At 41.0% G+C, this 70,460-nt stretch overlaps 4 protein-coding genes, 1 long non-coding RNA gene and 3 pseudogenes across 7 annotated transcripts in view; all 8 read right to left on the bottom strand.

Annotated features, from left to right (window-relative positions):
• Positions 1-2,642, bottom strand: part of LOC149104786 (uncharacterized) — a 20,359-nt gene extending 17,717 nt beyond the window's left edge. Inside the window, exons 1-2 of one of the 2 annotated variants that reach the window (XR_016201293.1) lie at positions 2,314-2,642; positions 186-283 (exon numbers count right to left, since the gene is read on the bottom strand). This is a non-coding gene — a long non-coding RNA (uncharacterized LOC149104786). Of the gene's footprint in view, positions 284-2,313 lie in introns of both variants that reach the window. The other variant, XR_016201292.1, reaches the window with a different exon arrangement.
• Positions 2,643-8,304: 5,662 nt separating this feature from the next.
• On the bottom strand, positions 8,305-13,011 carry LOC149104785 (RAD52 motif-containing protein 1-like). The gene is made up of 6 exons (XM_089271920.1): positions 12,828-13,011; positions 12,650-12,728; positions 11,514-11,656; positions 10,788-10,910; positions 10,162-10,312; positions 8,305-9,311 (listed from the first exon to the last, which is right to left on the bottom strand). Exons 1-6 carry the CDS (start codon positions 12,933-12,935, stop codon positions 9,007-9,009), a joined length of 909 nt encoding a protein of 302 aa, XP_089128046.1. The 5' UTR covers positions 12,936-13,011; the 3' UTR covers positions 8,305-9,006.
• Positions 13,012-14,959: 1,948 nt separating this feature from the next.
• Positions 14,960-17,054, bottom strand: LOC149104784 (fibroblast growth factor 2-like). Its single transcript, XM_089271015.1, has 3 exons — positions 16,843-17,054; positions 15,447-15,550; positions 14,960-15,227 (listed from the first exon to the last, which is right to left on the bottom strand). Exons 1-3 carry the CDS (start codon positions 16,958-16,960, stop codon positions 15,045-15,047), a joined length of 405 nt encoding a protein of 134 aa, XP_089127141.1. The 5' UTR covers positions 16,961-17,054; the 3' UTR covers positions 14,960-15,044.
• A 1,655-nt stretch (positions 17,055-18,709) lies between these two features.
• On the bottom strand, positions 18,710-21,099 carry LOC149104783 (fibroblast growth factor 1-like). The gene is made up of 3 exons (XM_089271010.1): positions 20,734-21,099; positions 19,149-19,252; positions 18,710-18,945 (listed from the first exon to the last, which is right to left on the bottom strand). The coding sequence occupies exons 1-3, from the start codon at positions 20,858-20,860 to the stop codon at positions 18,766-18,768; spliced, it is 411 nt and encodes a 136-aa protein (XP_089127136.1). The 5' UTR covers positions 20,861-21,099; the 3' UTR covers positions 18,710-18,765.
• A 6,197-nt stretch (positions 21,100-27,296) lies between these two features.
• On the bottom strand, positions 27,297-45,455 carry LOC149104782 (uncharacterized). Its single transcript, XM_089271045.1, has 10 exons — positions 45,371-45,455; positions 42,524-42,810; positions 40,781-40,877; positions 36,060-36,560; positions 35,170-35,600; positions 33,974-34,739; positions 33,334-33,445; positions 31,813-32,062; positions 30,324-31,115; positions 27,297-28,562 (listed from the first exon to the last, which is right to left on the bottom strand). Exons 3-10 carry the CDS (start codon positions 40,833-40,835, stop codon positions 27,297-27,299), a joined length of 4,173 nt encoding a protein of 1,390 aa, XP_089127171.1. The 5' UTR covers positions 40,836-40,877; positions 42,524-42,810; positions 45,371-45,455.
• A 10,292-nt stretch (positions 45,456-55,747) lies between these two features.
• LOC149104781 (uncharacterized) lies at positions 55,748-57,140 on the bottom strand (annotated as a pseudogene).
• A 1,601-nt stretch (positions 57,141-58,741) lies between these two features.
• LOC149104780 (uncharacterized) lies at positions 58,742-60,122 on the bottom strand (annotated as a pseudogene).
• A 9,038-nt stretch (positions 60,123-69,160) lies between these two features.
• The window catches only part of LOC149104779 (RAD52 motif-containing protein 1-like), a 4,444-nt pseudogene continuing 3,144 nt past the window's right edge, over positions 69,161-70,460 (bottom strand). Inside the window, exon 6 of the transcript XR_016201416.1 lies at positions 69,161-69,998. The product of XR_016201416.1 is annotated as an RAD52 motif-containing protein 1-like (transcript). The remainder of the gene's footprint in view (positions 69,999-70,460) is intronic.

Here is a 70,460-nt window from a genome sequence, read left to right as displayed (position 1 = left end):
GTCTAATTATCACAGTCCCAGATTATCAAATTACAGTCATTTCAATCATTACTTTTTGGTTATAAATTTTATCAGCTGGCTATTTACAACTGCCATGAAAGAGTTCAACTGCGATGAAGGAGCTGAACTCAGGTCTAAAGAGAAACAACTTCAGCTAGTGGTCAGAGCAAAACTTGAACCCTCACCTCCGGATTTCAAGTCTGGTGTCCCAAGCAATCAAATGCACACAGCCTCCTATCTGACTCAATAACCTCAGCTTGGCTTCCCTGTGGTTCTTTCTGCCCTAATTGAACAACATTTAAAATTTAACCTACAGCAGCTGACAGACCTTGGCTCTGACACATGCACTGCACTGTTTGTTTTAATAACAATTAAGATGTCAACTAATTATAAATTACTCTCACTGGTTGTTGGAATTCAAATGAAATAAAAAGAGGTAATTCATCCTCAGTACAACGCAGTACAGTGACACCCGGAAGTAATGCGGACAAAAAGGGATGTCTAGAAACTAAGACCTAAGACTCCCTCTGAATCTCAAAAACTAAGGCCTAAGACTCCCTCCGAATCTCAAAAAATAAGACTTAAGAACCCCCTCCAAATCTCAAAAACTAAGACCTAAGACCCCCTCCACATCTCAAAAACTAAGACCTAAGATCCCCTCCGAATTTCTTATAGCTCCACTATGAAGTCACATTCAATTTCAGCAAGCCGTTTGCGCACCTAACTTTAGCCATTAAAATTCACGGCAGTTGATGTACATAAAATAGCGTGACTGTTCGCACCAAAACTTGCACATGTAGAAATGAAATTTTATTCCAATTTAGTTGAGCTTTCCTTATTTATTTTTGTAGTTTAATATTCTTTATTTCATCTGGCACTCATATCTCTAGATGGCTTTGTAAGAATCCAAGAATTATTAAATAATACTGTTTTGTTACTTGTGATCCAGACTGACATTTAAGTTCAAATTAAAGCAAACCCAGGTCTTGAGATTCTATGGACCGTCATCTTAGGTCTTAGTTTTTAACTTGTACAATATTTATTTTTGAACTTGAGAAATATTATTTTCCAAGATGTAGTGGTGAAGCGATTTCACTCCATCACTATTTCACTCCTTTACTCCTTCACTGGGTCACTTCCTGTTAGACAATTGAAACCCCAGGGGGTGGGCGGGACTCCCATATGAAAAGGTCATGGATGCTCATTGGAAAATTTGAATTTAACTCCTAAATTAAAGAAGACTAATATGGGAGTTGCTCGTGCTTCATGAGACCCCTAAAAGGTACCACTTAAAACAGAATAGGTCCGATTTCAAGCCACTGTTCAAGAAAGGATCCCTTGCGCACTTGTAGGACCCAACTCGCATACTCGAGAGATCAGTGGAAATCAAGCCTAAAAACAGAAATTAAATGAGAGCGTTTCTTTTAATTGTTATTTCTTTGAGTGCACCCTAAAGGTTACTTTGACAGCTAAAAGTGGTGATGTTTCGTTGTCAACACCCTAAGTGAGACCAGAATTCTTGATTTGTACCCAGACGACAAGCATCCCCGACCTATTCATATAGGAGTTCCCCTCTACGTTTTACAGTCGTTTACACCGTGTCAAGTTAGGTATTCTTTGAATTTCTGACGCAAGTACTCAATATCTCACCGCAGAAATGCTCTACACTGAATAAATTTTTGTACGAACGTTTTTATAAATAAATGCTACCTGTAATTATATAACTAGCTCATTTCCCACTCGATTGCCGATAAAGAAGACATTGAAAGTCACAAAATTGATGAGCTGTACGTATTTTCCTCCACCCGCAACATCCCCCCCGCCCCCTCCCCCCATGCCAGACAAATTACTTCGTCCTTGCTACCCAAACCATCTACAAGTTATGTGTTGACAGGTTTGTTTGTTAATCTTAAACAAAAGTTTTGTTCTCGGTGTGGATCAACCCTAAGTAAGTTTTTAAGTTATAGCTTCATGTGTTTTTAAAGTAAACAACACACAATACAAGTAAGCTCTAACACTTGAGTAAGTTAAGCTTATATGTAAATACCCAGCACCCAGGGGTGATCCTGACTGCACAAGGAAAATAACAAAATTCATCTGCAGCGAGCAGATCTCAGCCACACGAGCTTATTACTTTAATAGCTTTTGTTTGATGAAGCTCGTGATCTCTAAGGCCTTCAAATAACAGCTTCGACATCTAACTTTATTAAGATTCTGGAATGCAATTTGCTATGCTAATTAACAAGCGTGCGTTGTAAATACGAGCTGAGTTAAACAAGTATAAATACTTTAAAGACTTCAAGCACTTCTTACCTCGGGAAAGAACGTTGCAGGCTATTGACCATCACCATTTATGGCCGATTTTTGGAAAAAATGGTCCTAGACTACCAAACATTGACCAAACAGACATGTCACATCGCATTCTTAGCATTTGCCGTGCGCGAATGAACAGCATTTCCGGTATCTCCCACTCGCCCCACCAGCACCCACTCCCTCGTTTTTTTTTCTCTCGCCCCAATTTTCGCGCGACCACAAGGCATAAAACGCAAAACGCCTTCAAATGACTGGCGCGAGTCGAAAGCAAAACCGTATTTTTATCACACCTCGCTATTAGTTGGTTTGTTATTACATGGCCCTGGCTAAATGTTTAACTTCTTCGATTTTTGCATAATTTCTTCAATCTACGTTTCATCTCGTCTGTGTATCAAAGCGTACGAACTTTCAAATAAAAAGGACGGGGTTGCTTATCGTATCTTTTAGGGGTTAAAAAAGCGGTTTTGGTACCTCAATCTTAAGGTGTTCAGCCTCAAAAGGTCCACAGCGGGATCTTTTGCCGTATCTTTTGGTGTATTAATTCGAAAATTATATAACAAGAGATAATATGTTGTTTTAGAATTAGTACCTCTTAGGGGTGAAAAACATTTCAAGCCACGCCCACAAAACAGGATCTTGGTACCTCTTAAGGGTTCTTATCAAAATTTCAGAAGATCACCCCCATCCTCTTTATATGGAAGTACCCCCCCCCCCCCTGGGAGGTTTGGATTTCCCTAAGCATGGCCAGGTCTAGAGACAGATTTACAATGATAATTGTTTTGACCAAAAACGCAGCAAAATTATCCTGAGTGTCCATTAAATTGTTGATTTAAATAAATACAGAGGAACCTCCGGTTGTGACCACCTCTCATAAGCGACCACCTCTCCTCGGCAACCAGCTTTCCAAAATACCAAAAGTTTCCCTGTCAAATCACTCTATTTGGAACCTCTTGTAAGTGACCACCTCTCGTAAGCGACCGCGACCACTTTTGGAGCAAAAAGTCTGCAATTTTCTTTCGTTTTTAACCTCCCGTAAGCGACTACTTGACAAATAATAGAGCGAAAATTGGATAATAAGGTGTTGTAACATTATTACATTCCTGGGAAGTGCCAGATTTTTCCTCGAAATTGATTTTTCACATGAATAAAACATTGAATAACATTATGGCTACTGTTGCCTAGCAACAGTAGTCACGAAAATTTAAAGAAAAAATGCATGTTCACTGTATTCTATCAGTCTGTATTCTATCAGTCTTAAAAGAGACAACCTAAATGTAAATTTCGACCCAATATGGTCTAAAAAAAACAATTTTCAAAAGAAGATGGAAGAAGATGATAGTAATAGTGATGCATGAAAAGTGCATTGTCGAGGACAACAAGATCAGTTAATTTAACAATCTCTAATTCCTTAAAAAGAGGCTCAGAGTGTTCATCTGGTTTCAAGAAAGTTATAATACGTATAGCCCTCTTTTGAAGAATTACTAAAGATTTAAGAGTAGAATTATAAGTATTGCCCCAAATTGATAAATCATAGGTGAGGAAGGGGTAAATAAGTGAATAATATAATTGATGTAATAATTTATTCCTGTTTACATAATATCTAATTTTAGATAATACTCCAATACCTCTTGAAACTTTCTTACTCAATTCGTGTAAGTATGGTTTCCAGTTCAAACTGGAATCAAAAATAGGAGATCTGAATCACTGACAGGCATTTCTTCAATATGGTTTACATGAAATGTTCCTTCCTCTCCAGGTTCATTAAGTGCAATTTCAGCTTTCAACACCATTACAAGCAAGTGAAGAGTTCCTTGTATTCTGAAGTTCTAATTGTGTATTGTGTTTCTCATCTGAATCACTGACAGGCATTTCTTCAATATGGATTACATGAACTATTCCATACTCTGCAGGTTCATTAAGTACAATTTCAGCTTTCAACACCATTACAAGCAAGTGAAGAGTTACTTGTATTCTGAAGTTCTAATCATTTATGGTGTATTGTATTCCTCATCTGAATCACTGACAGGCATTTCTTCACTACCGTTTACAAGACCTGTTCCTTCCTCTCCAGGTTCATTAAGTGCAATTTCAGCTTTCAGCACCATTACAAGCAAGTGAAGAGTTGCTTGTATTCTGAAGTTCTAATGGTGTATTGTATTCCTCATCTGAATCACTGACAGGCATTTCTTCAATGTGGCTTACATGAACTATTCCATCCTCTGCAGGTTCATCAAAACTGCAATCAGGCATGTCTTGTTGGTTTATCTCTACTCCAACTTTGCCATTGTCCAAAGATATAATAATCACTCTTCTAAATGCATTTTCATATGCATGTCTGTGGGCCAGTTTCTTGGCATATCCAAGCAATTCAAGTCTTTTTTTTTCTTTTTCTTTTTTTTGTTTATTTTTGTTTATTTCTAAGATCTCTCAAAAGGTAACAAAGAAAGAAAAAACTCAGTGATATTGCCTAGGAAAATAAAGAATGAAGAAAAGAAAAAGAATGAAAAATAGAATCAAGTTATACTTGCTTTGCTGATCGGACAAGAAGCCTTACTTTCTTTATAATTGTCTCGCACGAGGATCATGAATAACTTCATGAATGTTTCAAAGGTGTTACACTGTACATCTCCTCGTGTATTCTCTTACCATAGCATTTTGCCAGTGGGCTAACTGTAACTTAACCTACTGATTAAAACCTCAAGTCAGAGGCATCAAAACTGTCACTGTTTTACAGGCGATCCATTTTCGAAGTAGAGTGGCTCATATAGTCACCTTGATTGAGATTCAGAGGGGCTCTTAGGTCTTAGTTTTTGAGATTTGGAGGGGGTCTTAGGTCTTAGTTTTTGAGACACCAGGACAAAAAGTTTGTAACTAGCCCCCACCCCCAGCCCCCCCCCCCCCCGCCCCCGCCAGACAAATAATTTTGTCCTTGCTAGACAAACCATCTACAAGTTATGTGTTGACAGGTTTTTTTTTGTTAAACTTTAACACAAAAAGTTTTGTTCTCAGAGTGGATCAACTCCAAGTAAGTTTTCAAGTTTTAGCTTCATGTGTTTTTAAAGTAAACAACACATAATACAAGTTAGTTCTAACACTTGAGTAAGTTAAGCTTATGTAAATACCTAGCAAATAACAAAATTCATCTAAAGCGAGCAGATGTCGGCTACACGAGCTAATTACTTTAATTAGCGTTTGTTTGATGTTGCTCGGAATCTCTCTAGCCTGCGAACAGGCTCCCGGTGACCCCGATCGCTTCGCTCTCCGAATCCTTCTGTTTGGCGCTCGCCGAATTTTTTTCCGTCCTCGCCGGGAGCCTGTTCGCAGGCTAATGATCTCTCTCGCCTTCAAATAACAGTCTCGCCATCTCACTTTATTAAGATTCTGGAATGCAATTTGCTGCTTATGCTATTTAACAAGCGTGCGTATAAATACGAGCTGAGTTAAACAAGTATAAATACTTTAAGGACTTCAAACACTTCTTACCTCGGGAAAAAACGTCGCTGGCTACAGACCATCACCATTCATGACCGATTTTTGTAAAGAATGGCCCTAGACTCCCAAACATTGCTCACACAAACATGTCGGATCTCCATCATTTGCTACGCATGAATGAAAAGCATTTCCGCGATCTGTCACTCGCTCCACCAGCACCCACTCCCTCGATTTTTTGGGAAAAATTAACACCCGGGCGAAGTGTGGGGGTATTCAGCGGGCATGCTTTTAAAAAACAAATATGTTGTGTAAGCGTCACGGAATATTTAAGTACCATTCACACAGATCTTTAAAGTTAATTACTTTATTTAGGTGTCATCAATTGTCATCGAATAACGCTTAAAACTTTCAAAAGTGTGCATTCGCTCAATGTTGCACACCTGGTATCATTTTTACCTCTGTTTGCAAATTTATAATACTCAATTCTTTTTCCCCTCTTCTGTACATAAGTTACAATGACGCCATTGCGCGCGGATCGTCCGGCAAAAATTCATTACAATCGAATGGTGGCATTCCGAGTTAAAGCGGACAAACGTGGCCTTTTTCCAAGGCATACTGAAATACGTTGTTCCATCACTGTGGCAGCTTGCTAAGGTTTAATTAAGTTAACGGCAAAGAAAAAAAGAAGAGTATTTTCTTAGTTTCACTTTTAGGTTTACTGACATGGAATCGACACAATGTTATGCCGTGTTCACAACAACTGGTGAGAGGCTCAAAAATTTACAAATGGAATTAAGACTCGTTTCAAAACAAAAATCTTGTTTAAGACAAATAATCTGGAGCTAGTTTATAATGCAATCGACTATAAAAATGGTTCTCAATGAGGGCAAAATAAGAATGGCTGTGAGAGGATTTAGAATAACTGATACCGAGGCAGTTCGCATGGAAATATTGGATGCACCCGTCGCAGCCCACTCAGTCTTCTCCGTCATCATCTCAGCAAATCTTGCGGAAATTAAATTCGCATTCTTCCTGCAAGTAAGATTCCTTACTATGGTGATCTGACAGAACAAAGCAGCTTGAATTCGATGACATATATTCTTCGAGAAATTCTTTAAGATCACCCTCGAAAAAAAAACAAAGACATAGCCATTTTCCTTTCTATAATCATGCAAATGCAAACGGAGATATTCCTCGTCCACTTTGTCCGCCATATTTACATTTTACGCGGGAAAAGTATGTCATATTACGTATGTGCATGTGAAATGTCCTTTAATTTTTACGGGATCACTTACACAACATATTTTTATATAAAAGTGTGTCCGCTGAATACCCCCACACTCCGCCCGGGCGTTAATTTTTCCCCGATTTTTTACCCTCGCCCCAATTTTCGCGCGACCAGAAGGTGTAAAACGCAAAACCCCTTCAAATGACTGACGCGAGTCGAAAGCAAAACCGTATTTTTATCACACCTCGCTATTCGTTGATTTCTTATTACATGGCCCTGGCTAAATGTTTAACTTCTTCGATTTTGTATAATTTCTTCAATCTGTGTTTCATCTCGTCTGTGTATCAAAGCGTTCGAACTTTCAAATAAAAAGGACGGGGTTGCTCATCGTATCTTTTAGGGGTTAAAAAAGCGGTTTTGGTACCTCAATCTTAAGGTGTTCAGCCTCAAAAGGTCCACAGCGGGAGCTTTTGCCGTACCTTTTGGTGTATTGATCCGAAAATTATATAACAAGAGATAATGTGTTGTTTTAGAATTAGTACCTCTTAGGGGTGAAAAACATTTCAAGCCACGCCCACAAAACAGGATCTTGGTACCTCTTAGGGGTTCTTATCAAAATTTCAGAAGATCACCCCCATCCTCTTTATATGGAAGTCCCCCCCCCGGGAGGTTTGGATTTCCCTAAGCATAGCCAGGTCTAGAGACAGATTTACAATGATAATTGTTTTGACCAAAAACGCAGCAAAATTATCCTGAGTGTCCATTTAATTGTTGATTTAAATAAATACAGAGGAACCTCCGGTTGCAACTGCCTCTCGTAAGCGACCACCTCTCCTCAGCGACCAGCTTTCCAAAATACCAAAAGTTTCCCAGTCAAATCACTATTTTTGGAACCTCTTGTAAGCGACCACCTCTCGTAAGCGACCGCGACCACTTTTGGAGCAAAAAGTCTGACATTTTCTTTCGTTTTTAACCTCCCGTAAGGGATTTCTTGACAGATAATAGAGCAAAAATTGGATAATAAGGTGTTGTAACATTATTGCATTCCTGGGAAGTGCCAGATTTTTCCTCGAAATTTATTTTTAACATGAATAAAACATTGAATAATATTATGGCTACTGTTGCCTGGCAACAGTAGCCACGAAAATTTAAAGAAAAAATGCATGTTCACTGTATTCTATCAGTCTGTATTCTATCAGTCTTAAAAGAGACAACCTAAATGTAAAATTTTGACCCAATATAGTCTAAAAAAAAAACAATTTTCAAAAGAAGATGGAAGAAGATTATAGTAATAGTGATGCATGAAAAGTGCATTGTGGAGGACAACAAGATCAGTTAATTTAACAATCTCTAATTCCTTAAAAAGAGGCTCAGAGTGTTCATCTGGTTTCAAGAAAGTTATAATATGTATAGCCCTCTTTTGAACAATTACTGAAGGTTTAAGAGTAGAATTATAAGTATTGCCCCAAATTGATAAATCATAGGTGAGGAAGGGGTAAATAAGTGAATAATATAATTAATGTAATATTTTATTCCTGTTTACATAATATCTAATTTTAGATAATACTCCAATGCCTCTTGAAACTTTCTTGCTCAATTTGTTTAAGTATGGTTTCCAGTTCAAATTGGAATAAAAAAAATAGGAGATCTGAATCACTGACAGGCATTTCTTCAATATGGTTTACATGAACTGTTCCTTCCTCACCAGGTTCATTAAGTGCAATTTTACCTTTCAACACCATTACAAGCAAGTGAAGAGTTACTTGTATTCTGAAGTCTTAATGGTGTATTGTGTTTCTCATCTGAATCACTGACAGGCATTTCTTCAATATGGTTTACATGAACTATTCCATCCTCTACAGGTTCATTAAGTACAATTTCAGCTTTCAACACCATTACAAGTGAGTGAAGAGTTCCTTGTATTCTGAAGTTCTAATGGTGCATTGTGTTCCTCATCTGAATCACTGACAGGTATTTCTTCAATATTGTTTACAAGAACTGTTCCTTCCTCTCCAGGTTCATTAAGTTCAATTTCAGCTTTCAACACCATTACAAGCAAGTGAAGAGTTACTTGTATTCTGAAGTTCTAATGGTGTATTGTGTTCTTCATCTGAATCACTGACAGGCATTTCTTTAATATGGTTTACATGAACTGTTCCATCCTCCACGGGTTCATCAAAACTGCAATCAGGCATGTCTTGTTGGTTTATCTCTACTCCAACTTTGCCATTGTCCAAAGATATAATAATCACTCTTCTAAATGCATTTTCATATGCATGCCTGTGAGCCAGTTTCTTGGCATATCCAAGCAATTCAAGTCTTTTGGCAGGGTCTTTTTCTGTGAACCATAAAATTTACAAAGAATTTGAAAGTTGAAAAGTCACATAATATTTATTTCCTCAAAAAGTTTCCAAAAGAAATCTACTAGCCTTGGGCTATTGGACACAAATTTCTTTCCACATGGAAGACTCTCACAATTGCTCTATTGACAGATTATGATACCATTGCTTAAGGACGTTCGCACGAACATTTCCAGTAAATAGATTTTTTAAAAATTTTTACTGCAGTCAGATAATGAATTACCTGCAGTGTCAAAAATGCAAAAAAAATGGGAGTCAGCAACTTCATTTCAGAGTCAAAGCATGTGACAAATTGGCGTACATAATTCAGCATGGTTTACAGATGGTCTACATGGTCTTAAATATCAAAGGTGAGTCAACGGAGGTAAATGGTATTAGTCATATTTCGTAAAAGTGGGTCTGTTGCATAAATAATTCCAAATGTTGCCAACATAACTTAACCCTTCAAGAGGCATTTGAAACCAATGCACAGATAAACAAAGAACTAAAAAGAACAGAATTCAATGGTGCATTTTTGCAAAAAATTCAAACTTTTAATTGATAGATTTCCTTTCTTTTTTTGCTAAACAGAGAAAATCAGTAGAGGAAGTGATCTATCAAAAGAAAAATAGGGGTCACTGAACATGCAAGATCGCTAAATCCATAGCAATGGCCATCTCCCCTGTTATTGTTCATTTTATTACTTAGCACACACTTGATGATGTAGAGTGTGAATTTTCCTACGCAGTAAGGATGCACAGAAACAATTCATGTGAACGTCCTCAAGCCACTGTTTGAATTTAAAAATATCAGTGTTGACACTTTGACAGCCCATCAATCTGTACTAACCTTGCTCTATCGTGTTTTGATCTCCACCATGCCCAGTGCCATCACAAAAGAATTCACAATCTTTAATCTCCAGTCTAACCACACATCTATACAAAGAATTGTTCTTTTCCTGACAATCACTGTTATCAATTTTATTCTCTAGCCTCTCTAGCTGCAAAAAGTGCAACAGTAAAAACTTGTGAGAGGAACAATTTCTTTTCCATGTTTCTGTTACACTGTAACATGGCATGAAGGGGAGTGGCTCCTCACCTAGGCAAGTGGCTACACTCCTCTTAAGTCACTAAATGTGAAGAGTTACAGTGAGTTCCTGCACTGATGACACATTGTGGTGACCCATATTACCCAAATGGAAGTGTTTGGACTTGACTGAGGTTCTCTCAGAAAACCCTAATTCACAAAAATTTAGAAATCACACGTCAGAATTTTAACATCAACAACGACTTTATTTTACAAATTCAGATAATTGACTTTGGTAGCCAGTAATTAGTAAAGCTATTATGTACTAGGTAATCTACCCTAAACAAGAGATCTAATGATGGTATTTAAAGCTCAAAGACAAATAAACAAATAAATAATCACCATTTCTGAGTGACCATAACAAAATGAAGAAAGGAAGATTCCATTACCTGAACAATTTTTGTTGACCATCCATTAAATCCAAAGTAATGATTAGGAAGCACTGTGCACTTTGCCATGTACAGAGTGTGTCGCACAACTTCTGTGAACTTTTTCCATTGAGCAAACTGGGCCTGCATATACAATGCTAACCAATAAATTCTTAATTAAAGCTAACTCAGATAACACTGTACACAGGTAAAAAAAGTCTGCATTGGACCTAGAGGTCCAATTACCAGCAGAGCACATCCTGGTTTCTGTAGTATTAAGTGTCCAGGAGTATTTTGACACCTCCCTAATGGGACAGCATGTCTATGAGAGGGTTTACCCACCCCCACCCCTTGTGGCGTTAAAATCACCTGTACCCATTTGTACATGTAGATCTAATCTAGGTGGAGGGAATCACTCTGAGAGTTAAGTGTCTTGCTCACAGATACAACACAATGACCCTTGCTAGGGCTCAAACCCAAATAACTTGATCTGACGTCCAGGACACTTAAGCCCTCTGGCCTGGATTCTTCGAAAGGTGGATAACACTATCCACCAGATGAATCACTATCCAGTGGATAGCGTGGTTTGTTTTGTTAACACTTATCTACTGGATAGCGATTTTAATACCTAGTGGATAGTGATATCCACCTTTCAAACAACTCCGGCCTGGCCTAAAAGTTATGCAACAGTTGATAAAGAACATTATTACCATGAGAACTCTGCCACAAGGGAAAACTAAAACTGACCTTTAAAAATTGGCCTCCTAAAAGTCTCTTTCCACTTATTCTCTCTTTTGCCTCTTTTGCTGCCCTTGCTGAATAAAACTTGACAAAGGCATATAGAGAACTGTAGTTCAGGTCAGAACTATTCACAGTGGACTCCTCAGGAGCTGATGGCAAAAATGATAATTTTCATGTTACTAGATAATCACTCAGTTAATTAATAATCACTTTTTGACTTTACTTTAGTTTATTACATGCAGCCTTGATTAGGTTCCTTCTCATGCATGGTGGGGAAGTAATCAGATTAAAAATGGATCATCCCAAGTTGGCTTGTTAAGACAGTTTAAACCAATTTTACATGTTGAATGCTTATAGTGGTCAGTGCACTTAGCTACACCTACAACCCTGCAAAAAATTGTCGAGATAGTATTGTCAATAATTGCATGTGATACTATGATGTAATCAAACCACACTGTAGCCCCCCCCCCCCCCCCCCCCCCCACTACATCCATTCAATGTTGTTTTGGTCTGAAAACCAAAGGATAAAGTTCTTGTGTTATCCCTGTCCCTGCCAAAAACACATGATTACAAACATTACAAGTCAGGGGAGGGGTATAAGCTCCATTTATTTTACAACATTTTGGAATCTACTCAGTACAAATGGAAAAATGATAATATTTTTTTTCAATATAGTTTTTGTCACAACTAGTTTAGACCCGGGTTGTAGCTCATTCAGCTAAGGCAAAACACTTAAACTGACAGACTGGTAATGAATTCTAGCAGACGCACATCACCTACACCAGGTGATAGGCTTCTGGTTCTAGCAACAATGTTATACTTATTATTCTTTAATGGGTTTATCATTTCCATTACTTAGCAGTTGCTGATAGAGTGAAAACCTCAAAATTGTCTGACATTGAAAGTGGCTCTGAAATGCCTCCTTTAAGTTTCAAGTACTTATGCTGAGCAAGTTGCAGTCAAAATCATGTAATCACCTAAGAAAATTAATAGGCTTACTGTATAGGGCCACTCCATCTACACATTTTACACATAAAAAACTGACGTCAATTTGTTAAAGTATCCAAGTCTTCAGTGTTCACAGTTCTGACGTTAAAAAGAGTTTCTATAATCAGAAAATTAGAACAAGAAAAATAAGTTACCTTCTGAACTATCCGATGAATCGATCACTTGTACTTCATACACCAATCCAAACTGGGAAAATATTTCAAGCAGTTTCACCTGAATCATTGAAAACGACAATTCTTATTGTTCAGTTGTACACCATTTTTGTCCATATTATATGGCAAAACATCTTATTATACACAAAGAAATCCTTACTTGTACCACTTCTTTCTCTAGCCGTCTTGAAATGTTGGTGACATACAGATTAACTTCATTCTTATGAGGACGAAAAAACTCGATCAGTTCAACTGATGAGTCCGCCATGTTTGTTTTGAACTTCCCGCGCGCTCCCGCGTATCGTCCGATAACTCAGCGGTATTTTAGTAGAAAAATTGACCTGTGGTGTATTAATCATATAGTGGTTTTCTGTGTACCTGAGACTTGCATTGCATTGGGCATCCCTACTGTGTACGATTTTCGCGTCATTAGCGCCTCAAACTCCCTCAAACTAAGCTCGATAGCGAAATAAGTGCCCTTTTTCTCTTAAACGAGCACGGTGACCCCCACTTTTTATTTAATACTTTCAATATCCTCAATAACTGAGAAAAAAAATTAGCAGAAATCTGTGGCTACTTTTTTGGCAAATGAAATAAATACTATTAAAGATTGCCAGGATGAGACATAATTTAAAATTAAAATGAAAACGTTCGCTGGCTAAAAAGTTTCAAAAAGAACATGAGCTTTCGGCTGTCGATCTACAGCCCGCCACGGATAAAAATGGAATGCAAAAGGATAAAATGTATGCAAAAACAGGCGAGATAAAAATAATAAGAAGAACAATAGCAAAGTAAAAATGTGTAAATTAGGTGACTATTGTTTAAAAAGAATACTATACTTTTTACTTTGCTTTTGTTCTTCTTATTATTTTTATCGCGCCCTTTTTGCATACACTTTATCCTCTTGCATTCCATTTTTATCCATCGAAGGCTGTAGATCGACAGCCGAAAGCTAATGTTCTTTTTGAAATTTTTTAGCCAGCGAACGTTTTCATTGTAATTTTTAATTATGAAATAAATATTACAGAGGGAGACAAAACGGGCCCAACAGTGCATGTCCAAATTATGGAGGGCTATGTGTACCTTCACTACTGTATACAGAGTTGCTCACAGTCAATTGTTCCATGAGTGCATACGTATTAAACACAATATAAGGCCCTATGTCAGGTAAAACCCTAAGGAGACCAAATACATCATGGCGGAGAACTCTCGAAATTGAGATGAGACGGGCCTTACATGACCAAAATTTGGAAAGCGGCAAAAGATCGAAAAATGCAACTTCGTTTTCAGGGCCCTCTCTCTTCCTCGAGAAAACCCAAGGGAGGAAGAGAGAGGACCGTGGGAACAAGGTTAGGAAAGTTGCAAGCTCATGCCTCACAAAGGGTTAAGAGGACGAGTGAGTGATTACCCTGTGTAGCATTTATAACTGAGGGCTATAACTGAGCCAGACATGAGTTACACAGCTACCCATAGACTGCGAGGCTCTTCGTGGGAAAGAAAGTAGGCAAGGAAGAAAGGAAGAAGAGCCTGCCCGCATCACTTAGAGCCCAAGAAACCCCGCAGATGCGACGCGGAGCGAGTTGTCAGAAATCAGTCAATCAGCGTTGGAACACCAAATATATATGGATTGACACCTTGTCCACGCGATCTGTGTCGCGCTAGAGGATACTGGGGTACCGGATGGCGACGACTAATGCAAAATAAAATTTGACAAGGGAGAAAACATATGCCAGAAAAACTCAAACGACTATTGCAAATGTTTCAAAGTCTCACTGAAAATCTTGTCCACAGAAAATGTGTTTTGTCCAGCAAGAAGGGATTTCGGTATATTATTATTATTATCTAAGTTTAAAACAAGGGAATCAATGTAGGACAAAAATCTTATCTGTCACAAAGAGTCCGGCGTAAACCGTGAGCAGGTAGAGAAATTAAAAGACAGAATACCGTAAATCACAACTGCTGCCAAATTTCGGCTGAGCAAAATAGAACTGCCTTTCAGGATATTCAGCGATCGTTGCTCGAACACTCTCCCATCCCCACCCCCATCCCCAAACCCCAACCCCACCCCCTCTCCTTCACCATTGAACGCCTGTCACGTAGGCTATATTACGTTCAGACAGGCGCGCAGTCATAATTTACTGGTCTAATCAGCCTATTCTATAACCCTGTCTTGAATGTCACTTCGCCATGAGGGATTTTATTGGAATAGGGGCGCTTGTTAAGAAAGAAACAGCACTCATCTAGGGAACGCGTATTGGAAGAAGGGTGCTAAATTGAATCATTACGGTGGCCTTATTAGATCGAGCACGCTTACGTTTATATCTTTTTATTCTTTACAAGTTAGTCAACTTTGTGAATCAGTCGCTATCCAATCATCTTACAGCAAAGATTCTTTCATGACACTAACAGCCCTCTGACCGCGTTTAGTTTTGCGCCCAGGCTTCGCCTCGCCTTGTTTCGTCAGCGCTAGATACCAGTCAGGATTGAGCATGGACTGATACGAAGTGCACTCGGTCCCACAAGTTTCTTTGAAGACACATTCTGGCCGAGATGAGGAGGTCTGTGGAATTTAAAAAATAAATGACCAAAAACAAAAGAAAGTAATGTAATAGGATTTAGTGGAGCAAGATCAAGACTCAACGAGTATAAGGGAAAAAAAAAACTAGTATCTTCGAACCCCACACTTATCAGTGATATTGTTTTTGAGTCTCTACCCGGTTATTCCAAACACTATTGTCCTCTAGACAATTCAATTCAAAACCAGACAGTTCTTACTTACTGTGGTATATAACTCTCCGTTTGCACTCATTGCAATGTACTTTCCTGCCGCTTTTCCTTTTATCATGACCACACCGACCTCCACAAACTCCATTACGAGAAAAACTATTGACAAAGAAACACAAGAAATAGCAGCTGCGGCTGGGTCACAAATGTCAGTGTTTCACTGATTCCTGTTTGTATATTATGGAGCAACTGGGACCTGTTGCCTAAGTACAGTGTTAGTTTGGTTCTGAATGGGATGCTAGCGCTGCAGGTTTCTTTTAACAAAGTTACGACAACGACTACTACGCAAAATGGCGGCCATACTCTTGCTAATAGGTCGACCGAAACATGCAGCCTTGGTTTACAGCGTACATCTTTGATATTGGACATCCAGGTTATGGTCAGTTGACGCCTATAAAAACAAGTACTGGTTTTTGATTGGATCGCAGGCTCAAGCTAGGTTAACGTCTTAAAACAGTTGGGCATTGGTCGTTGGCGGGAAAGTGAAAAACGTAAATTAATCATCTTAGTCAGTAACATGATGTTTGTCTGGCTAGTTTTCTGATTTTCTGATGACTTCGTGTAGAGCATCGATACACCTTAATATTGTAACTGTATAACAAAGCTACCAAAGGACACGATTGCAGTGTAGACAATTACACACAGGGAATCCAATATTATAACAGGACTACCCAATTTACTTAAGATCGCCTTCCAAGTATTCCATTTTAAAAGAACAGCGCAATGTACGGCGAATGACAAAGAGTGAAAATCATCAACAACGAATTACGATTTTGATGTTTCACCAAATTATTTAAATTAACATTGAAAGCGGAAAACTGGCCGACAATCAATTGGTCAAAAAATTAAGTTCATCACCGTAATTGTGTTTTTCTTTTTCGTGTCTGGCTTCACGTAGACAATGCTATATTTTCAATAACCGTCAGAACTCCTTTTCTTCTAGTTTCAAGACGTAGTACCTGACCTCAGTGAAGTTCACATCAAAAATACATTTTTTTCATTGATACTCGGCCTTTTCGAATGCAAATCTCGATTTCTTGAAACTGAAAACTGCTTAAAGCCATGTAGATTTAAAGAAGTTATACTCCTAACTGACTATTACGCATTTCCTTTAATGTAATTTTAGAGAATATCGCTCTATATGAAGCCGACATCCCTTCCTCGCTTGATGATTTTCTTTAATCTCCTCACCTGTCTACTTGACAATGTATCAACATCGTAAAGAGAAATTAGAAAATGATCGCTCTCGGAAATAAACGGCTAAAAAATGCTAAGAAAAGGTTTCACTTGAGTTATGGCTGGGTTACAATTCCTAGGCACGAATGTAACACGCAGGCATTCTGTAAGTTATACGTTACATTACAATTAGCGAAATATATTTCTCTACTCACTGTGAATATCATTTTCGTCCCGGCTTCCCTGTACGTCGTTCTCGTTTACTCTGAGGTAGAAGCCATGACTGCATTTTAAATGCTTCGATGACGACGTGTAGGGAGTGAAATGAACCATGTCGTTTGTTGTTGTTGTCAGTGGATTTGCGATACACTGAAGATATTTTGAGTGTAGTAGTCTAACTTAATTGCACACCTCGATTAATCGTGATTGACGCCTACCAAGTTAAAAGAATTTCGTTTCACTCACCCTTTGCATTTTCTTTTTGTTTGGAACGGCACGTGATTTTATCTTCTACATCGTCTCTTTTGGCCAGCGGTAGCTTATTGAAGAACTATCTTGCATCCTTGTTGGTACCAAACTTACACTGACGTGCTTAGCATTTGAGACGCCGTCTTAGACCTCGACAGTGAGAATTCCCTGGTGCCGAGACGGGATATGCCTTTTGCCTCTGTTTCAAAATGAGCTGCTCTTTGCCTCTGTTTCAAAATGAGGCTCGGCGCAAAAACTATGGCTATAGTCTATGAGCCCTCGACAACAACTCTTTATATGACAACAGGGCACGATCGCACACACGACATTTTGAAAGGGAAATTTTTCCTCAAACGATACCTAAGAAAAAAAATTTCTGACCGCTCATGAAGTATAATCATGAGCGAAAGTCAACTGGCTGGGCCTCGTCGACAAGGAGCTCATAGAAAACCTAGGGACATTGTCCAATTATTAACGCTTACTGATGGCCTTTGTGTATCATCAAATATTTTCTTATATGTAAGTTATCGGTGGAGGTGGCTACCTTGAGACGTGGGTATTTCCTTTTAGTGTCTCGCTTTACAAACGTAGCCCTATTTTTGAATAAAAGTCGAAGTTTCCTTCCTTTAAGTTTTAAGGCGACAATTACATGTAAAGGACTTGTCATTGTAATTTCATATTGGGCTTCTTCTACATGCTATGAAAGCCTCGTTTTTGAAACTGAAAAATGCGTGAGTAATGGGGAAAGGAAGTATATGTTAAATGAGATGATAGGAAAGTAAAAAATCTACTGTAAATATGAATTTTACAAAAAAAAAATACAAGAACCTTTTCAGCAAATAAGTAAAATCAGGCAGGGTTTGCAAAGTTTCAAATACCTTTGCAAATAACTAAATATATTCTTTACCCCGTTCTTAATAATTGGAAGGTGGAAGTCATTGTTGGAGGGGAAAAACTTTCAGTCTCGTTTCAAAAACGAGGCCAAATTTGTCTCAAAATAAACATGGCACACCTTAATATAATATTTGTATATTTTATTTTAGAAACGAATATTCAACCCGCGTTCACGTTACGCAAGAGCGGAAATTCACTTTAACACAAGGAATGAATTCGATTTCCATTCAGCTTTCAAAATATAGTTTTTGCCAAGGCATTATATTCTCTTGCTTTCACTCAGAACAATGCGGAGAAATGCGAAATTTATTGCGCAATAAGATTCGTACTTCCATGACTGTCTTTACTTTAATCCACTTCTATCGTTCTCACGATTTATCATCTTCCCTTGCTAAAGGATTTTTGCATTTTGTCACGTGCTGTTCTACAGATTAAATCAAACCCTCTTATAATATAATAATACCTTAGAACTTCTTCAAATATCAAGGGTGGATCTAGGGGGAGGGTGCAAGGGGTGAACAATTCCCCTTTTCCCCCCCCCCCCACCCGTCTGAGATGAAGACCCCTTCCTATTCGCTTTTAAAATTTGTTGACCTCATTAGTCAGTTACGCCATTCCCAATTAGTGACGCACCCCTCCTAAGAAAAATTCTGGATCCGCCCATGAATATCATCTCTTTTACTTATACTCTAGACCAACTAAAATAAAGTTATTGCGCTATTAGCATTATCAAATGCACCAAGAATTCAGTATCCAGCGGAAAATCCATTAACAGATTAAACTCTTCTTGATAAAAATTCCACGGCTCTCTGGCCGGACGCAGTTTTGGACCCAGGCTTTGCTCTGCCATCGTTTGTCAGTGCAAGAAACCAGCCTGCGTGAGGCTTAGACTCAAATGAACTGTAGCCATTCGTGTTATGACGTTCTTTAAAAAAACAATCTTCCACCAAGGAGCTCTGTTGAAAGTTAAGGACATAGGTTAAGGTAAATGATCTAGATTCGATCGAGCGAGAGAGCGAGCACGCAAGTGAGTGAGTGAGGGAAGAAACGAAGGAAAGGAAGCTGGGTGACTGCGAGCGCATGCATCAGTTCGCGCGCGTTGCGTGCGTGTATGACTAAATCCTCATTGGCATTAATCATTGACATCATTGATACTTACGTAGGTCAAGAGGTTTCCTTTACTGTCCATCCCGATATATCTATTAGATACTTCTCCTCGTAACACAATTTCCCCTGGCGCAACAGATATCATTTCAAGGGTGGCTGCAAATCAATTTTAGAATAAAGATTTCTCTGTCAACGGTTCTGGCAAAACGAAGTCACAGATAAATGTAAGTTGGCAAATTTGGGTGTACTTCAGCGTGACCCCGTTTGGCAGCTTATGTGTGTACATCTTTGCTAGCTTTCCAATGCAACCAGATCTTAAAGTTTATCTTGATCCTTACTTCAAAGCGCTGTCAGACAAGGAAACTCTTCTCAAAATTCTTTTGCGATACAATTAAGTTGCCAAAGAAATTGCTTAGCGTGTTGAAAACACCCTTAAAAAAAGAGAACATTCATGAAACATGCAGCAAGCGCTACAAGCCCAAATCTTAGCACGGAAATCTTTGGAACTGCTTATGCGCGGTGTTTTCTTATAAAATTTGTATTTATTATATAAAAATATAAAACAAGTAGAATCCATGATATGTTGCTGTGCGTCTGTTCAGTAATAGATCACAGATGACGTCAAATGTGGTAAGGAGATCAGTGCACAAGCGGCCAAATCCGTCGATCCGAAAAACTATTCACGCCCCTCAATTCACCTCTCGCAAGATATCAAGATATAGATCAAGGTCTGATAGCCGGTGTTAGGCAAACCGAAGCACTTGCGTTAGCCTTTTTTTTTTTTTCCTTTTGGTTGTTTTTCTTTTAAAGGGGGAAAGTAAAAAAATTGCTAAATACCTAGGAAAAGAATTTGACGACAGACATTACCTCACTTTCTGGCTAAGGCCCTGTAGGGCAGGCCGTTTGTAGCAGTAAGCCAGACATAACAGCGTTTTGAAGTCACTTAACATTACAGTCAATCACTGATTTTTTTTTTTTTTTTTTTTATATATGAACTAATTCAAAACTTCTCGTCAAACCACTCGTCTGCAAAATTGTTTTGCCGCGCTTAGCAATCGAAGTTTACCAAAATAACGTAATTGCTATCAGACTATATTGCAAATGACAAACACATATGTTTAAGTTTGAAAAAAAAATTATTTGATGCTTAATATTTTCACCGTTGCAACAACGCGACTTTAACTTGTCTTGCAAGATTGTCACGTGACTCTCTCAGAACCGGTGTGATCTTTTCCAGTCCAAAAGACGGCCGAGATGTAAACTAATTAAGGATCAATGTGGCCTTACACAAACTGGTATACCTGTTGAAAGCGTTTTAACCTAATTAAGATAAACCTTCCAAGTCATCATAATTCTCCACAAATTCTTAAGGACTTTATGAAGAGAGAACTCCTTTCCCCTGGTTATTTACGTCGAATCTTCGACACAAGTTGTGAACAATACAAACCGGCAAGTATAAAATGATCCAAAATTAAAACTTTAAAACCATGAAGCCGGGCTAATTTGTTTATCCTGGTTTAAGCTCTGATCTTTCATTAGCGAACTTAGTAGGAAAAATTGCACTCGTTGTTTAAGACCTGTTGGTTTACAGTTTGTACGATACATGTGTGTGTAGTGAACAGAAGAATTAAACTTACTATAAACATCACCGATTCGTTGTTGACTCCCCTCAACTGTGTCATCTGTTACTCGCAAAAAGAACCCGTGACGGGAGATCAATTGCGTCTTTCGGGAGACGTTTGTTGTAGGCTGAAGAGAAGTCATGGCCGGCGCTGCGATCTGTACACAGTTTCAGGCAGGGCCTTTCACTTTCAAGGGTGAATATGCAAAGTTTATTGGTGCAAACCTAACAGATTCCTCTTAGCCGTCAAAGCTGCCCAATTCATTTTCTGTGCATTACTTCAATCACCAAAATAAAAACCCAGGCGCCTTCCCACGAAATTGTTTTAACCAGTATGTCTACAACCGTTTGCTGTAACCTTTAGTGGAAATTACAGTACCTTGGAAAACAAGTAAGAGCTTTTCCTGCGTTGTCTGAGATAAAAGCTTTTCTTTTGATGCTTTATTTAAGGGTGGTTAATTTGCATGTTGCATCAGTTGATCAGTCATGCGTGCGAGTATTGGGACGGTGGAATTTCAATTAGATGTAAAAATAGTTCACAGATGACTGTGACTTTAAGAGGACACTTACTGTATCGTACATGAGTTGATATCGATGACATTACACTGATTTGCATGAGACTTCAGACTTGACAAGCGGTTTGAGCGATAAGTTAGGAATGTGCGAATCTGACGCTCTCCAGAGGCCGTGTGACGTCATAAAAGCATTATGTCAAGCGTTAGCAGGATGGGAGTGCCTGGGTAATAGTACTTCGTCACAGCTTTGCCTTTGGGTCTCTTTCTTTCTGAAATCTCTGTTAAAAATGGCTAGCTCCGTGAGTGGGCAAGATGAACCAAATACTCTGATGTGATTGGCTATCCTAGCGGGCAAGATGGCACTATTTGACCCGCTCGGAATTTTCGCTCTCTCCCGCAAGAAAAATTTCCCCGAAATCCATATAATAAATCCCTTATTGACCAGGCATGTTAAAAAAATGTAAAGTGTAATGTAAATCTTTTTATAGTGGCCATGCACTTAGCTATACAAGCACTAAGCTTAGCTAGTTTACAGGCATGCCACTAAAACAAAGGAAACAAATATTTCAAATAAAGGTAACATAGTTAAAAATCCCAACTGGCAGGAGGCAGACCAGTTGGCTATTTAGGTCAAGATGGCAAAGTGCTTTCGTTTGTTGCAAGTTTACCTCGACTCCGTGTCGGTCTATAAACATGAATGTCCAGCCATCTTGACGTCACGCTTGGTCAATAACCCATATTTATCAGTTAAATTTTCGGCGATTTCTCGGCTATCGGTTAAAACTTCTCAGTTATCACGAATTTCTGCAGATCTCAGATCTTTGCCATCAGTAATTAAAAAGTTTGACTAATTCTCAGTTATCAGCTGAGCCCCGTTATCCCCTCATACGCGCATGCGCACATTCCCCGATAGCGATCATGGCAAGTAACGGGAAAGTTGCGCGAATGGAGGTTTGGAAAGTGCTGAGCACAGCGTCGAAATTGAAAACCGTCAAGAAGAGACAAATACAGGGAGCGGAAAAAGAACAAAGCATCAAATAAAAATGCGCAGAAAACATTCGGTCCATTAAGCGTCTTAGTCTCTCTATGTTATTTTAGCAGAGTGGATCACTTAATTTAATTTGATCCTCTGTACTCTGCTGAATTGATGGTTCTGAAACCAGTTGTCTCTGTTTGTTTGTTTCCTGTTTAGACTGGAACTTGTCACGTTTTGATCATCGGAAGGACTTAGTTTAATCACACTAGATTGTCTGGATTATTCTATTTCGAATTAATTACCATGACCGGGTTAGGATTAGCGAGAATTTTGATTTCAGTTTTGTAGTTTTTCGCTGAGGTTTCCTGTTCATGGATTGTCTAGATTAAAGGAGCTACGTCACGGTTTGTGCATCTTGAAAAGTTTAACCTAAAATTTTTCAAGTTCGTCGTTTGTAATCCGTGTCAATCTTGTCTTTCCTTAACTATCCTTGTCCACTTATGGTTTACTATTATTTCTGATGTCTTTTTTCACCTTAGTAAACTAGTATTTTCAGGTTTCATTCAATTTAAAGGTAATTTTGTACGTGCCCAAAATAACACAAAATACCATGACTGAAATCCTTTAAGGGAAGCTTTTTCGAGTTAATTATCAGGGCAGGGTCATTCAAAGCCCGATTAAGCTAACCCAGGATTAGCGAAAATTTTAATTTCAGTTTTGCAACTGTTTTGCAACTTGTCGCTGACGTTGTCTGTTCATATTGTTTGCCCTTCAGTTTTGAATTGGAATAATCTCAATCTATACAAAGCATAAGCAGTGAAAAACATTTTTATACAAAAAAAGATTAATACATACTTCGGTTAACTTTTAATCCTGGGTTAACGTTTAATAGCTGGCTTTCGAAGCCGTTTCTTCTATAAAGTAGTTAGGACTGGGAAGACGGTGTGAGTGAAATTTGATAAAAGTAAATGAAGAAAGCAGTAATTTATAATCAAACGGCGATCTACAGTTTTGCCATCTTATTTTAAAACTAAAAAGCAATGTGAACAAAACTGTTTGACACCATTTTTTTGCTTCCCTCTTCAGTCAGGAAGCAATGTCTTAGCACTTCATTGACGGCCGAAGCTTAAACTAAGAACCCAGTGATATGGTCTCGGGCAGGGGAGATCAACTTCAGCCTCTCTCTGAGGCAACTGCAGTATCGAGAGTTTATATGTGAAAGCGTAGTCCCTGTAGGCCGAGTCAAAGTTGACCCCGCATGATTATTCATAACGCTTATTGAACAATTAAATGTGCAAATATCCCTCTTTCTTTGAGTTTCCCTCGGTCATTCGATCACAGTGGGTTTTGTCGAGTTAATTTTCACTTCTTTGATACGAATTTCTGCTTTAAATCCTAAATCTAGGCATTACCTGACACTCGCCACGCCAGGAGTTGTCCCGGTTAGGCGAGTCAAAGCGTTTATATGAAGAAAAGTTGTCCCGCTTGTCAGGGCTACCCTACCTGCCGAGACGAGACAACTCGTCCATCCTCTTGTAAACGGTTGGTTGAATTTTGCAAAGAAATGAGCTAAAAGTTACCTCTGCCAGGGTAACTCGGGAAGAGGGTTGTCTCGGGTATCCGAGACCATATAAATGGGGCCTGAGGAAGTAACGTAATTTTTCGTTTCAGAAAAGAAAGCCACGCTAGTTTTAGTTCTGGGTGTTGAAGCGAAACAATAAATATTAAATATTGCTTTTATATCATAAAGGAAAATTGAGTATTGCTTCAAGATCGTGCGTTAAGGATTGAATATATAAATGTACTTCGTTTTTCAACTCAGAAACAAAGAATGTCTGTCAATGCAAAACAAACCAAGACGACATAAGCTAACACGAAATACAGATCATTCATGAACTTCTAATTCGGAAAATCACTTGTTGCGTTCGACAGAACGTAGTTCTAATCGCGTAATGCATGAAAATTCGAGATCTGTGTATGCACCTATCTGGGGACACTAATTTGGCCCCCACCCCCCACCCAAAAAAAAAAGTTTTTCAGGGCAAATGACGTCATCTCTTTGTTCATCCATGTACTTTCTTTCGAATGTTGCGCAATATTGTGTACTTTCGAGTGTCGAGGCAGCTTATTGTAGACTGTAGTGGATACTGAAGTTGGTTATTTTTAAGTTCGAAGTCAGTGTTAATGGCATTTGAAAACCTTGCAGACATGTCTTCACGAAAAGTGTAAGACTTTTCGAGGCAGCTTATTGAAGACTGCAGCGGATAAGTTATTTATTTAAAGTTCGAAGTCAGTGTTAATGGCATTTACAAACCTTGCAGACAAAGTCTTCACGAAATGTGTACGACTTTACGTACGAACAGAAAGATGCAGTTTGGCTGCGTGTTGTGTACCCTCTTCTCTTCGACAAAAACCAACGCTGCTTTCTGCTGAATAAATCAAAGGAGGAAATGTGTAGTTTCAGTCTCTCGCCTAGATTTCTGTGCACAAAATGTGTAACAAACCCAACGCGCGACAAAAGTGTTTAAACAGAAGAAAACTTTCAACTTCCACAGGATTGCTTTGATACACAAACATGTCCTCCGTTTCATTGTTTCGGAAGTGAAAATGCCCTGAAGCTGTTACCCCAAAGCCAAGGCGATTCAAAGTCGTGTTCGTAAACAAAATAATTGCCCTAGTTTTGGTAATAAAAGCGCGTCGTCTCGCATACCGACGGAACAAACATGATTGGCGTCGATTTACACGGTCAGTATAAAACACGCTCTGGGGACTGCTGACTGCTGACTGCTGACTGCGGACTGCGGACTGCGGACTGCGGACTGCAGACTGCGGACTGCAGACTGCGGACTGCAGACTACGAACTACGGACTGGGTATAAAACATGAACTTAGGTATAAAACGCGGACTAAACATTACGGACTAGGCATAAAACGCCGACTCAGGTATAACAGGATTCAGGTCTTAACAATTTACCGGTAACCATTTATACACCTGAGCGAAGAGAGGCCTCGTGAGAGTGAAGAGTCTTGCCCTGGAAAAACACAATGACCCCAAGCAGGGCTCGAACCAGGACCGCTCGATCCGAGTCCAGCGCACTAGTGCTTCTCGTCACCTTTCTATACTCAGCCCGTTATCACTAAAACATAACTGAACGTTTCTCTTTAATATTTATTGTTTCTCTAGGCAATCTTGGAGTGCCCATGATCTACTTTCTACTTTGTCACGTGAATCTATACTATAAACCAATTCAATTCACTAAACTCCTGGAGCTGAAAGCTCGAAGCACAAAAATCACATTTTACATAAATCAGCCTTAGTAGCTTTAAGTATCACAGTAACACACGGTGTGCCCGGAAGATAACAGTCATCCGTGAATATTCCTGTTAATTCTTAGCAAATTCAAATTCTAAAACTGTTTCAGACAATTTTACAAAAAATGTTTAAAAGGCGACACCTTTTCCAGAGTTTCGGTTTATAAAAATCATATAAATTTATTCATGGGTAAAGGTCCTGGGCGACCTTGACGATCGTTAAATGAATTGATCAGTCTTTCGATCAATTTACTTGGACACGTTCCTGCTCAAGTTTTACTTGTACTACAGAGTTAATTGGAGACCCCTACAAAAATTAAATAGGCTAAGTTTTAGGACATATTCACAGGTTAACTTTTTGAAGATATAAAATACCATACTGTTTCAAAATTTCTTTTCAAAAACTAATTATATTCTGTTTTTCATTTGGAGTAACATAATTGCCTTTTACATTGTCACATGTAGGTCTTTTATGAAAATGTTCGACCTTTCCGAAGCACTGAGTGTAAACTTAAATTCTTAGCGACAGCTACACTATACAATAAATTCTCAAACTGAAAAGTATTAATACTTTGCGTGAAAAATATATTATCAAAGCGCCCGTCTTTTGGAATGTTTTGCAAGGACTTTGTGTAGCACTGGAAGCTAAAACGGACTATTTGTCAAATTAAAAAATTGGGAAACGTAAAACTTTAAGCTACTTCTGAAAGATAACATCTCAGCATTCCAAGAGGTTATACAGTGGAATCCCGTTACTATCACTACAACTACATCATAATATTGTGGTCGAATTCAAGAGATTCTTTGAAGAAAATTACAGGAAAATGACTGACTAAGCATTTTCTTCTGATCAAAAAAGGTGCCCGTAATAATGAGTTGATCGCACTGACGGAGTGGTCTTGAGGCGGGCTTCAACTGACGTTGATGTTAGAAGTTACGCTTTTAAACTTATTTCCTAGTTGTATAATACCTGTGCTACACAATGTACATGTTAAAATAACATGAAGTTCTTCAAATGCAGTCTTTCCTTCAGTTTTAAGAAGTTGCAACATTTCATTGTTTCCTCAGGAGTTTCTTGAGTCATGTATCGCCACAGTGAAGCGGTCTAGCCTTGTTAACCTGTGAGAGAGGACAGTGTATGTAACAAATAAACGAGTGGTAGAAAATGTCACTGACAAGGTAGCTTTGCCACTGACGAGTGTACATAAAGAAAGATTTCATTGAGACGAATAACTTGTTGACAGTCCAAACCAAACCAAAACTTCTTAGCAATAATAAGGAAAAAGATACTAGCCATCAGAAGCGCTACTATTCACATAGGATTGGCACCAAATCGTTGATTCAGGGATTTGCTTGTAAAACAAGTGTTATCCCTAGATCGTTGAACTTTGCTTCCAGTTCAAGAAAAACTATGAAAAATGTTGATAACAGGGGTCAGTTGATCAATGAGCAGATAACGCTATCCACCGTTAAAATCACAATCCAGTGGATAACTGCTGTTTATGTTTGTATTTTCAAATGAAAATTAAAATAATCGTCTTCGTATATACAGAAAGTACATTGGACTTCTTTTCGTTCCTCTGATAAACGTTTAAGCACATTGGCGCCGGAAAACTAAGCGCCTCACATCTTCCACACAAATGTCTTTTCCACGACAAGACTTCTCCCACGTATGAAATTTATAACTTCTTTCCGGGAGTGGTGTAAATTATTTCCGGTTAACCTCTACATGCGACTACCCTTAAATGTCTTGTGTAAAATGAATTGATATTGGACCTTAAGAGCAAACAACGCCACCATTGAAAGTCTTACCATGAACTATTCGCCACATTTTTTGAACAAGAGCTTCGCACTGCTCCTCCCAGCTGAAAGTATCTTCGTAACTTGTTCGCAATCTTTGAATCTCTTGCAGTCGCTCTGCTCGGTCTTTATGGCGGACGGCTGTGATTGCCTTGGCCCACTCTTTAGGCTCGGCTGACTCCACCACAAATGGCTTGCCTAATGGTAACGAACGCAGTGCATCTCCAAAACCCGAGTTTCCACTCACAAGAATGGGAAGACCAGCAGACAAGGCTTCCAGCGCAGTCAGTCCAAAACCCTCCGTCCTGGACGGCATGATAGCAAGGTCGACCTCGCAAAACAACTCCTTCAATCTCTCCTTGCTTTGCACAAATTTCCTGACGACCAGTTGATCTTTAGAGATTCCACAGTGCAGCAAGTTGTCCGCGACGTCCTCCTCTTTTCCATCTGGTGCGCCCACAAATATCAAACGGTATGAGTTATCCTTCAGTTCAACTATTGCTTTAGCAGCAATGTCATATCCTTTGAGACTGAAGTCTTCTTGATCACCGCGGCCAAAGGTCAGCACCCTAAAGTTCTTGCTCTCCTCAGTGGTTTTCCTTGCGACTAAAAATTCTCTGAAAATACCAGGAGTCAGCTGAATGACATCTTGGTGTTCTTTGCAAGATCCCAGGTAAGCAGTGTAGGCGTCCTTCAACTTGGGTCCAACAGCTACAACAAGATTTGCTAACTTGCACAAGTCTACCTCTGTTCTGTGCTTCTCTTCACCTTTGGAAATCGCCTTTGAATAGTTCTTATACATTCCCAGTTCTTCAGGTGCAGTATGCACTACCTGGACCCACTTACAACTGTGAGATTTTTTAATGACCTGGACTTGTTTACCAAGCTTTCCTCCATGACCCAGAACGATGTCAATGGCAAGGTCTTCTGGTGGGACAATCAAACATTCAAGGGAGTCGTAGCCCACGAGTCTCTCTGCTTCTCTAATGGCAATGTTGTGGCTCTTAGCGTCTATCCTTTCTTCCTCAGAGCAGGCTGACGGCGGGACCAATAGAGTGACTTCTACTTCCATGTGTTCTGCCAGCTGGAAGGCAAGCTTTCTGTTTACGGTTGACAAGCCTCCTTTTTTCGACCTCCACTCACTGCCTAAGAGAGTTACTTTTAAAACTCTCACGGACGTCCCTGGACTATCTTGTGCTGGCTCGCCCTGAGATGTTCCGGTCACAGAGGAAAGACATAAATCCTGCAAGAAAATGAAAACGTCTTAATAAAAATGCATCGTAGCCAATTGTCTCGGTATATATTGTAAGCGGACATGAAATGCACTTATCTTGCAATGTAAGTATGCATCACTTTTTTTTTCAACTTGGTTTATTGGGCTGCGCGTCACGAAAACCAAAGCGAACACAAGGTAAAACTTAACTGCGGAATTTTCACCGATGGTTTTATCCGTAGCTTGTCGGATGTGAAGAAGACTGGGAAATCCTATGACCGTTGATGGCGGTCTTAACAGATCTATAGCTGTTTGAATAACTGTCACATTCTTCCTTTCGAATGCTGCGCTAATGGCAAGTAATGTTGACGACTATTAAGGACGGTGCGTACTCATAGCAAAGGTTTTTGCGCAAAGAAAAACCACAAAGAAAAATTGGGGTAGCCACGCATTTTTTTTTTCGAGATAATTAGCCTTGAATCTCAACAAAAATGCTGACATCAGCATTTTCCTGAAAAAAGAACGAAAGGATACTTCTTCACAGATTTCCATAGAATTCGCCTTTACATACAGAAAAGCAAACACATTTAAAAAGATCTTTAAACTACATGGCAAATGGTAACAAAAAAACATTTTTGATATGTTTTTAATAACAAAATCGTTGCAAAAGCGCTTTTAGCGTGTCTGACAGCCTCCCTCTGGTTCAGCTAAAATACAGTCTAAATACCTTTTGCTCACAACCAGAAACTAATCACGTGTTGAACAGACTTGCCACTTCCATTTCACAACATAAAATGTAAGGGTAACCACGCGTTTTTTAAAGTTTTTTGAAAACTTTTACGGTGCCCGTTACATTTTTTTCCTGTCATCTCCTCAGTAAGTAAGACATTTGCGTATCTCGCACTCGTTTTGCGCGCGTACTACGCCATCTGCAGGTACATGTTTACAGTTGAATTTCAGTCTAATTTTCGACAGATAACAGCTAGGTTTTCCGCTGGAAGACGTAAACACTTAGTGGTTAGCGATATGCTGCTATTCTGGTGTTCCTGGTTTAAGTACAGGTTCATTAAACTAGACTTGGTCACAGCAGGAAAATGTTGCTTTCATTTTAGGCGTGTACGTGATAGCGTAGTTGATTGCGTCAATGTCAGCCCCAGCGGGCGCGTGGAGCTAAACCATGGCTTGGGTGATGCGCAGAACGTGTACGCACTAAGAAAAGTAGGCACCGTCCTTAAACAATTATTCCACGAACGCGCGTTGGATATGAGATATTACGCTGATTTAGGAACACGACGGGAACGTCAGATGACGACTGCAGGGCGCGCGAAATAACCTGGATTCTGTTCTAATTTGACCGTGTTTGGGTATTTGTACTGCGCACGACGTGGTAAAGTTACGTTCCCGTTCTCTTGCTAAATCAGCGTATTAGCCACGAGGCACGTAGCGCCAAGTTGGCTATAATCGTCCCATATCCAGCAAGCGCGCGTGGAATAATTGATTTATTAGAAACGCCACCAAAATATAGAAAGCTTAAGTAAAATAAAAAACGCCCAAAAAATCACGCGTACGCTTACCGTATTTGTAGAGCATGGTATAATAGCTTATAACTCATGATGGCGAAACCAATAAAAACTCTCGAATTGAATTATCCAACGATCCAGTTTTTTATAATACCTGATATAGGTAGATAATACCTTTTGCGTTTAATTTGTAACACCCATGCTGAACTACGATGTCAACCACTGGTTTTATTACTTGTGAAATACATTACTGTTTATTCATAAATCATACCTGGCTTGTTCTTTGTGGGTACCACTTTTCCAAACCACGAACTGTGAGTACTTTGCCACTGACGCTTTTCATGCAGATCAAACGTCCTCCTTGTTTTATTTCAAGGAGGTGCAAACAATCTTCGTGTGTGCACAAGGTTTGGCTGTGGTTTGCACAAACTTGACGTCCCTGCAGACAGTAGGGGCATGCAACACAGAACTCGTACCGCAGATTACCAAGGTACTGAAACTGCTTCAACAAATCTTGTAAAGTGTCTTCCACAAACGATCGCACACTTCTTGCTGTTTCTGGTGATGTCGAAACTGGAACTGCTTCCTCTTCAGCTCTTTGCTTGAGGGAAATCTTGATGAACTTCTTTTTGCATATCAGAATCATATCATGTATTATTTGTCGACCAACAACAAACCAAGCTCCATCTCGGTACAGGTTTGGGGGTTGTACGGATCCAATCTTGGAACACCAAGATATCGATCTTGAAACAAACTGAGAGAAGAATCCATGCGGAACAAAACCATCCACAAAATGAAGATACAACGGGCAAGGATCGGTGGGCGATGGCTCCAGTTTACCAAGGTCTTCAGGTGGCGACTTAAGCTGAGCGGGTACAAAGTACTTCACATCAGTTGGCGAAGCTGAGAACTTGGCAATCAAACCAAATCGCTCCATCATGTCCAAGATGTCTTCCTTGACAAGGCCTTGCTGAACAAATTTGGAAAATACACGATCGACAAGTTCCATGCTCAGGACACCGCTTGTCTCTACCTCCAGCCAGTACTTGGATTCTACGGGATCCTACCAACAAACAAAACACACGTACGTTGCATAATTATTTTTTGCCGAAGCAAGGGAGATTTGTGAAAACAACGTTCAACATGTCCCGAACATGTGACAAGAGAAAATCTGAGTCCCCGACGGGATTTGAACCCATTACCTCCCATATATCAGCTGAGTGCTGTAACCACTGACCTATGGAGAAACTCATGGTTAGCGAGGCCAGAATTATATTACAATGCTAAGGGATTATTTTTCAGTCTAACCCTGCTGGACCTTGCGTTCTTTGATTTGTCTCATGTACGTTCACTTGCATCGGTAAAAGAGAAAAGAAACGGAAAACGCCTCTCCTAAAGAGTTTTGTCACTGAGGTATGATGTATCTTAAGACTTCAGCCCGCATTTTACAGGTCCGTCTTTCACAGTCTTCCTTAATCTTGCTAAATTTAACTATCCCGGCAGCTTTTTGGTTTTACCAAATTTTAAGCTATTACTTTGAGACTTTATTTGAACGTAGTTTTAATCTATGGTAAATAGCTACTTTAGTAACTCACACCGCTAATGCGCTTGCCTTCGCCCAGAGGAATAGATCTCATTTAAAAGCTGCTCTCAATAAAAATCTACGTAGGTCCATATGACCAAGAGTTTGCTTGGGGAATACGCTAGGCGTTTCGTATAAAAGATAGGCTTTTTAAGTGCTAAGCATAACGTCTTCGTACCGCTTTGTTGAAGGGTGGTATGGTTATCAGCATCTTGAATAACTCAATTAACCATTGCGCCTTCAGTATGACTGTGCTGCGGTGCTTTACAATCATTCCGAGGTCATGATAAAAATGTAGCATGGCGTAGAACTGGTCTTCATCCTCGATAAAGCACACTTCTTTGGCATACGTTTGAAGTTGTTCCACATTCATGTGATACACATTCTCAGCTACCAAAGCTTCAACGACCTTTTCGAAGTTGAACCACCTAAAGAACAATAAAACAAAATAACTAATTAGCCTCGAAAAGTATTCATATATTAAACATCTCCCCCTTAAAATTTTTAAAAACAAAGTTAAACATAACATCTTACAACCATATTGCCAACATTCACCTGAAACTTACTAGTCAATTATTTGTTGCTAATTTACTTTAGTCCTAGGTATTTAGTGATTTAGTGATTTGCTCCCGCCGTTTACATATTTATTCACATTTTTCATTTTTCCCTTATTTTGTCTCCTTTTTTTTTTTGTAACCAAGAGTTTTTATAGTTTGGTGATAAAGTGTATGCTGTAATGAAATCTCCTAACCGATGACATTTCAAAACATGGGCTTCGAAAATTTCATGAGAGGGATAATTGATAGTTCCAATAGGAAAATTTGACAGAAAAAATCTTGGGAAATGCTATATGTTATCAAGATGACATATGAACGGAAAATTCCCATCGAGAGATTTTTACGGATATTTTCCCTGTAAAATTCGAAAGAAAGTACATGAAAAATCCCCATGTAATACTTCATAAAAATTTTAAGTTTAATCAAATGTAAGACATGGCTCGTCAGAAATCCTAGTTTCTCGATAAGAAGACGCATTTCTTTTTTACTAAATTCATTGGAGGGTATTTTCTTGCTTCTCTCCACTTATATAGCCTAAATACTCTCCTCGATCTTTCAATGAATGCAGTTACAAATAAAGTATATACGTTCCAAACTCTTTTTCCAAGGATAGTATCATATTTTTCATATTAAATGTTGGTTCTCTAAGACAGAGTTGTAAATAAGCCCTTCCAGCATTTATTTGAGGTGTAGTATTAGGTTAAGCTCTAATGGTTAAAGATATGGCTGTCCAAAATGATAAACAAAAACCTTTGCTAATAAACTCAAGACCAAAAACATGCAGTGAAAATTAAATGCCGGGTCTACGTACAAGGCCAAGTTTGAAATGAACGCCATAGAGTTTAATCGAGAAAATACGGTCAGTACAAAGTAATGAAAAGGTTGAGGGAAAATGGAAGCACTAGTTGTGTTGATGTGATAAAATGACTGCAGACAGACAGACCCTAAATTTACTACACTACCGATGTGTACAACTATGAAGTGTACGAAAGGGTATAAATGAGAGACCAATTTAGTTGCAAAGAAACCCAAAAAGGTCTCAATGGGAGACCATAGCAACTGAATCCTTTTTACAGGCCTCTTGTGCAACTATTGTTATCGCAAAGATGTGAAGATCTCTTTCTCTTGCGATATGACTTTACTTCACTGGTATCGTCTCCTCCATGTAAGGCTCCTTCCTCAAAACATCCATGATTTTGGTCCGAAGAGCATGAATCTCATCGTCACTAGCAACATCAGTGTCACTTCCTCGCCCTGTAAATTACAAATGGCAACAAGCTGTAAAGGATCCAAACGAAGTTAATCGTCAAGTCCTAGGTGAATGGCAGTTGTTACAGATGAGCTCTTATTACCTGTGTCTTCTCTACACACGTTTGCTGATTTGTGCTACTTTCTGCTACAATTCGAGAACATGGCTCAGGAAAGATATTATTAAACAAACATACTCTAAAATTAATGGTCCCTTAAACCAAAACAAAAATAAACCTTCTGAGGTATCTTTGGCAGAGGATGTAAACAATGTAAATCTTTCAAGGGCTATCTTTACCGCAATACATATTCAAACCGCTCCCTCCACACAAAACAACGTCAATTCTAAGAAAGGCATGGCCAGTATTTGAAGAGATCCTCGGTTTTACCAATTTGCTTTACTGATGGATTTCATGAATAAACCAAATGCAGACTTAAACCTGAGTTAGCTAATAGTCATATATAAAGTGTCGGTTCATTGTAAGCTGAAATGTTTTATTTTAATCAGTGATCCAGCACAACAAAATCGTTTACCTGCTTCTCGTTTACGCCTTTGCGCAGGCTTGACAAACAAATTCTTCATTTTGCGTAACAATGACTTCTTGCCCAGCGTGTTGTCAATACTGAAAAATGGCCGGATAACATGCTTCTCGTATTCCTTACCAGATATTCCCTGCTGTATTTTTGATGTCGTAACCTCGATATCCTCAAATGGTTTATCAGCATGAGTGCCAACAATGAACACTGGAGGTCGGAGATAGGGCAGCTTGCCGCCTGAGTCGCCAATCATTTCCTCTCCTGTTGGTCTGATACTGTGGATTGTTACAAGCCATGACAGCAGATTCTCCAGATTTGTCTCGTTGTTTGGGTTTTCCAAAAATTGATCACGTGTTCCTTGTCGAACACAGGGCTGGGATGGGGCATCTAGTGCTTTGCTGAGGTTGTGCACCAGGATATACACTGCACGTGGTGACAGGAACACAGGGTGAGAAGCGTAGTACAGGTGCTGCCCGGCAAAATCCCACAAATCTACAGTGACTATGGTTTCTCTCTCGTCATCAGCCTTTTCAGCATCACCATGCACGCCTTTAAGCATGTTGTTCAACCGCCGATACGCATGTTTTAGGACGTCTTCTGTAGGTGAGACTACATCCATCATCAATGTCGAATCTTTACCAGAACTTACACCGCTGTCATTGGTGACGTCATCGACGGTATTTTTTGCTTCAGTTTGTACTCGCATTTCACTCTCTCGCGAGGAAATGGTTGAGTTCTTGAGAGTGCCAACACGTTGAGCAACCTAAAATGGAGTTTTTTGAAGAGGTAGCATTGTCGTCTTATTAGGACCTGCTTATTGCAGTATCTATATCTGCGAAATAGCGTAGAACTGAAAAAGTTCCCACAGGGACTCACTTTGCATAATAAATAAGTTAGCCTTATCTATCTCAGTTATCTTAGCGGATACTGAATTCAGTAGCTAAGTAGATAAGTAGCTATCAAGAAATTAAAACGACACTTAATAATTAATGTCTTGTCTCTTGGCCGGCCAGTGTCAGTACTGTTATACACTGCTCACTCCTCAACCTCTTCTACATGTACAGTGTAAGGAACTAATGATCGTTAGCCACCAAAATCAGAATTTTTTGGTAGCTTTGAGTATCTTTATCAATTAATCTTAAGCATACCACTTACTTTAAAACTAGAGTGGCCCCAGACTTAAACGTACAAACCTGATTTATTTCCGAGCTGTTTGTCCCCACCTCCATTGTTGATTCTTCTCCTGTCAGTTCTGGATCTGATTCCATTTCCGAGTCTTCCTTTGCTTCGTTGAGGATCCAGTGATATTGTTTTTCAGCTAACATTCTTGATATGTCTTCAGAAAATTCCGCCAAACTTGGTTTATTCTCGCTAGTGGAATTCCAGTTTTTTACCTGATCGACTTTAATCTCGCAGACAGAAGGATCAACTTCGATTCCCTCAGTGCTCTGTTCTTTAGGGTTAAATGGTAAACCTAAGAGTGACTTCTTCAAACTTGTTTTGCCAGCACGATCCTGACCAACCAATAATACTCTACCACGGTAAACATTTACAAATCCATCCTTCAGCGCTTTTTCATAGAGCAGCTTTGTAACATCTCCTTGCGCTTGTATTTCTACAGGAGCTGTAGGTGTAATTGTAAGAACATGCTATGATTTTTCTTATTGCGCAGGCTGTATATCAGAAAGGAATTAACAAGGTGAAATTGGTTATTGTTGCATATTTTGATCACAGAGGTTTGAAAAAGTAAGTAACAAAGAAGAACAATATGCGATCATAATTGCGTATCTTATTCGCTTCCACATCAGAATACGTTAAATAATAAATGGTCTATAAGCAAAAATTGTAAATTTCTAACATGGCTCCAAGGCTTAGGGGACTAAAACAAAAGAAATAACAATGAGATTGAAATACGAATAAGCTGTTTCTTTTGTTTTAGTCCCTTAAGGTTCGGCGGGATAGTTTATTAGGATTGGCCCATTACCAATAAATTTAAGAAGTATGTAGTCAAGTTAGCTTAATGTTACTAGGTCATGATGCACCAGGGCATGGCATAAGGTAACTAGCTATGCTTTAAGCTAACCTGTAATGTCTATTGACATCCTTTGTGGCTTCAAATCCATTAGCCTCATGAGATTTCCAATTTCTTCATATGTCAGGGGATTACCTGTCACGGACAGCTTCTTAAGATGGTTTAAATCAACGATATATTGACAGAGTCTTTTAATTTTGTTATTACTCAATCCCAGCTCTTCTAGTTTTTCCAGATTTGTCATATTTGCCGATAGTGTTGAAAGTTCATTGTTATTCAGAAACAAGTGGGTCAGGTTGATCAGGGTGACAACAACTTCCGGAAACTGTGTTAGCTTGTTGTGGTTCAAATTCAGCTTTTTAAGGTTTGACAGGTTGCTTGTACTAAGTGGTAACTTTGCGAGCTCATTGTGTGAAAGATTCAGTATTTCCACCTCCGTCAGTTTTGTGACAGCATCTGAAATCCTTAACAATCTCTTCCCTTCCAGATTTAAAGCCTTGCTATCTTTACGAATTGTCTTCCTTAAAGTATGTTCCATGTCCAACAGTTCCGCTACAAAAAAATAATAATTCCTCATTCAGTTGTTTCAGATTAAGGTTTCCTTTTTCAATTTAGGACTCAGCTCTCTCTGATATGCAGTATCAAAACTGCAAAACCAAAACATGCACTGTCAATAATGCCTCAGTACTATTTAAATCCTTACTGGACACGAGGAAACCATGTCAGCGGTTTAAGCTTAAGCAGCAGAATATTAAAAGTAATTGCGCCGCACCAGCAATGTGGTGTTCGCCAAAGATATGCAACAGCGACCCAGGACAAGTGTCAGACTTTACAATGCTTTTCACATCCGGGCCTTACAACAATGACTCCTTGCCATCAATCCAAAGAATATCTGAAGGAATTGGAGAAATGGTACAAGCAAAGCAGTCTTAGAAGACTCTGGTGAGGTTAAGGACGCAGGATAAGGATGCGTTTAACACTACACTTTTCGCCAACTCACAAAAGAGCTGGAGCACAGACATAAGTCAAGGGTGGTACAACTTTAAAAGTCACAGGTTAGGCTGTACTGAAATTTTATAATTTGGCTAGTGACATACCTTGCATACAGTGGCTACGCCCGCATTACGAGCGGCAGTCAAAAACAAGCTGCCCTTAAAATAGTCTTTTTCTTCGCAGTTAACAAAAATAGAGAGAATGGCAAAGTTACTTTGACCTCTTCTCAAACTTCACTCGAGAACCTTAAGTTTAAGGTACCAGTATACTCCAAAATTGACCATTTTTCAAAAAAATTGTTTTTCGCTTTTTCCGATAAATCTTATTGCGATCTTTCATTTAAAAAAAAATTATATGAAAAAAGATTGACTCTAAGCAGTTATGAACGAAAAACCCTTCTTTGCATTACCTCTAACTGATAGCTTTCAACGGGTTGTCACGAGAAGTACATAAAAAGTTGCGTGACAGATTGCCGCGTAGTACGATTGCCTACATTTGTGTTTGGTAGTCGACGAGCTGTTCTGAGTGTTCTCCGTTTGTAGATTGTTGATTTGAGCTTAAATATGTCGTCGATGTCTTCACTTGTCCATTTGCAAGTGCGAAGAAATTACTACATAGCAAAATGCCAGGGCAGAAATGTTTCCAAAACAATCGATCAGAATTGGACCGATGCTTTAGCTGGCCAGCGACAAAGGCTCCTGCTACGAGCAGGAGCAGTTTCTTGCACTGGACGAGGAAGATATTTGACATTCTCTAAGCATTACTTCCTTGGCGCCGTCCGAAGAGGTCACGGTAGCATCTCAACTCAATCGAAATCTCGTGGGTTTCCTTTATGTTGTTTACGAGTGCGCTCTTTCATTGCCTACGGCATCTCCAAGCAAATGCGTTATACAGATCGAAAAGAAGAAACAGAACCGAAAAATATTTTCTTACTAGCCTGGGTACACGAGCGGTGGGATTCAGATCTTGCAAAGGATATATCCCGCTGGAGGCAACATTTAAAGGGGTAACCCGAAAACACTGGCCCCCGGTCCGCGGATCCTCACTACGGACCGGGTCCGCGGACTACCTATGGACCAGTCCACGTACTACCCCTACTGACCCCCTCTAAGGACCACCCCCAAAATAGAATAAAAACAAAATCGTGTCGGCGAAATTTCAAACGTTACATTGTGCAAATATAACAGACTTGGGTTCAGGCTCGGGCGCAAGTTATATCATTACACATTGCCATTTCCTTCGGTGTGGCCATTCAGTATATGAAAGACCGGGAAGCCTCCGGGTAGCCTCAAGAAAACCTCTGGGAAGCCTCGAAATTTGTGCTCTTTCCCCTCTGCCATTTTGTTTAGCCCATTCTCCCGTGGGTTCGTTAACTCGTTCCAGGCTTCACAATCTGCTCAGCGGAATTACAGATACAAACAAGCTTAAATAACTCAAAAACGCATCTTACATAGCCAGATTGAGCTACGAATGGAAGGTTAAAACTTTCGTTCGTTTTGCCATCGGCATCTCCTTACACTGAAAACAGCTTTTAGGCATTTTTTTTGGGGGGGGGGGGGAGGGGGGTGTTAAAACCCAAGTCTCTTACATTTGCACAGTTTAACACTCGAAATTTCGCCGACACGATGAATCTATTAGACAACCCATAAGTGAAATCTATATTTATTATCTTTACACTATTTTGGGGTGGTCGGTAGAGGAGGTCCGTAGGGGTAGTCCGTAGACCGGCCCGTAGGGTAGTTAGCGGACCCCAGTCCGTAGTGGGGGTCCGCGGACCGGGGTCAGTGTTTTTGGGTTACCCACATTTGAGCCCGCTTTGTAATTGATACGAACTCCATTGGTAAAGTAAAATGAGCCTTCACTTTATTGATCAAGGCGTCATTATTTTCACACCTTTTGTGTAATTATCTCATTGCACCGCAAGAACGCCTTCAAGTATATTTTCCTTCGTATCTCAAAAAAAAAAATTCAGCGAGTAAAGCACACCTTTTGAGTTCGTTTCCAGCGAGTTTTTAAGGTCTTTCGCTGAAATTTGGAGAGAATGTTGTCCGATAATCAGGCAAGAAAAAAAAAAACAGGTGTCGGGAAATTTTTAGTTTTCGCTTCTTTCAAAAGTTATGACTATTTTAGTGAAGAGAATGCATGTTTTATCAACTTTCAAAGTTTAACTGCGTGTCAAAAACAAACCCGACAAAAAAAAATTCTCGACTCCGTTTTTTAAGAAAGGTGTCAAGAAGACATAGCGATGTTAATCCTGTCCTCTCGCTCAAACCCGATCGGAAACGAACTTGATTAGTGAACCTCTGTACTTTGGGAAATAGAGCGCCATATTCGCTATATATTTTTTTTTATATTATCTTAATAAATATACTTTCGTAATCTACAATTCTTAAACTTTCAGAAAATATATACTTTACTGGAGTTTTCGTCAAATGTCCGACCGTAAAGCGGCGCAAACGAATGATGGTTGTTTGGGGTATACTGATACCTTAAGTTGACGAGGAGCAACATATTTTGCTCAGAATAGCACAACTAATATGCTATCTGGCGACACTCGGCGAGTTAAGAGCGAGTCGCCGGACACGCCGGGGAAAGCTGATTTTCGGCGCCAAATTAAAAGCTTGGAGACACAAAATTTTGCATATTTTTCACTTTTTACAATCTGCTGTGGCTTTCGAAGTTATAGTTTTCTTTATGTCAATATTCAACGCTGTCTCTAGTGAGAAAAGTTTCCCGACTTCAAAGCCTTTCCCGTTAACAAACATTGACATCGACAATGGTTTTCCCCGGCCCTACTGAATCCTGATTGGTCAATTCAAATTAATAAAATAAATCACTTTATTACAGTGTGAAAGTCTTTAGCACTACTATGCTAATTAACGACACTGAAATGAGTAAACAAATATTGTGAATTGAACTGAAATATGTTAAAAATCCAAACTGGCGGGAGACTGAGCAGTTGGCTATTTACAAAGCGTGGAAGAGTTGAATCTGGGACCACCAAACACAAATCCATCTAGTGGAAGGGAGGAGATTTGAACTCGGGACCTCCGTATTACAAAAAAGTGCCAACTTACTTCACGCCAACTTCACGTCCTGAACTAATAACAAATGAGCAGAAACAAGTTTTAACCTATTTGAAAGCGAATTGGTGTCCTGACTGACTATTAAGGAAGTGTCTCAACAATAAAATAAACCCAGACAGTCACAGGAGAGGCCACTGGGGTTTGCGGTGCTTCCTTATGTTAAGGGTGCATCTGATCGTTTGGGTTGCGTCCTCCAAAAATTTCACATTTGACTATCTTATAGACCGCTAAGAACATTACCTTATAAAACGCCCAAGGACCGACCAACGATCAACCAAGTCCTAGGGATCGTATACAAAGTGAGGTGCTATAACTGTTTCTTCGCCTAGATTATGGAGAATACTCGTAAGCGCTCGTGGAGCTCGCAAGGAGCAAAACATGCGAGCAACAGCGAATCAGCAAATAAACAACGTACTGAGTCCAGGGATAAACAACTGATAGATGCCCGGGTCTTCGAACGAGGTGTGACCAAATACCACAAGAGGAGTTATATGTAGGAGTTAGGGCAACGATGACGTTAACGAGGGTAAAACGTTCCCTCGCGCTTACGCATCTCTAATTCAAATTACAAACGACAGCACACAGCTTTGTAGCACAAGCAGTAACGAACCTTTTAACATTGTAGCTATGATGAAGGTCAACAGAAGTTACCAAAAATTTAGTAAAACAAAAACAGATCGGTTTTTAACTCACCTACTGTTACGAACAACTTTTCCACATTCTCACCGGTTAATGCTGACACTTCCATAAATAGATCCACATCATTGTCATGTGCACAAGACTGACCGTCCTACACAGTCAAATTCAAGAAACAAAACCCTGTTCAATGGTCTGAACCTGTAGTTTCAGTAGCCTAGGAGGGGAACTGGATTTACACAGGTACACTGTACACAGATAACCATAGGGCGCCGTTTGTAATGATCAATTATTTATTCTTCTTTTGGTCGTTTATATTTTCGTGATAACTTGGTTTATTTATGATTATTCATTACTGACCACCCATTCACGAATAGTTTTTTTTTTTCTTCCACAAGAGTGCACGGTAACGAATCCTGCAATCTGATTGGTTTTCAGCGCGGTCCGGATTTTTCTAAATCTCTACCTACGGTCTTAAACTTTTGTCTTCCACTTTATAAGATAAGGAAAAATAAATAAGTTATTTAACGGCTTATAGTCGGTCCGCATGGTGAAAACCTGTGACCTCGGCCTTGCAAATGCTGCCCCACGCCGAAAATGCTGTCCTTTGTTACTTGAATAACGATCAATAGATTATAAGAAAAAACTCTTCCCTGATGATGGTGTATCAGTTCTTCAACAGATATGGCTTCTCTAATTGCTCTTGTAACGGCTGTACACAACCTCGCATTCTGACCTGATCCGTACGCCATATTTACTCAACCGCGGAGATCAAACTCTACGCAAACACTAAGCGCCTTCTTTATGTTACAATACTGCTGGGCGACATTTGAGCCCATCGAGTTGACACTAAGGTTATTTCAAATAACCAATTTCATAAAATTAAATTTGGCTATTTGAAATAATAGCGTTAACATCGTTCAAAACGTAAAAAGGACAGGCCAAAGGGTTTTTAGTTGTAAGATGCCCCAAAACAAAGGTTCAGGGGATACGATGGTAAAAGTTTCAACACTGAAACGAAATAATGGTTTAATTCGTCAAATAAATATCCGAGTAACGACCTCAGTAACGCCACAATGGTGTTATCTAATAATTAATATAAGCAACACAAAACTGGTTCTGACAAATAACCAAATAACGCAAGATTGGTTTTATCAAATAACTAAATAACGCAACATTGGTTTTATCAAAAAACAAAACCATATAAGAATGGTTTTATGACAAACCAATACAAAGATGAATCGTTTTGTGAAATAACCAAATGTTGTACGTTGGGTTTTAACAAATAACCAATTGTAGTAAAACCTTTTTTTGTGTGAAAAGGGACGGTCAGTAGTGAATTATGATAAAAAAAAAAAAAACCAACACTGATTTTAAAAAAAACCAACGGATAAACACTGAGATCAATCGAAAAACGACCGAAAAGTAAAATAAATGAAAAATTTACAAACGGTGCCTCATAGATAACTGGAAGCGAGCAAAATAAAACTCTGAGCAACGTCTAGCAAGTCATAGAGTTTATTGTGTGGAAGACCAAGAGGTGCGTGATGAAAATGAGAACTCTGTGTCTATATTTGCCGTGGCAGATCGCAGGTAGATATCCTGTAATGGAGCTTGATACCGATTAGCTAGCAAACTTATTAGAGTAAAAATCAGACCGAGGTAATGCAATGTATGTGCAAATTAATATAACGGATTTCCTCAAGAACTTGTATCCCTACGGTGTGACAGAATTGGATTTGATAATATAACTGCAGATTTTACACCTGACGTAAAGCTATGGCTACAAACACAAGTTACCTCAAACGTCACCTTCCTGTCGCTAACAAGATCTGCTTTGTTTCCTGCAAGTGCTTTGAAAATATTTGCAGTGAACTTCCTCCGACATTCGTCAAGGCATTGCCTTGCAATTCGAAGTGAATCTTGCTGTGTTATGTCATACACAATAATAACAGCATCCGCACTGATGTCGCCAACAGTATAGCCATTACCAAAATAATGCCATCTTCCAATGCCAAAAGTGTCTTCTATTCCAAGGAACACTGCTCTGTCATGATCGAGATAAACTGTCTTATACCAAGTGCAAACTAGAAACAGTTAAATTAAAGTGGAAAAGATCTAATAAGTCAATATTAATTCAACTCGTTATATAAAATATGGTGGGGTCAGAATATCTCATTAGTCGAGCTCGGAAGATATACTGAAGGAATATCGGCTCAAGATCGCGACAGTACAGACCGAGCGCAGTGAGGTCCATACCAAAAAATGAAATACCGATATTTTCCTAGTATGGTACCAAGCGTGAAACTTGGTTAATAAACGATTTACTAAAAATGTCATAATTACTCGGGCTTCCGTAGGAAAGCCCGAGTCTTAAAATGCTAGCGTTTTGGTCGCCAAAAGGGGGGTCATGGTCCCAGGCGTTCCATGCGTAGACCATGGAAACTGGGGACGAGAAAGGCGAGATTGCTCGTTCTTCGTGACAGAATGCGGTGTTTTGCGAAGAAAGTTTTGGCAAGAATCGCGCCTTATACATTCATTTCACATACAAAGATGTCGATCGTTTTCAGAAAGGGTCGGTCCACGAATTATATCGCTTGAAAACCAGCCAGGTAAGCAAAGTTCACGCTCGAAACGTTCTCGTGAGATAACAACTGAGAAGATTGCGGTATGAGTTCAATCTACGAAACACTGGCAAAAAATAGGTAGTCAATGACGGTACGTGGCTACTGCTGTTATTATTTAGAACATTGCAGTAACGCAAATCATATTGCAATAAAACGAGCTAAACAGGAAAACGTTTTTGGACTCGTAGCTCATTAAAAATATGCGACTTGTTTCTTGCACCGCGCAAAATACACAACTTGAAAGTTTATGCAAATTATGTGCAATGCAATTTGAGCCTAGTCACAGGACTGTTGTTTTCGCGAAGGAGTTTATCATGATTCGTTTTGGCTCTCTCGAAAGGGATTATTCGCTCTCCAAAGGAGATATGACTCTTGAAAAGGATTTAAGATCCCAACACGGCAAAGATGTTCAGCTACACAATTTACCCGGATCGCCACGACCAGCAAACAAACTTCGTACAATTTCTGCTAGCATGAGCAAAGTAATCGCCATAAATTGTAAAAAGACCTCGAAAATTCTTTGCAAACAACTTCCCAATCAATGCGTAGACAGCTTTGCTTCATTCTTGAACCAAAATGGTTTAAACTCACAACTTGCGATAGGATGAGGAGGATACTCAACGAAGCAACTTGAATAGTAAATATCTAAGCGGAACTCTTGTGCTAAAATATCCTGATTCTTTAATTTGCTTTTATTGTGTCCAATACGCGTTTTCGTATGGTGCGATTTGATACTGTGGTACGAAGCCCGAGTAAACGCTCTTACAGCGTCTAGTTGTTTAGAGAAAACCTCAAAAGGCAATATAGACTTCACTTTTGCGCATATCCTGATTGGGAGCTGACTTAGCGTTTACTCATGCCTGACACTAAACGACTGAAAATCAAACGCCTTTTGGGAAGCTTCGTGTCACTTGTTTTAGAGTGCGAGGAAATCTACTACCCAACCAAACAAGTGCAATTTAAGCGGACTTCACGGCAGAATGTCATGTCACTTAATTCTTCGTAGCCGGCTACGCAGTACGCAGAAACTCATTAATTCAAACTGAAGTATATAATTTATTCGTGTTACAAATAAATTGCGCATACCCGTAGTCACCCATTTTCAGTGAAGGGCTCGATGTGGCAGGGTATTCTGCAGTTACTCCTGCAAGTGTAACGCTAGCTAAAGTAAACAGGAGCGCATTTTCACTTCCGGTAGTTTTACGAACACAATTCGATCTGACACAATCTGGCCCTTATTGACAGTTATTTTTTGTTTTGTTTTGTTTTGTTTTACACCTGTTTGCTTATTGTCAGAAAGTGCACATTATATGATAGTTTTGAATCGGCTCATTTCCATCTCGACTTTTTTTCATGTTAGAGTGGTATTTAGTTTTTTGAGACTTCAGCTTTTACGACCCTTTATTAAAAAGGGTTTTCTAAAATAGATTCCATTTCAGGGGCCTTTACGTGGCTCTGTAATTAAAGCCAACTTTAAGCTTAAATATGTTGTTATTTGCTCGAATTCATTTCACGGATTCAAATGATACAGAAGAGTCAAAAACCAGTCAACGCGAATCAGTTCCGTGTGATTTGTCTAGAGTGATTTGACCTGCTTCTGAGTTTAACCCAAGTAGCGTGATGCGATGATATGCTTTCATGCTGTTAATAGAATGTCAAGAAAACAGAATACAATCAGAATTGCGAAAAATCCTTACACAGGAATCTTCATTAGGATCGGAATGGGAAGAATCCTTACACAGGAATACAGCAAAAACCCTCCATATCCTCGTGTCCACGTGACTCTGGTCACGTAAGCGCGAGGCAAAACGGGGAAAAGTTGGAAGAAAACGATTAACAAGCTCTGACATGTAAGTTATTTCCTATAAACAGATAAGCCATAAGCGAAAATATGGAACAGCAATAAAACAATCTAATTGGTTAGTTTTGGTTATTGGCCTTGACTGGACTAACTTGGTCATGTAATAATTAAACTTACTCAGTTTAAATAATGCTGTTTAGAACTAAACATGCATCTCACCTTGAGTAGTGGGCCAAGTGTTAGAACTGAAACCAGCTCGTCCCTTAACATATCTATTAAACAAACATGTTTTTCCAACAGAAGAAGCACCTGTTCAGGAACAATTTAAAAGCTAAATTCAAAACTTAAAGGACAACGGGGGCTAGATATCTTATCATATTCTACTCAATCACTGAAAATTACGGAATTACTAAGATTTGTAGAAAACAGCAAAAGAAAGAGAGCTTTTCCTATAGCTACCAAAATGGAGGAGCAAAGCGAAAAGCCATGGCAGTTATTCAAAGTGCCCAACAGTTTCACAGTTCACCGGTAGGCCCCAGGCTACTGTAGTTTACACTGCATCACAGTTCCCTTAAACAAGATTACTGGTACTCTTCTTAGAGTTGGACACTAGTCCACAACAGGTAACTGCTTCCCCAAAGGCAGTTATCCAAAGTGCCCAACAGTTTGACAGTTCACCAGGCAGACTGGTACACATGTATATATGTCGTAGTTAAAAATGCTTTTTGTTTGGTCAGGATGATTTCAAACTAGTCTAATTTTCATCAAAGGGGTTGGGGGAGTCTGGAAACCAATAACTTATTAGGCCATTAAATATTCAAAAATTTGTAATGATTGCTTGCATAGCCAAGTGAAGATGAAAGTGGACTACAAAGTCAGAGATTGGGTGAATCTAGGTGAGTACAAAGTAAAAAAGTGGGGGTTAAAATGGGATCCTGGCTGGGTAGGGTACTGGGTGGACTTCCATATAAAAACGATGAGGATCTCGGTACCTCTTAGGGGTTCTTTTCAAAGTTTTCAATGAACAGCGTTAACCCTATCCTTTTTATTTTTGGTGTCCCCTTAGGGGTAGGGTAGGGTTCAGGACAGTCAGGGAGGTGGGTGGTGGGCATGTTATTCTTTTTTAAGAAAAGCCCAAACATGAAGAAAAAAATAAAGTTATTTGCAAAATCTAAGCTAAGTTAAAACAAAATAACCTGGCTTAAGACATTCTTACCTAAAATACATTATGTTTAAACTACAACATATACATGTACACCCTTGCATCCAGTCCTCCTTGTATCAAGAGGTGTTGTGACGGCAAACTATCTTGACTAAGAACAACACAATGTCCGTGACCACTTAACACGGACCATCCAGCCCCAACTCACTTACTATCGGCCACCTGATCACCACCCGTGTTACTTTCAAGAATGAAAAACATCTTTTGTTGAGCATTTTTGTTTTTCCACTGGCTCAATTTTTAGCTTCCTTTGCTTAATTAGTAGATAATAATGATATATGATACAACAAAGAGTACAACTGAACCCTAACTCATACAACCTTAACCCTTTCAGATTAAACTAAATGACTTAATTTGAAAGTTACATTGTGTAATATATAAAGATCCTACAAACTTAACAACATAATTACAACTAACACCATGAGCACTCACCCAATAGAAGTACTTCATATAATTCCCCGGCTTCCCCCATTAGACAGCGCAAGCGTCAGAATTTATCCTCAGGATAAAACTGTTGTACAGCTGCAACCGTTAAGTAATTTCACCTAGAAGTACAATGCAAACAGTGGTATTCTCTATTTATATACTTGCAAAATTCATTGCTACTTCCAAAGGAATGAATCCAATGAAAAGACACTATTCAGGTCACATGAATGAGCTGCAAACCTCAATACAAATTATGCATTCCGTAAATTTTAATACAAAAAACCCCGCCTGTATCATTTTGAAAACAGAATGACACTAACTGATTACGTCTTTTGATTGTTTGCTTTTAAGCTTGAACAACAAAGATTGCATATTAATAAATTTCACAAGTTTTATTTAACCATCATGTTCGAACTCACCACTAAAAACACCTATTCAGGCTGGCTGCCTAAATTATGTCTACCACAGTAGTATAGGGGGAGTCAGACAAATACCGTTTCGCAGAGGGAGAAGAATTTCCCGGTTTTACAACTCCCAGGTTCAAAACCGAAGCTCGCAAGCTCGCTTCGGTTGAAGTTGGGGTTCCAAAACCGGGAAATGCTGGGTCCCTCTGCGAAACAGTATTTGTCCGACTCCCCCTATACTACTAAGGGGAAGTGGGGAAGGGGAAGGGATTCCTATTAGATAGAAACGACCCCGCTGTTATACCGCCCGAACACCGGCAATGTTTCGAGGAACAAACAAGTGTGCGTGGTTGATGCGTGGTCGGAAAGAAAACTGCGGAAAGAGCTGTGTCGGCGCTTATTGCAGGAAGCACAACTATCAACTCAAGAAAGGGATGAAAATTCCTACCCCATGTCGCGGCTGTGGAGTTGGGGTTTTGTGCGATTACCGTCTTTGCATTTCATGCGGCGGGAGCGCGCTTAAACACCGGCTTATTCACAAACGCAAAAAGGCAAAGAAAAATTTTGAACTTGTTTTGCTCGAGCTCAAGTCAACCCAATTAGAGAGATGAACACCTTCCATCATACAAGTTGGCAATGTCTTCCGTTGACCAAAGGTTTGAAGAAAGTCTGGAAGAAGAACTTGCAAAAATCGATCCAACAACGTTGCAGTATTTAGACCAATTACTTGCAGAAAACGTGCCAGCTGTTAGAAAGGTTGTTCAGAACGTGCTGGATGAACCTATTTCCCAAGAAACGGAGAAGCGTTCGCAAAAACCTTTACGTCCAAAAGCTTACCGACCAAGACCACCTCCCAGGCAAAGAAAGACGCGAAAAATGCAAGAGCTTCTGAGGGAGTACGACCCCTTTCCTGTACAGAACATCCGAACAGTGACAGACTACCAGAATGAGATTCTGGACCTGTTCGATGACGCAACACATGAGGGGGAAGAGAGTAAAGGGCGGCGCTACATTCGATGGCGCTTCATCAGAGGTCTGGAAAAAGACCTAACAACAAACTTTATGGAAAAAATTCGAGAAAACGTTGACACAACGTTTTACATGAGGCATGTTTTCTCGTACCAGCTGCGCAACATTGAAGATGGAACGGTCATTCTGTACTACAAAAACCACGGCTCGCCTTGGATAAACAGATTGGCAGAGGCGGAAGAATGGCTGAGCGAAGAAGAGACGAAACGCCTGGACCATGACAAAATCGAAAGACCATCAACAAAGTGGGAGTTTGTAAGCTCTTTTAATGTTGACCTGAAGGTTGTGATTGACCGCCAACCGTTGTTGGGTACAGGCCCGTAACCGGACTGGCTGCGCAACCTTGCCCATGGCGGGGCGATGGCGGTGTTGGATACCTATCAAGATAACTTGTGTCTATGGCGTTGCATCGCTGTGCACCGAGGAGCGCGTGTCGATCGAAGTACAAAAGCAGCCCGCAGTCTCGCCAAGAGTTTCTACAAACTCAAAACTATGCCAACCGACTGCCCAAAAACGTCTCTGGATGAACTAGACAAGGTTGAAAGGCATCTGAATCAAGGTACAGCGTTTTCGGACTGACTCGGCATCCGGGTGTATGAGCCTGAGAGGGGGGCAGGAGAAGTGGTATGGCACCTTAGACGAAACCCAGCAGCGAGTTTGAAGAACATTCTGACAATCGGTATCTACGAAGGGCACGCGTTCGTCATCAAAGATATTGCCAGGTTGGCCAAAAATTATGCATGCACTCATTGCAGAGCGAGATTCACAAAAGTTTGCAATCTCCAACGCCATTTCCAAACCTGCAGTGCAAGAAAAACGGTAATCGATTGCCCGGGTGAAAGGGTCGAAGCCCCGCAGACAGCTTTCGAGAAAGCTTTCTATCTAAAACACAACGCTTCCAAAGAATCGCTTCAGTGGCTTGATCGAGAAGCCAAGCGGCGGAAAATCCACATCCACCACGCAACGTGCGCGCATGGTGGCGAGCGTTGGATTGAGCGCGCACCTGTCGACGGGTACAACCACGCAACGAAGACTGTATTTCAATACCACGGCTGCCACTGGCACGGGTGTCCAAAATGTTACCCGCAAGATCGCGACAAAATCATTGACCGCAACAACCAAACGCGCGAAGATAGGTACCAAGCCACAATGAAACGCACAAGATTTCTGCGGGAGGCCGGCTACCAAGTTATCCAGGCCTGGGCATGCGAAGTTGCGAAAATCTACGCTGATCCACCGCGGGCCGAAACAAAAAGCTACCCGCATGCGATCTTGTACGATTTCGAGGCGTATGGCGATAATCATCATCGGAAGGAGCCGACGCCCGCGCTCACGATAGAAAACGCGCACGTGCCAATTTCGGTGAGCGTTGGCGACACCCTTGAAAGAGAGCCCACCTACATCTGTGAAAGAGACCCCGTGGAGTTGGTCCGCACGTTTATGGAAGAGCTGGAGAGACGCGAAAAAAACATCCGGGCCCAGGTACGGGCGGAGTTTGTATCAGAAGACACGCACCTGCTGCCAAAAGCGCAGCGACAAAAAATCGATGAATGGTGCAACCAGGTTCCTGTCGTCGGGTTCAACTCAGGCAGTTACGATCTGAATCTGATCAAAAACCACTTCGCTGACCGCCTCGCTGAAACATCCCCCAAAGTCAGAGTGGCAAAAAACGGAACAAAACCATGTTCTTGCTCACTTGGGGATTCCGTTTCCTTGATATCATCAACTACCTTGGGCCGGGGACGAGCTACGAGAAATAGGTGAAAGCCTACGAATGTAAGACAGTGAAATCGTGGTTTACCTACGAATGGTTTGACACCCCCGAAAAGCTTGATTTCCCTGGGCTCCCAAAATACGAGGAGTGGTATTCGAAGCTAAAGGGCGGATACGTTCTCACGCGGGATGAATGGGAGGGGTGCCAGCGACTGTTTAAAGAAAAGGGCATGCGTACCTTCTCAGACTGGCTGCGTTACTACAACAATCTCGATGTGGCTCCTGGCCTTGAGGCTCTGGAAAAGATGAGAAACTTCTACACCGAGAAGGGAATCGACATTCTGAAAGACGCTGTCAGCATCCCAGGCGTGAGTTTACATTACTTGCTCCAGGGAGCGGTTGAGCATGGCACGGAGCTTTACAGCCCAGGCAAAGAAGCGTATGAGATGTTGAAAGAAGCTGTTGTCGGGGGCCCGAGCCTCGTTTTCACAAGGCACCACGAAGTTGATGTCACAGAGATAAGGTCTCATCGAATATCAGAACCGTGTCTTTGCAAAAACATCGTTGGTTTTGACGTCAACGCCCTCTATCTTTCGACCATGCTCAGAGAAATGCCTTGTGGGAAGGAAATGGTCGTGCACTACACCGGCGAGTTCCAAGCGGAGGCGGTTCCTGCACTAACGCACAGGCTCAAAGAAGGAAGTTGGTTTGGATTTGCCAAAGTCGACATCGAGATTCCGGAGAGCTTGCGTCCAAAGTTTGAGGAGATGTGTCCTTTCTTTTACAACAAAACGGTTCCTGCCGAAGCTGTGCCAAAAGATATGGCTGATTACTTAGCTCGAACCGGCAGAAAGCGCGGAGACGGAAAAAATCTTGTGGGGGCGCTGTCTGCAGAACGGTTGTTGGTGTACGCCCCTCTGCTGCTGTGGTACGTGAACCACGGGGTGGTAGTCATAAAGGTTTACAGAACAATCGACTACCAACCGGCCAAGATCTTCCCCTGGTTCGTGAAGCAGGTGACGGAGGCGCGCCGGACAGGAGACGTGGACGAAAGCAAGGCGCTGCTCGCTGAAGTGTTCAAACTGCTGGGAAACAGCGCGTACGGGAAGCTCATTGAAGCTTTGGAGCGGCAAATGAACGTGATTTACACAAAAGACGAGAAGGTAGTCGACAGAGCCTTGCGAAGCGCGTATTACTCTGATCTTAACGAGATCGGGCAGGCGTATGAGTTGGAAAGCCGGAAGCCTCGGATCACAATCAGACGGCCGTTTCAGGTCGGAATCGCTATCTATCTGCTGGCAAAGCTGCGGATGCTAGAGTTCTATTACGACTTTCTCGACAAATATATTGACAGAAGAGATTTTGAGCTGATCCAGATGGACACGGACAGTAACTACATGGCCATCTCAGCAAAGCGGCTCGAAGACATTGTTCGGCCGGATCTGAAGCCAGAATTCGAGGCGCAAAAAACTCAGTGGCTCGCTTGGGACAAGTGGAGCGGCCACACCCCAGGTCTCTTCAAGCTTGAGTGTGAGGGCAGCCAGATGATCACACTCTGCTCGAAGTGTTATTTCGTCGACGAAGCAGAGGGCGAAAAAAAGAAGTTTAGCACGAAGGGGATGTCGAAGAAGCGGAACGAGATCACGTGGCAGCGTTTTAAGGCAGCGCTGGAAGGCAGCAAGGATATGGCAACCAACAGAGGTTTCAGGATGCGGGACGGGCAGATGGTCACTTACGAGCAGCAGAAGCTGGGACTGAGCGCTTATTACGACAAGCGGTGGGTGCTGCCCGATGGGATACACACCGAACCAATCGAATTTCATATTTAGTTCGCGTCAGCCGAAGGCGTGTTTGGAGGGGAGAGTGTTAGCCAGTTGATAAATTTTATGAGATCGATCTTGTCATCTCGCGACCTGTCCACGATCCAGTCGATAAGTTTTATGGGTTCGTTCTTGTATTGTTCTCGATCGTTTTGATACTCCGTGGCCGCCTCACCAATCATGAAAAGTTCTTTTTTGTGGTCGAGAACAAATTCATGGAAACGCTCTGCAAAATACTTGACTTCTTCGTCGTAGCTCTTTTCTTTTTCTTTCGCGGAAAACTCAATAGCCCAGTAAAGAAAATCCTCGACGGGCACAATGGCTGACATGGCGAGATATAATGGATTCCTTTTTCTTCAAAATAAAAAATTCCCGGCAGCGTTACGGTTACACCAGCTTTGATCTATTGCCTACATTAACGGATGATGAACTTAGAGAGTTGGAAGCCGAAGTTTCAAAGTGGCTCTGGGGTTAATTGTGTGTTTGGAGGGACAACTAGCAGTTCTTCACGCACGAAGCCGCGCTTGGGACCGTCGTGCAAATAGTAGATAACAGGTTGATCCGGTTTGGTAAAAGATATTTCAATGCTGTAAACTTTCAAAGACCAGATTGGATCTGTGGCTCTTTTTACACCGCCTTCAAGCTCCCCGGGCTGGTAGAGATAACGAACTTGGACAAGGGAGGGGAGAATTTTTCGCTTTTTCCAACAGGCCTTGAATAAGATGTCGATGGCCTTGCATAAACAGATTTTTCTTTGATGGCGACGGCGGGTTTCTTGCCGATAAGGCTTGTGACCTCGTTGTTCAAAGCCGAAACAACTTCAGGAAGTCTTTTCACCCAGGCAGTTGACCGCTGGCCATCAGGAAGTCGCATTTCCACGGCGTACTGGTGCCCGAACAAGCGCTCAGCCAGGGTGCGGTTGAAACGTTCAACAATGGCCTGGTCGCGGTGAATGTCAACGCGCCCGCGCCGGATATATGTTTTGTGCTTTTCCATCTCTTTTGTGACAGCTCCCATGAATTCGCGCCCAGGGTCAACCTGCAGAATTTGAGGCCATTTAAGAGGCGCGCGCTTGTAAATCTTCTGAAAGGGCTGGGCGACCTCATAGCGGCTGGCCACGTCGACAACGGTCAGCGCGTATTTGTAAACTTTGCGGCCACGAGGCAGTTTGTCATGCGGCAGAAAAAGAAGGTCTGCCTGGTGGACCGAGTTGGGTGTGGGAATGTAAAATTTCGGCCGAGGAATTCGCCTCGGCGCGGGGAGGAATATCTGCCAGAGCGCTTGCCTGATCACCCACCTTTTTGCGGTTTCTTCAGGTACCTTGGCGGCCTCGGCTAATTTTTTGATCGCGGCGATACCTTTCCAGTTTGCGAGTTTGGCGTCCATAGCGTTACTATTAGTAAGGGCGTAGAAAAGTTTAAAGGAACCGGAAGGCTGCGTAGCCCAGAGCGAGCGCCCCGACCCCCACGAACATGAGTTCACCATTTTTCTGCTGCTCGCTTGGTTGATAGAAATCTGAGAACTTGGGCTCTTTGGGGGGTATCATTCGTTCGTCAGGATGCGCCTGGTTGTAGAGTTTGAAGACATAGTCCGTGTTGGTGAAGTTCTGCTTGGCCTCCGCCTTTATTTGCGCGTTGGTCGCAATCCAGTCGAGAAGATGGGTGCGGTCGCGCATGTATTTGGCGTAAGCCGCTTGGTACGCCTCGAGAGCTTTGTCATGGCGCTTTTTTTCTTCAAGTGCAGCTTTGTCGCCCCCACCAAGCGCCCTCGCCAGATAATTTCCACCGATAAAAGCCGCGGCGTTCAACACAGCCCCACCAACCATAATCGCGATGCTCGCCATGGTGTTATATATCAGAGTCCTTTTTTCAAATCATTAATTTCAAACGCTGGTGGGAAGGATTTTTTGGTCCTCGAGGTACTGTTTGAGCGCAATGCTGCCCGCCACGACGACGGTGAACTTCACGTAATTCATCGCACTGCTGCTGGGATCAGAAGTAAAATTCTCTTTTACAACCTTTTTTGTGGCCCACCCGATGCCAGCGGCTAAGCCAGTGAGGGTAGCGGCGTCCATGATGGTCTTAACAAGCTTGTTGTCTGACATGATAGCGGTTGATATAAGTAAAAACAAAAGTTTAAAATAAATTAATCTGTCTTTTCCGCGACTTCTTTTTCCTCTTCTATTCTTCTTATTTCTTCCTCTATTTCTTTTCTTCTTGCCTTTTCTTCGGCCGTTTCACACAGTGTTACCTTGAGAAGATCGAAGACTGTATCAAAAACCTCTACGTTGAAGTCGTACCATACCAGCCCTATACCAAAAATTGCGGCTGAAGAGATGAGAATCTGTGGAAAGTCAACTTTTGGCATAGTGATATACTTTACACTAGAAAGTTTAAATCATTTTTTTCAAACCTTTTGGCTGTGTTGCGCGAGCAGGTTCTGGCTCAACACGCGCGGGCTCAGGTGCGAATGCGGCCTTGAGCTCTTCCCGTTTGTAATAAATCCCGACCAGTGAAACGACTAAGCTGCCAACAGCAAGCCATTGGGTGGTGCTGAGGCTGCTATTCTTTTCCCCGCTGCACTTTGGGTTTTCGCCTTCTGTAGTCGGGGCTGGCTCGGGAGCAGCTGTGGCGGCTTTCGCCTTGTTGTTCGCCATATAAGCCTCTGCTCCTTTTTTCTGTTGCTCCTGGGCCAGCCGCGTTCTTTCAGCAACCAATTTGCCAGCAGCCACACGCTTGGGATTTTTCACACGCTGCGTGGTTGCAGTCGGAGTTGTCGCTTGCTCTGTGATATCACCGGCAGGTGATGTCTGGGTCTCGATCTGAGGGGTGCTCTCGGATTGTTCGGTAGACATTCTGAAACAAATGTGTATGGTGAGCAAATATAATAATGCTTAGAAATTACTCTGCGGTCGTTCTGCAATCACTCAGTGGGCGTTGAGGATTGCTGTTGAGGAATTCCTTCCAATTTCTGTTCGCCCTTTCTCTCCAAATGCGAGTTAAAATCAATATGTTTTGTGGTGATCAGTACCGCGTTGGCCGCAGCAAGAAACCGGCCGCACTTCAAAGCAAGGTTGCCGGCCAGATTGGAGAGCTCTTTGTTTATGATGTAGTCGTTTCTGAGTTCTTTTTGGTAAGCGTCGATGTCTTTAATGTTGACGGTCATTCTGACCGCTTTGGATACAAGAAAAATAAAGCTGTCGATCAAACTTTCTGTTGTCTTTGAGCCCACGTATGTCTCGTACCTTTTGGTGTATTTCTCGACATCTTTGTCGCTCAGGCGCTTCACCTGCTCGTGGGTTAACTGCACTCCGATGGCCTCTTTGGTTTTTCCTGTAGACACCAGCACGGCCAGCTGCTCACGAAGAGCAGGAAAGTCAGGTCCGGGGGCGGTTGGAACTATGCCACCTGCTGGAGCACTCGGCGGCTCGGGCTCGGTTTGAAGTAGGTTCATAACTTCTGCTAACGCGGCCTCTTCTTCAGCCATTGTTCAAGGATATATTCAACTTTCATTCTTTTATTCAAAATAACTTTACCCCGTAGGGGTGGCAAAGCGAAAACACAAGATAAGAGAACTTTCGGTCTTTGAGCTTTGAAACCAGACCTTTGTACTCATCCTGAGAGAGTTCGCCGGCGTAATCATCAAAAATGTCTTTCGTGGTCTTGGCCGAGGGTGTGTAAAAGAGAATGATCGCCGCCACGTTCTCCCGGAACGAGGCTGTTATGCCGGTCATCTTCTGGGTCAGCACCCAAACGCTGATGCCCATATGTCGAGCAGAAAAGGCGAGATTCACCAGCTCGCCTGTACGCCCTTTCACATCTTTTGAGGCTGCGCAGTCATCGAGGATTATGAGTGTGTTGGCGCCCTCGAAAAGCCATCTCACTAGCTTCAACCACTTTTCCACGTTGTGCTGCTCGCATACTATCACATCCATTCTTGGATCATTTTCACCAATTCTGTGGTAGGTCTTGTTGTGCGCGAGTGTCGGGCAGATGAGCACGATGTAGTCGAACTTGAAGCGGAAAGGGCCGTAGATCTGGTCCAACACAAACCTTGATTTGCCTGAATTAGTCGGTCCCACAATGAGAGCGTTGAAGGGTATCTTGCTTGGGTCCATGTAATATTTAAAACTGTAAAGATTCTAGCTGTCTGTCCATAATGTTGAACTGGGAGTCGGAGATTACGAATACATGGCATTTCATGTCGCCTGCGCCTTCGGCTTTCTGCTCAATTTCCAGCTGGACACCGTCTGTACTGTTCACAATGCGGGTGCCGCTGCCGTGCATCGACTGATCTGCCATGGAGCACATGTCAATCACAAGCCCGAACTTATCACCGGTGTAAAACTTTGTCGCATTCATGTGCTCAGTTTTATTTTTTTCTTTCACAAAGAAGCGGTGGGCCTCTTCCCACATGTCCTTGCCTTCGATGCCGTCGATGAAAAGCATGTTGGGCGAGCCGTTGACCGTGACGCTGACTTTCGTCAGATCCGGGAAGATGAATTTTTCTGAATCTCTGTCGCCCGCAGTATACGGCTCTACAAACAGGAGGAGAAGGGCTTTTAGTGACCTTCTTTGGGCGTTGACTTTGATGTTGATCCTCGTGTCAGTTCCTTTTTTGAAAGACACCTCTTTGTCATGCATCATCATGGTCGTAAGTGAACTCTTTGCCGCTGGAGTAAACGCTGTGTGCCTCGTCCGCCAGAGTCTTGCTGCGGATAATTTCGTACTCGAGCTGGATGTTGGTCAGCTTGTATTTCAGCTGGGCTGTGTCGGAGCCTCTGACCACATGTATAGCGTCAGCAAGTTTTACATCGAACGTGAGGTCGTTGTAAAGGCCTGGGGGTAGAAAACACCGTGGTTGGTTAAAATCTGGTGGTCAAGCCTGATCCGGTACTTGCTTCCGTATACCTCATTCAGCTTGTTTTCAGCGTCGACGCCCGAGGTTTTCTTGTCTCCCGCGCCTGAGCGGATCTTGCATAGATCCTCGCTCTGAATCCCTTCGCGGAGCATGTTGTCTCACTTTTCCTGCGAAAGGAAAAGGTCTTCGAAAGTTTTGTAGATGTCATATCCAACCGTGTCTTGCAGGATAGTGCCTGCAAACTTCACGACCAGCCTGTCAACGAGCGCCCGCGTGATGTTCTGAACAAGGAAGTTGTTGGCGTGCCCTCCAGAAATGTCGATGTCAAAGCGAAGCGCTAGCAAGCCCGGCACCAGAACCTCATTCTCTTTCAGCTTGGGCACGGAAACATAAATCTTATCGCCGGCGTTGGCTTCAGCGCGGATAAAGGTGATTCGCTTGACCGCGCGCTCGGCCTGCATGGCGTGTAATGTCTTCTCGTTGTACGTTGGGCGAAGGTTCTCTGGCACTGACATTTCGTATAATAAACCGGTGATTATTTTCTAATTTAAAAATAACAGAATTGAAAAATATTATTGCTATGGCGACAGGCGGTGGCGAATTTGGTTACGAAGACCCGGACCTTGACAATCGGGTTCACCCCGATGATGATGATGATGATGAGGAACAAGAGGTTGAGAGAACCCAACCTTTTCAGCCAGGCGCGGAATCCACTCCCTACCAACCTGGCGCCCCCTACCACGTGGGTGAACAAATGGAAATGTGTACAATGCAGCACGAGCAGTCCGGCCTGCCTGACACTTCTTATCAGGAAGAAACCCCTTCGCTCGGTGATTTTATACATACCGATGACAAACCGGCCATGCTTGAAAGGGCAAAAGAAAAAATCAGAAGATGGTTCCCGAAGGTAGACTTCAAAACATTGGGCCCAATTGGTTTCAGCAAAAAAGGTAATGAATCTGAGATCGTTTCATTTGGTCCCAGGGGCGGGGTGAGTCCAAAATTATCAAGATTGGCGACCAAGGGTTACAAAAAGCTTTCACAGACGCAAAAAAAAGCAGCTCTGGGGCCAACAGCTGAAGACATCATAGCTGAAGACCGCGACACCATCAGAGAACAACGCCAAAGGCTGATAGAGGCAGAGATCCAACTACAACAGGCGGAAACACTCTCTTCGCAAAGAGAAGAAAAGAAAGAAGTGGAAGTCCTGAGACGTAAAATCGAGCAAACTAATGCTCAGATTGATGCCATTCAGGATCAACAAGGTTCGAATCTTGAAAGTGAAGCAGAACTGCGCAGGCTAAAGCAACTGCAAGAGAATTTACAAACCGATCTTGAAAACAAGAAAAAAAATTGGACTCGCTTACAAAAGTAGCAAGAAACAGAGAAAAGGAACAAGCCAAGGTTGACAGACTCAGGGCCAGCCTCGCAGCAAAAGAAAGTGAAACAAACGCCATGGAAGAAAGGCTAAACCAAACAAAACCGTTGGACGACCTGAAAGAGCAGGAAAGCGAGCTGCAGCGCCAAAACGAGGAAGACCAGGCGATCATCCAAGATGAGAATGCCTCGCCCTCCGACAAAGAAGCCGCAGAAGGCAGAGTGGCAGAAAGAAACGAGGAGCTCGCGCGTTTGCAAACTCAGGTTGCGGAAAGGGAAAGGGCGCGGCCTCTCTTGGAAAGGGTCAAAGAGATCTTCAAAAAAAATGGTGTGACATTGACCGCTGTTCTTCTTGCCGCAGGGGTTACAATAGGGTCTGTCGTCGGAGCCCTCACCAGAGGTTTGAAAGCCACCGGCAAGGCTTTGGGGAAAGACCTAAAAGATATTGGCACGAAACTTGGTTCTCTGCTACCCGGGCTAATTGGGTCGATTGTGAGCTTTCTATTCAAAGCTGCGGGCCAAGCCATCGGGTTTCTGGCCGAGCACACCTGCTTATTCTTGCCGCGGTGGCCTTTTTGTTCGAAAAATATCTTAATAAGCGGCGTTAACTTTACCGTCAAGCCATGAACAGCAAAGCCGAGAATCCTACTACGCCAACAATGACAGTTGTTTTGTTTATTTCGTGTTGCGGTGTTTTGTCTCGAGCCGTTGGCTCTATTTTTTGCGCCGTTGGCTGTGCTTACTGAGTTTCGGGCGAAGCTGATTTTTTCGATTCGGCAGTTGCGGCTTTGTGCATCGGGTTGGAAGGATGGCTGTTAGGTTGGTTAATTTTTGACGGGCCGCCTGCCATTAGTTTGAGCGCAGCTTTTTTGTGTCTGGATTTACCTCGTTGTTGACCCCAAGTTTCATCCCGGAGACCGCCTGTTTCAGCTTGTTGTTGTAACCGATTGTGCTTTCGGTGTTGATTATCATTTGCGCGGGCATAAGCCAGGCCATGGGGGCTACAGCAAGATTGAGCCTAACCTTCGCTTGATCCACCGCGAGCTGGTACCTTTGCACGCTCTTGGCCAAGTTGGGCTGTCTGATCGCGTCTTCCATCAGCACCAGGAACTCGCTCTGGGCTTCTTTCACCCGGCCGCCAGAGCCGAGAATACTACTTCTCACGTTCACCTGCGCGCCCAGGATGCAGCAAACGAAAGCCTCGATTGACTGGTTGATTCTCGACAACCCCGCCTGCGTCAAACCGGCGGCTCTGTTTGGGGCGAACGAGTCATACTGGGCCACGGCATCAGGTTCAATGAAAGAAAGCAGATTTCCTTTGTTTGCCGCACCGCCTTCATCACTGAATTTATAGAACCCTCCTGGATAAGCGGTTCCTGTTTTCAATGGCCCGTGCCCTGTCACGCCAAGGTATACACTTCCCAAGCCGTGGTTTTTCCCTTGTGTGAAGCGAAAATCGTTCGAGGGGTCTATGCCGAACTCGTCGCATAGCCTTTTGTACAAAGCAACGTCATAATGATTATTCATTTGGCTGAACGTCGGGTCTCCGGGCAAAGCGCTTATGCTCTGAATACCTCCTAGCTGGTAAAAAATGCGCCTGACTGTGAAGTACACGTGGAAGATATCAAATGCTCTTATCTGCGGAGGGAGATTTAGCCCGCTGTCAAAGATTTCGCGAGAAATTCCGCACCCCTGTGTCGCGCAGAAAACTGCGAAGTTGAGCTGTTGCGGCCAATATTTCATGTCAGGCCCTCCTAACCAGTGTTTTGATTCGGTTCCAGAAGTGTGCCTGAGTTTGGTTTTTTGGAATATTTCTCTGAATTTTGTCGTGAAATATTGGTCAGGCGTGACGTAGATTTTGATTTCGGCGTTGAATATTTTTTTTCAAGCTTGGCGCTTTGCCGTCGAAAGGTACCGCAGGGATGGGCAAGGAAACTTTTGAACCAAGTGGCGACAATTGATAAGGAAAACCTCCGCTGTCTCCCAAACCAAGCGCTTGTGTCATTTCCGCGCTCCAATACCGCCTGTCTGAGCCGAAGACGCTTTGTAACGAGCCTTCGCTTTCTTTGAAAAACACCTCTGCTGTTGCGTTATTTTTCTCGTCGATGCTTTCTTGTGAAACGAACCGGCTTTTGTCTGCTTTTGGAAAGTGGTTTAAAAAATTTGTCCACACCTTTTTCTTCGCGGCATCCGCTTTTTTCACAAACTCAGGATCTTTCCACAAATTCGCCATCTTATTTGGACACAATTTTGTTCGTTAAATATAAAAATGGTTGTTCTCACTATTGTCACACAACAGAACGGAGAGACTATCTATTTTGAAGAGCCGATACCGAAAGTACATTTCATGAAACTCATATCTTGTAGTTTATTCAACAGCTGGGACACTTTGAAAAAAGAAGGTTCAGCCACCTTGGGAAATAAAGACAAAGATATAGCTTTTTCAATCAGTAAAATAATGCCAGGGCATTATAGTTTAGAAAGAATGGCAAAAGAAATAGAAGGTATGTTCGACAAATATAAATATAAAGAGTTGCAAACAGCAATAAATCAACCTGTTAGTCAGCTTGTAATCAGAAATTTGCGGAAAAAACCGATTGAACTTGATCACGATTTAGCCACTTTGCTTGGTATTGGGCGAAAGTTGTCGCCTATAACCTTTGTAAAACGGCTTACATCTCCAACGACATATTTCATTCATTGTGATTTGATCGACACAGAACGGAATCTGTTTAATAGCAAAAGGTCAGATGTCTTAGCCCTGTTTGATGTGAAAGGGAAGCCTTTTGAAAAGGTAAGCTACCACGGTTCTCCGCAACAGGTTTTGCGAGAGTGTTCTACAGACGAGTTTATAAATAGCATCCCCATTAGCGTGAAAGATGAAAATAGCGAACTCTTTGATTTCAAAGGCCTCCCACTTCTTTTTGAATTAGAGTTAACTTAAATTTCTTTATATACGCAATGTCTTCAGCAAATCTTTTACCTCCAAGCGCGCCGCCTGCCGAGCCTCTCTATCCAGGACTGGCGGCGCCTTCTGAAAATTTCCGCTTGCAAAAGATCAACGAGATTTCAAACACTTTGGACCATGAGGTCAGCCACTATCGCCTCGTTGCTAAAAAATACAAACGGACGAGAAAGTTCGTTAATTGGAGTGCCACCAGCTCCAGTGTTCTCTCGGCAGCTTTTTCCAGCGCTAGTTTTGGCTCCGCCCTGTCTTTGGTTGGCCTGCCGGTAACAGTTCCTTTAGGCGGCGCTGGGGGGTGTTTCGCTCTCGTTTCTTCGGGGCTGATAATCGCCAGCAAAAAAACTCGAGTCGAAAATTAAAAAACATCAAGAGATTTACCACGCTCGCCGTTGCCAAGCGGGAGACAATCAACAGACTACTCTCCAAAGCTTTGAACAACAACGAAGTGTCTTCCCACAAGTTTGACACCATCCTTTCCGAGTTTCAGCAGTATAACTCACTGAAGGAACAAGTCCGAGCAAAGATGCTTCGCCAACCGTCAAAGAGAAAGCTTACCGATGTTGATGTTAAGAAAATGGAGAAAGACATCCGCGGCAGACTTGATGCTGAACTGATAAAAAAAATAACAAACCCCCCCGCTTCGAACTGACTTTTAGAAACAGACGGTTTTATTTACATATTATAAAAACATGCTCGTCTGCTTCCACTTGATTGCGTTTCTCGCCCACGAATATTTCACACCTGAGTGGCAAAAAGATTCTCGTGATATTACGCGCGAGATAATTGCTGCTATGGTTGATGCCGATGAGGTTTTTTACTAGGAAACACCCGCCTTTTTTCGCTAACGCTCCCTGCCAAAAAGGCACCACTCGTGCCAATCATAGGTCCAGGAGCATACTTTTAAAAAATTCTTTTACTCTGGGCTGTTTTCTATGAGAGGGATTAACTCCATCGGTGGGCTTAGCTGTGCTTTATGAAGAGTTCCCTCCCTTTCGAAACAGGGGAAACAACAGCCCTCGAAATAGCAGTCCGGATATTCAAGGCAATTTATCATTGGTGCAATCTGCTGCATGTATTGGCAGAAAGGCAGTTTTGAAATATGCAACAACCCTGTCGTTATTACAACCTTCAGGTTGTCGTTACCTCTTCTTATAGTTTGGCCTGTCATGAACAAAGTTCAGTCTTTGTCTTTTATACATGTAACATAGTTACAGTCAACCTGTGTTAAGCAGACCCTATATTAAGCGGACTCCCTCTATTAAGTGGACACCAGCTTGAGTCCCTTAATTTTCTTCCAACATTTACTGTAAAATAAACCTGCATCCAGGGACACCTCTGTTAAGCCGATGCGGACACCAATATTTAACTAAGCCATTTTGTTTCACAAAACCTGCAATAAGCGGACACTTCAAGGGCTTTTTACTTCTCAAGCTCAGCTCACTCCTTTAACATTGTTCAGCGATGTCGTTTTAAACTTAAGTAGATTATTCCAGATTGATGCATTGACTGACTGAACATTGTGCTTTGAGCAGTCTTTGATCTTCCACCGTGTTGCACTGTGTTACAAAAGGGTTAATAATGAACTACAGTATATAATTACACTAATATATATTAGAACCTGTTTAGAGTGGACACCCTCTATTAAGCGGACGCTAGTGAGTGTCCCATGGTGTCTGCTTAATACAGGTTTCACTGTAGCTATATACATGTAGCAAAGCCATGCTATCAAACTCGGTAACTGTAAGACTAGTGTGTATCAATATAATGCACATTTTATGGTACAAGCAACATCAAACTCTTCCATCATTCCTATTGGCAATTAATTTATTGAACAATGCCACAATTGTTCGAAGGCTGGATAACACTTAATGCACAAGATAAATCCCTATCCAGTGGATAGCATGGTTTGTTTTAATTTGCTGACACTGATCTGCTGGATAGTGATTTATCCACTGGATAGCATTGTCAAACAACCCGGGCCAGATGAACTGGAGAGGTTCAGAGAGCGCTCAACAAGCCAGGGTTACTCTCAGCCATACCTCAACTAACTCTGATTAGCTTCTTTCAAACTCTCCTACCTAACTTTCAAGCACACGCATTGTATGTCAATGATGCACACTGAAGTATGTATCAATTTTAAATCTAAACAGGCTGCCGACCTTAACTGTTTATGCCCTCAAACACACATGCTGGATCTCCAAATTCCCATTTACACCCACTTCTCCCATTAATGGCTGCATTATATAAATCTGAAGTAAAGAGTGAGGGTGAGCTTACAGCCACAAAAAAACAGAAAATCGAGTGGGAACTCTAACGAAGGCATGAAAAGAGACAATTGGATAATTCTTATTCCCAACTGAAGGTAATGGAACATGAAGTGAGGTATTTTGTAAGGTCCTTTGAGATATTTTTTGATACAAAAACACCATAATTATAACAACAGCTAAGGAAGGTGCAAGGTCTGGAAATTACAGGTAATGGGTAGTGGAATGTTCATGCATCACTGTCTCCCCCTCCCCCTCCCACCCCCCCCCCCCCCCCCCAACCTACATGCTGGTTACCATCAATAATTTCCATCTTTTTTTAGTACGGCATGGGTCAAGAGGGAAAAGATAAGTTAATTAATACAATCAATTACAGTCTTCCATGAAATATTTGCCTCACTTTTTTTGGAAACAGTTGGATTTCAAAATTTAAAACTGAAGACTCAGCAACATGTCTGTGTAAGTATGCCATTAGGTATGAAAATCTGAATTTGAATTTGAATATGATCACATCCATATCTTTTAGCAGCAGCTGACAACATTGCTTCTCCCCCTCCCCTCCCCCAGGAATGGGAGACTAGTTTTTCAAAGCAGCATTCAATACCAAGCAATGTTAGGTTAGTTACCCAATTCACTGGTATCCAGTTATTACAACCATGTCTCATACATTGATATTATACTGAGCAAGTTTTTTTTCTTTTTTTTTACAAAAAAAGAGAAATTTAGTTTCAGCAGTAATCACTTAAAATAAAGATTTTTTAACATATGTCCCATTAATTTTCTTAAAATATCTTATAAATTCCCACACATTCACTTTACATAAAGTCCAGTAGGTTTTCACTGTGACAGCTATTATGCTATAATTACTGGACTTTTTTCTTTTTCTTGTACAGTACATGGAAGCAACACAAATAATGGACATTTAGCAAATATGTCAGCAAGAGAGTGCAATGTGTGAAACAATCATTTGTAAGTAAGCTGAAGGATACAATTCTGCTTCTGTTATGGAAATATATCTGAATGTGTTACGTATGCTTGAAGTTAGCCACGATCAAATATACCCATTAAGTTTGTGATCAGATGTTCTATGATAACCAATAAGAAGTTAATGGCTGTGTAAGTAGAAAATCAACAAACAAAGGAAAGGTCTAGTTCTGTAGAAACTAAAAGAAATAAAATCAAGGAATGCTTTACAATTGGTACTTATACATCTGGTGGTGGGTGAAGGGCAAATAAGACAAAAAATCAACAAATAGCTAATATTCCTATCCTTTAGTGTCTGTCTAATTATTACGGTCCTAGATTATCAAATTGCAGTCATTTCAATCATTACTTTATGATTATAAATTTTATCAGCTGGCTATTCACAACTGCCATGATGGAGCTGAACTCAGGTCTGAAGAGAAACAACTTCAGCTAGTCTGGTGCCCCAACCACTCAGCCACTGTCACTACCTCCTATCTGACTCATAACCAGTCAGCTTGGCTTCCCTCCGGATTTCAAGTCTGGTGCCCCAAGCAATCAAATGCACACTGCCTCCTATCTGACTCAATAACCTGAGCTTGTCTTCCCTGTGGTTTTTTCTGCCCTTGAACAACATGTTAAAATTTAACCTAGAGAGAGCAGCTGACAGACCTTGGCTCTGACACATGTACTGCACTGTTTGTTTTAATAACAAGCTGTCACGTATTTATAAATTATTCTCACTGGTTGTTGGAATTCAAAATAAATAAAAAGACTGAGGTAATCCATGCTAAGTACAGTGACACCCGGAAGTAATGCGGACAAAAAAGGGTGTCTCATAAACCACAGACCTAAGACCTAAGACCTCCTCCGAATCTCAAAAACTAAAACCTAAGACCCCTTCTGAATCTCAAAAACTAAGACCTAAGACCCCCGAATCTCAAAAACTAAGACCTAAGAACCCCTCTGAATCTCAAAAACTAAGACCTAAGACCCCTGAATCTCAAAAACTAAGACCTAAGACCCCCGAATCTCAAAAACTAAGACCTAAGACCCCCGAATCTCAAAAACTAAGACCTAAGAACCCCTCTGCATTTCAAAAGTAAGACCTAAGACCCCCTCCAAATCTCAAAAACTAAGACCTAAGACCCCCTCCAAATTTCAAAAACTAAGACCTAAGAGCCCCTCTGAATCTCAAAACCTAAGACCTAAGACCCCCTCCAAATCTCAAAAACTAAGACCTAAGACCCCCTCCGAATTTCAAAAGTAAGACCTATGACCTCCTCCAAATCTCAAAAACTAAGACCTAAGATTCCCTCCAAATTTCAAAAACTAAGACCTAAGATCCCCTCCAAATTTCAAAAACTAATACCTAAGATCCCCTCCAAATTTCAAAAACTAACACCTTAGATCCCCTCCAAATTTCAAAAACTAAGACCTAAGACCCCCTCCGAATTTCTTATAGCTCCACTATGAAGTCACATTCAATTTAAGCAAACCCTTTGCGTGTGTAACTTTAGCCATTAAAATGCACGCCAGTTGATGTACATAAAATAGTGTGACTGTTCGCACCAAAACTTGCACATGTAGAAATGAAATTTTATTCCAATTTAGTTGAGCTTTCCCTATTTGTTTTAATTTGTAGTTTTATATTCTTTATTTCATCTTGCACTCATATCTCTAGGTGGCTTTGTAAGAATCCAAGAATTATTAAATAGCACTCTTTTGTTACTTGTGATCCAGACTGACATTTAAGTTCAAATTAAAGCAAACCCAGGTCTTGAGATTCTATGGTTGTCTTAGGTCTTAGTTTTTAACTTGTAAAATATCTATTTTTGAACTTGAAAAATTTTACTTTCCAAGTTGTAGTGGTGAATTGATTTCACTCCATCACTCCTTCACTCCTTCACTGGATCACAATTGAAACCCCAGGGGGGGGGGACTCCCATATGAAAAGGTCGTGGATGCTCGTTGGAAAATTTGAATTGAACTCCTAAATTAAAGAAGACTAATATGGGAGTTGCCCGAGCTTCATTAGACCCCTAAAAGATACCACTTTAAACGGAATAGGTTCGATTACTAGCCACTGTTCGAGAAAGGATCCCTCACGCACTTGTAGACCCAACTCACGTACTCGAGAGATCAGCAGAAAATCAAGCCTAAAACCAGGAATTAAATGAGAGTGTTTCTTTTAATTGTTATTTCTTTGAGTTCACCCTAAAGGTTACTTTGACAGCTAAAAATGGTGGTGTTTCATCGTCAACACCCTAAGTGAGACCAGAATTCTTGATTTGTACCCAAATGACGAGCATCCCTGACCTTTTCGTATAGGAATAGTCCCCTCTACGTTTCCAACATCTGCTGTTTAAGGCCGCTTTACAGTCGTTTGCACCGTCTCAAGTTAGGTATTCTTTGAATTTCTGACGCAACTACTCAATATCTTGCCGCAGAAATACTCTACAATTGAATAAATTTTTGCATGAACGTTTTTATAAATAAAAGCTACCTGTAATTACACAAATAGGTCATTTCCCACTCAATTGCCGAAAAAGAAGACATTGAAAGTCACAAAATAGATAAGCTGTATGTATTTTCCCACACCCCCCAACACTCCCCCCTCCCCCCCCTCATGCCAGACAAATTATTTCGTCCTTGCTAATTCCAAACCACCTACAAGTTATGTGCTGACAGTTTTGTTTGTTAATCTTAAACAAAAGTTTTGTTCTCAGTGTGGATCAACCCTAAGTAAGTTTTTCAGTTTTAGTTTCATGTATTTTCAAAGTAAACAACACACAATACAAGTAAGTTCTAACACTTGAGTAAGTTAAGCTTCACTTATGTAAATACCCAGCCCCCAGGGGTGATCCTGGCTGCACAAGGAAAATAACAAAATTCATCTGCAGCGAGCAGATCTCAGCAACACGAGCTTATTACTTTAATAGCTTTTGTTTAATGAAGCTCGTGATCTCTAAGGCCTTCAAATAACAGCCTCGACATCCAACTTTATTAAGATTCTGGAATGCAATTTGCTGCGTATGCTATTTAACAAGCGTGCGTTATATAAATACGAGCTGAGTTAACCAAGTATAAATACTTTTAAGACTTCAAGCACTTCTTACCTCGGGAAAGAACGTTGCAGGCTATTGACCATCACCATTTATGGCCGATTTTTGGAAAGAATGGTCCTAGACTCCCAAACATTGATCAAACAAACATGTCATATCGCGTTCGTAGCATTTGCTGTGCATGAATGAACAACATTTCCGCAATCTCTCACTCGTCCCAACAGCACCCCCTCTGTCGATTTTTTGCTCTCGCCCCAATTTTCGCGCGACCAGAAGGCGTAAAGAACGCAAAACGCCTTCAAATGGCTGACGCGAGTCGAAAGCAAAACCCTGTTTTTATCACACCTCGCTATTAGTTAATTTCTTATTACATGGCCCTGGCTAAATGTTTAACTTCTTCGATTTTTGTATAATTACTTCAATCTGCGTTTCATCTCGTCTGTGTATCAAAGCGTTCGACCTTTCAAATAAAAAAGACGGACTTCCTCGTCGTCCCTTTTAGGGGTTAAAAAAGCGGTTTTGGTACCTCAATCTAATGGTGTTCAGCCTCAAAGGTCAACAGCGGGAGTTTTTGCCGTACCTTCTGCTGTATTGGACCGAAAATTATATAACAAGAAATAATGTGTTGTTTTTGAATTGGTACCTCTTAGGGGTGAAAAACATTTCAACCCACGCCCACAAAACAGGATCTTAGTACCTCTTAGAGCACTTAACAAAATTTCAGAAGAGCACCCCCATCCTCTTTATATGGGAGTCCCCCCCCCCAGGGGGGGTTGGATTTCCTTAAAGTGGTACTATGACGAAAATCGCATCTTTCCTATCGCAACCATGTTAAAACATAAACAAGTAGCCTGTGCGAGAAGAAAAATGCTGTTTACTGTATTCAAATATCTCTTTTCGTTCCAGAGATATTCAAGTTTTAAAAATATGCAAATTAGCCCAGTGATGATGTCATACACTCAACCAAATTTTGATCAAATGTGATGAAAAAAGCCAATTTGTATCAGAAATGTTTGATTCTTTGCAGTAGGATTCTGCTAAATGTGCTCTACAATATGAGCTTAACAGTTTGGTTACCATGGCAACATACTGGGTTCCAGACCTCCCCAATATTAAAGGCATTTCTGGCCATCTTTGGCCTTCCACTTTGATATTTGCAAATGGTGCCTCATATGCTTCATCCAGCAAGCATATAAATATGTTAGCTCAAGTTTGTGGCCTCATTTAATGTTTTGCGAGCTGAAAATCACTAACATATAGAAATCAAGTGGGTGGGGACTGGAAAAGAGTGAGTTGCCATGGGAACAGAATTTTTTATAGCCATAGGTGTGTTTCCTATAGAACTATTAGCCTACCAAGTTTCAATGGTTTGCACTGCAAATTGACCAAGATAGGTCTATTTATATACTTGATATAAAATTGAGTTGAGCGTAGGACGTCATCAGTCATCTCATTTGCATATTTTACACATTTTTCGGACTTAAATATCTCCGGAACTAATGCAGATATTTGCAAACGGTAACGGCGTTTTTATTCTTTCATGGAATTCTATTTGATACACCTAAAAAATCAAGGGGGAAAAATTTGATCACAGTACCACTTTAAGTATAGCTACATCTAGAGACAGATTTACAATGATAATTGTTTTGACCAAAAATGCAGCAAAATTATCCTGAGTGTCCATTAAATTGTTGATTTAAATAAATACAGAGGAACCTCCCGTTGTGACCGCCTCTCGTAAGAGACCACCTCTCCTCAGCAACCAGCTTTCCAAAATACCAAAAGTTTCCCAGTCAAATCACTGTATTTGGAACCTCTTGTAAGTGACCACTTCTCGTAAGTGACCGCGACCACTTTTTGGAGCTAAAAGTCTGAAATTTTATTTCGTTTTTAAATAAGGGTAAATAAGTGAATAATATAATTGATGTTATAATATATTCCTGTTTACATAATATCTAATTTTAGATAATACTCCAATACCTCTTGAAACGTTCTTGCTCAATTTGTGTAAGTATGGTTTCCAGTTCAAATTGGAATCAAAAATAGGAGATCTGAATCACTGACAGGCATTTCTTCAATATTGTTTACAAGAACTATTCCTTCCTTTCCAGGTTCATTAAGTGCAATTTCAGCTTTCAACACCATTACAAGCAAGTGAAGAGTTACTTGAATGTATTCTGAAGTCCTAATGGTGTATTGTGTTTCTCATCTGAATCACTGACAGGCATTTCTTCAATACGGTTTACATAAACTATTCCATCCTCTGCAGGTTCATTAAGTACAATTTCAGCTTTCAACACCATTACAAGCAAGTGAAGAGTTACTTGTATTCTGAAGTTCTAATGGTGTATTGTGTTCCTCATCTGAATCAGTGACAGGCATTTCTTCAATATTGTTTACAAGAACTGTTCCTTCCTCTCCAGGTTCATTAAGTACAATTTCAGCTTTCAACAACATTACAAGCAAGTGAAGAGTTACTTGTATTGTGAAGTTCTAATTGTGCACTGTGTTCTTCATCTGAATTACTGACAGGCATTTCTTCAATATGGTTTACATGAACTATTCCATCCTCTGCAGGTTCATCAAAACTGCAATCAGGCATGTCTTGTTGGTTTATCTCTACTCCAACTTTGCCATTGTCCAAAGATATGATAATCACTCTTCTAAATGCATTTTCATATGCATGTCTGTGGGCCAGTTTCTTGGCATGTCCAAGCAATTCAAGTCTTTAAGTGGGGTCTTTTTCCGTGAGCCATAAAATTTACAAGGAATTTCAAAGTTGAAAAGTCACATAATCTTTATTTCCTGACAAAGTTTCCAAAAGAAATCTACTAACCTTGGGCTATTGGACACGGATTTCTTTCCACAAGGAAGACTCTCACAATTGTTCTATTGACAGATTATGATACCATTACTTAAGGACGTCCCCATGAACATTTTCCAGTAAATAGATTTTTTTAATATTCTTACTGCAGTCAGATAATGAGTCACCTGTGTCAGTCACCTGTGTCATTTCAGAGATAAAGCATGTGACAAATTGGCGTACATAATTCAGCATGGCTTACAGATGGTCTACATGGTCTTAAATATCAAAGGTGAGTCAACGGAGGCAAATGATATTAGTCATATTTTGTAAAAGTGGGTCTGTTGCATAAATGATTCCAGATGTTGCCAACATAACTTAACCCTTCAAGAGGCATT

The sequence above is a fragment of the Orbicella faveolata genome, unplaced genomic scaffold (genome assembly GCF_042242905.1).
Source record: "Orbicella faveolata isolate gen_17 unplaced genomic scaffold, um_ofav_v1 contig_34, whole genome shotgun sequence".
Taxonomy (NCBI): Eukaryota; Metazoa; Cnidaria; class Anthozoa; order Scleractinia; family Merulinidae; genus Orbicella; species Orbicella faveolata.
Note: the sequence above shows the minus strand (reverse complement) of the source record. Positions and strands in the feature narration are given on the sequence as shown.

Excerpts from the sequence above, each read along its gene's own strand:
- LOC149104782 (XM_089271045.1), bottom strand. The coding sequence starts at position 40,835 with ATGGAAGTGTCAGCATTAACCGGTGAGAATGTGGAAAAGTTGTTCGTA. Across the intron at positions 36,561-40,780 it reads AAAGTTGTTCGTAACAGTAG|CGGAACTGTTGGACATGGAA; the intron begins GTGAGTTAAAAA and ends ATTTTTTTGTAG. Across the intron at positions 31,116-31,812 it reads TACCACCCTTCAACAAAGCG|GATCCCGTAGAATCCAAGTA; the intron begins GTACGAAGACGT and ends GTTTGTTGGTAG.
- LOC149104783 (XM_089271010.1), bottom strand. The coding sequence starts at position 20,860 with ATGACTTCTCTTCAGCCTACAACAAACGTCTCCCGAAAGACGCAATTG. Across the intron at positions 19,253-20,733 it reads ACGAATCGGTGATGTTTATA|CCACCCTTGAAATGATATCT; the intron begins GTAAGTTTAATT and ends ATTGATTTGCAG. Across the intron at positions 18,946-19,148 it reads AAGGAAACCTCTTGACCTAC|AGCTCCTTGGTGGAAGATTG; the intron begins GTAAGTATCAAT and ends AACTTTCAACAG.
- LOC149104785 (XM_089271920.1), bottom strand. The coding sequence starts at position 12,935 with ATGGCGGACTCATCAGTTGAACTGATCGAGTTTTTTCGTCCTCATAAG. Across the intron at positions 10,911-11,513 it reads TAGGAGGCCAATTTTTAAAG|GCCCAGTTTGCTCAATGGAA; the intron begins GTCAGTTTTAGT and ends TTGTATATGCAG. Across the intron at positions 10,313-10,787 it reads GGTCAACAAAAATTGTTCAG|CTAGAGAGGCTAGAGAATAA; the intron begins GTAATGGAATCT and ends CACTTTTTGCAG.
- LOC149104784 (XM_089271015.1), bottom strand. The coding sequence starts at position 16,960 with ATGGTTCATTTCACTCCCTACACGTCGTCATCGAAGCATTTAAAATGC. Across the intron at positions 15,551-16,842 it reads GGACGAAAATGATATTCACA|TTTTTCTCGTAATGGAGTTT; the intron begins GTGAGTAGAGAA and ends CTTTGTCAATAG. Across the intron at positions 15,228-15,446 it reads ACGGAGAGTTATATACCACA|ACCTCCTCATCTCGGCCAGA; the intron begins GTAAGTAAGAAC and ends TAAATTCCACAG.